This window comes from Gigantopelta aegis, chromosome 15 (genome assembly GCF_016097555.1).
Source record: "Gigantopelta aegis isolate Gae_Host chromosome 15, Gae_host_genome, whole genome shotgun sequence".
NCBI classification, from domain to species: Eukaryota; Metazoa; Mollusca; class Gastropoda; order Neomphalida; family Peltospiridae; genus Gigantopelta; species Gigantopelta aegis.
The window spans coordinates 21,690,187-21,762,275 of NC_054713.1; the positions used below are offsets into that span (position 1 = coordinate 21,690,187).

The following is a 72,089-nucleotide window of genomic DNA, read 5'->3' on the forward strand; positions in this document are numbered from 1 at the left end:
CACACACACACACACACATTCACACGTACAGGGCCTCAACTAAAAAAAACCAACAACACGATTTTCAATGTTATATTTTTTAACATCGTGGACCACCCCAACCCCAAAACAAAAAATAGTTACCAAATTAATATCATTATCTTTTTTCCCTTTATTTTGAACTCGTTTGTAAATTCGTTTGAAATTCGTTTGTAACTACAGTCAAACCTGTCTTAAGCCGCAACGAAAGTGAGTATAAAAAAGTGGCGTTTCAGGAAAGTTAGCTACTTAATACAGGTCAATTTACACAGGTGGCTGCTAAATACAGATGGCCGCTATAACAGGTTTCTCTGTACCTGGCTACTATATATCTGAATGATATATTGGTATTTTTTATAGATATGTAAGTATAAATGTTTTAAAAAATATATTAATGCGATAATCAATATACTGATTTTCAATCATCCCGACGTCGGAAGCAATTAAAAGTTGGTACGGCCATGAAAGCAATGCATATATGATGAGATCTTTACTATGCGAGCGCCATAGGAAGAGAAAAGAACGTTCCTGACCCAAAATGTGGTACGGCCACGACCGTACCGGCCGTACCGCTTCCGCTGCCCCTGGTTGTGTATATTGCGATAAGTTATAATTTTATTATATATTAATTTTTTTTTTTTATGATCCCCTCCAAACCTCCCCCAAAGTTCCATTGGCAATCTGCCTCATGTCATTGGGGCCCCCATAATAGATTTTTCTGGATCCGCCTCTGCGAATGTTATCACAGAGATATGTGCTCACCTTTATATATTTAACTTGCCAAGGCCTAACCTAACGGAGATGTGTGGGGGGTGGGAGTGGAGGGGTAGGTGGGGTAGTGTGGTGGTGGTGGAGGGTGTATGTGGTGTGGGGTGGGGGCGTAGTTGTTCAGTCGAGGAAAAAGACGATGCATCACCTTTTGAAAGTCTAAAATTGTCATTTGTGTCTAGAACGCTATATTACTAACTTTAAATTATGGAGACGGGCTGATGGGTGTGGATATCTACGTCAGTCATTAGATAGAGATCTCGCTTTGTAATATATATGGGGCGAGATTTAGCTTGTGTTGCAGGATCGAACCACCTCGGTGGATCCATTCAACTGATTGGATTTGTTTCTTGTTCTAATCAGTGCACCACAACATATAAAAGATCCCTTGCTGCAGTAGGAAAAATATAGCGGGTTTCCTCTAATGACTACGAGTCAGAATTATTAAATGTTTGACATCCGACAGCCGATGATTAATTAATCAGTGGTGTCGATAAACAAAATAAAATATTTTCTTTTCTTTATAATATATATAGTACTAAACCAAATAACATCCGAATTTTTAATAGTGCAGTTAATATCACAAGTCCTGTCATTGGTTATCAATGCGACAGTGTTTGTTATAAGAAAAAAAGTAGTTTCATCAACGGCAATAAATGTAAGCAATTTCATTTCATCTAGTACCGCTGTGTCGAGTAGCCTTGTGCTTGAAACATGCACGGAGTACCTGTAAACCAAGTTGGCTAAATACTACACTTTTGTGCTAGGGGTGTTGGAAACACATCCGGTTATATAATATATATATATAAAAAAATTAACCATGAAAGGTTCCACTTCCTTCAGTTAATACGTTGAGGGAGGGGTCCTACAGTAGGACTCATATATGTGGGTCATAGTTTGGTTGATATATTACATATAGCAGGGTTGAAAATTAACATGAAAACCAAGGTCGCCAGCAGGGCCAGTTGAAGACAAATCTTACTGGCCCTTCTCAAATTCAACTAGTAGCCCTCCAATTATCACATTGGAAATTAACTGCATGGGTAAAATTAAAACTATAGTGGTTTTTTGTTATTGAACAATAACCGTTTGCGTTACGGAAAATCGATGAATAAAGTAAAAACTGATATAAAGAAGGAAATGTTTTATTTAACGACGCACTCAACACATTTTATTTACGGTTATATGGCGTCAGACATATGGTTAAGGACCACACAGATTTTGAGAGGAAACCCGCTGTCGCCACTACATGGGCTACTCTTCCGATTAGCAGCAAGGGATCTTTTATTTTCGCTTCCCACAGGCAGGATAGCACAAACCATGGCCTTTGTTGAACCAGTTATGGATCACTGGTCGGTGCAAGTGGTTTACACCTACCCATTGAGCCTTGCGGAGCACTCACTCAGGGTTTGGAGTCGGGTATCTGGATTAAAAATCCCATGCCTCGACTGGGATCCGAACCCAGTACCTACCAGCCTGTAGACCGATGACCTACCACGACGCCACCGAGGCCAGTATATTGATATAAAGACATGTTGTTAAATTTTAAACCCATACCAACTGAAATAAAAGTAAAAAATCGAAAAAGAAATCCAGTATAAATAAACACGTTTCTTTACAAAGTACCATTAAATTAAACATGTTAAATCTCATTTTAAATTCAGAGTAGAAGATAATGCAGTAAAAATAGACTACATGTAGAACTGCGCGTGCTTTAGTAGACTAGTTTGTGAGTGGCAGTCCTCTTTGTGGCGATGCATATGATGCGACGAATAAACTTTGTGGTGATACAAGAGGGGTGATATTCCTAGCAAATAATTTCCTCGGGAGTGTTTTGCCAAATGCCCATTCGACTCTGCTTTGTGCAGAGATACGGCCCTGATCATGTATTAAGGTTGTGTCATTCAGATTACCTTGGATGTTCCATCAATTGCCTTAAAACTTGTGTCACAAAAAAAAAAGAGTTAAGAGTTCCATGGTAATTTGTAAATAATTTTTGTTTTAATTTACACTGCACTTTTACCCCCAATAAAATGTTATTTGAGACGGTATGGATTTAAAACTTAATAAATTAATATGTTTTTATAAGAATTTTATCTTTATTCATTATGTTGGCGTTGTCAAAATATAGAACCTGTTCTAGGTCTTCTGCTGCCAGATCTGTAGTTCGTGCCAACATAGGCGCGGTGTGTTTTACCGCATTCGATTCAGTATCAGTGTGTTTCGTTTTTTAACTCGCCAGACACTAAAATCGATGGTCTCCTAACGGACTACCTTTGTAAGATTCTTAGTCGTTCTTAGCCAATAAAGCGACCGGGCGACTGCTAATTTTCAACCCTGCATAGAATGAGTTTAACCAAATACGTTAACGTTGTGGCCTTTGGGATTGTATTTGGTATAGTACAACCTTTAGGTGCTTGAGTCGAACCTTCAAGGTGGAACATTTGTTTTATCCCAGTCCCAAGCAGTACCCCGAGAGTAAAATACGAACTAAATTGTTAACAACTACGATCAATTACTCCCCTAAGGTATAACTCACCCATCATGATGTCAGATTAATTAAGTCACATACTCAGGCTTCCACCTCTCTTGAAGAGTATTTCACACACACAAAAAAAGAAGAAAAAAAAAGAAAAAAGAAAAAGAAATGGCAGACGGTAAAAAATTGCATGCATTTTGTCCTATGCGATCTCAGCGAATTCGATATTGGTGACATCGTTAGTCTCGTATGTGGAATCTGTGTCACTGTAATGGGTTTTTTTTCCACGATTTATGTTTGGACAAAAAATGGAGAAGGAAGGAGATGTTTTATTTATTTAACGACGCAGTCAACACATTTTATTTTAGTTATATGGCGTCAGACATAGGGTTAAGGACCACACAGATATTGAGAGAGGAAACCCGCTGTCGCCACTTCATGGGCTACTCTTTTCGATTAGCAGCAAGGGATCTTTTATATGCACCATCCCGCAGATAGGATAACGCATACCACGACCTTTGATATACCAGTCGTAGTGCACTGGCTGGAGCGAGAAATTGCCTAATGGGTCCACCGAAGGGTATCGATCACAGACCGATCGCGCATCAAGCGAACGCTTTACCACTGTGCTACATCCCTCCCCCTCCCAAAAAGTGGAGAAAATCTAACGGCAATTAAAGGTAGGAAAGTAATTTATCGTAGTTGGTTCGGACTTTGGTTCGAACTTTAGTATCCCAAAGGTCGTGGTATGTGCTATCATGTATGTGGGAAAGTGCATATATAAAAGATTATTGAAATGGAAAAACATGCAGTGGGTTTACTCTGAAAACAGTCAGAATTATCAAATGTTTTACATCCAAATAATTATTTATTTACGTTATCTCTTTTCACCTTTTCTTTCTTTCTCCCTTCTTTCGTTCTTTAGTTCTTCTTTCTTTCGGTTCTGTTCTTTCTTTCTTTCTTTCTTTCATTCTTTATTTCATTATTTCTTTCTTCTTCATCATCATCTACTTCTTTTTTTCTTTACTGCCCTCTCCTAGTTATTTTTGGCCGGATACGGCCCTTCATGCGTCACATTGTTTATTCACCCAACAGCCAAGTAAACGAAACCAATTATGATATCAGCTTCTAACTGATATACTCATTACATATGTGGGGGTTTGTTTTCCTAACCGCTGAAAGGATATACCTATTAGCTGAAATTGTCGAAGATAACAACACTCTGACGGAGAAAACCCCCAGCGACAAAAGAGGTCATGTAATGGCAGTTATGCGAGGTCAAGTAGGAGCCGATGATTAGAAATGTTCTAGGGAGTGGCTGCAGGAAAATGACACGTTGTATTGTAAAGGGGGTGCTATACAAATAATGGAACATGTGGTATTCCAAGAAATACTCTCGACATACTAAGTTCAAAACTATACGAAGCTCCCCTTTATATTTCGGCGACTATTCACAAAGGCGCTCAATTCCTTCAGAGAAACTGCGCAACCTTTTCTTTTTGATTTAATCCTACGGGACATTCAAAAGTCCTTAGCACCAAAACTACCTCTCGCCCTTTTAATATTTTATATATTTTATTTCATGTTAAATGTTTTAAATATGTTTTAAACATAGGCCCTATTAAATGGCACTTTGAAATTCACCCCCTCTTCTTGAATCCATCTGTGTTACTGACACGTGTGAATATTACACGGATGTTGACTACAGACTACTCTACTAATATTACAAAGATACGTCTGTATTGTGCTTTCGCGGTTTTTGGAATCAGACGCTTGGAAACGTCTATACGCCAGGCTTAAAGGTGTGCAATGCTTTGAGATAGTTTCGTAATCGTAATTTTATCATTCTGTAAGTATTTTGAAGCATATTGTTTATTAATTAATTAATTTTTATTTTATTACTATTATTATTTTTGTTGCTGTTGTTGTTGTTGTTGTTGTTCTCGTTGTCGTCGTCATGAAGATGATGATAATGATAATAATAATAATAATATATTTTTTTTTAATTATTATTAATTTGTTTTATTCCACTGCCCCCTTTCCCTTTTACTCCTTTGAATTCCATCTCATTTTCCTCTGCGCGTGCTGTAACCTCACCGTGGTGCTGTAACCTCACCGTGGTGCTGTAACCTCGCCGTGGTGCTGTAACCTCACCGTAATCTCACCGTGGTGCTGTAACCTCACCGTAACCTCACCGTGGTGCTGTAACCTCACCGTAACCTCACCGTGGTGCTGTGACCTCACCGTGGTGCTGTAACCTCACCGTGGTGCTGTAACCTCACCGTAACCTCACCGTGGTGCTGTAACCTCACCGTGGTGCTGTAACCTCACCGTGGTGCTGTAACCTCACCGTGGTGCTGTAACCTCACGTAACCTCACTGTGGTGCTGTAACCTCACCGTGGTGCTGTAACCTCACGTAACCTCACCGTGGTGCTGTAACCTCACCGTGGTGCTGTAACCTCACCGTGGTGCTGTAACCTCACCGTAACCTCACCGTAGTGCTGTAACCTCACCGTGGTGCTGTAACCTCACCGTGGTGCTGTAACCTCACCGTAACCTCACCGTGGTGCTGTAACCTCACCGTAACCTCACCGTGGTGCTGTAACCTCACCGTGGTGCTGGAACCTCACCGTGGTGCTGTAACCGCACCGTAACCTCACCGTGGTGCTGTAACCTCACCGTGGTGCTGGAACCTCACCGTGGTGCTGTAACCTCACCGTAACCTCACCGTGGTGCTGTAACCTCACCGTAACCTCACCGTGGTGCTGTAACCTCACCGTGGTGCTGGAACCTCACCGTGGTGCTGTAACCGCACCGTAACCTCACCGTGGTGCTGTAACCTCACCGTGGTGCTGGAACCTCACCGTGGTGCTGTAACCTCACCGTAACCTCACCGTGGTGCTGTAACCTCACCGTGGTGCTGTAACCTCACCGTGGTGCTGTAACCTCACCGTGGTGCTGTAACCTCACCGTAACCTCACCGTGGTGCTGTAACCTCACCGTGGTGCTGTAACCTCACCGTGGTGCTGTAACCTCACCGTAACCTCACCGTGGTGCTGTAACCTCACCGTAACCTCACCGTGGTGCTGTAACCTCACCGTGGTGCTGGAACCTCACCGTGGTGCTGTAACCGCACCGTAACCTCACCGTGGTGCTGTAACCTCACCGTGGTGCTGGAACCTCACCGTGGTGCTGTAACCTCACCGTAACCTCACCGTGGTGCTGTAACCTCACCGTGGTGCTGGAACCTCACCGTGGTGCTGTAACCTCACCGTGGTGCAGGGGTGTAACATTCTCTTTGAGAATGGCCAATACAGCACAAATTGAAATTTAGAGTAAAACTCAGTATCTATCTGTCATATATTTGTATTTTTGCACAGTTCTACTTACCATTTGTGACACCCAATAGCCGACGTGTATTTTTGTGCTGGGGGTGTCGTTAAACATTTATTCATTCATTCATTCATTTTACACTGTTTTTATTTAAATCTTGAATGTTTATATTGATGTTGATCATCACCTTATTTGTTTGCATTACCATAGTTTGACAACCCAATAGCCGGTGTATTTTTCGTGCTGGGGTGTCGTTAAACATACATTCATTCATTCATTCATTTTACACTGTTTTTATTTAAATCTTGAATGTTTATATTGATGTTGATCATCACCTTATTTGTTTGCATTACCATAGTTTGACAACCAAATAGCCGGTGTATGTTTCGTGTTGGAGTGTCGTTAAACATTCATTTACTCAACTCCATCTCATTTCTTCTCAATCTGGCAACTCGTCCTATCTTCCAGCTTCTTCCACTGTCTACCTCCACATCCCTGTCCTTGTCTCTCCAACCGCGACAGGTGCTTGTCTCTTGTGGCTATTCGTGCCACACACCTGTCATTCCCCAATTCCAATATTTATTTACATGCTCATATACCACTGGAGTTTCGAGCATGTCTGTCCCGGGTCCGGTCTCTGGATAGCCAGTGGTCTGACCCGGGACAGAAATACTGTCATTCCCCATCAGCTTTTAGCTGTGGGCTTAGTCTGACCACTTCGGAGAGTGTTCAGTAGTTACTTCTGGCATTGTTAAGAGGCACTAAGTAATATGCTTCCCTACTACCAGCAGTCGTTTATTAGTGCCGTGTGGCAGACCAGCTTTATTAGCGGCAGAAGACGAGGATGCCAGGTGGGTACGGGCAAGTACACAGAGACTGCACCCATGGAGGAAGTTGAGGCAGGTAGGCGATGGTGTGGACAACTCAGAAGACAGAGTTGGAGGAAACTGACAGAAAGGGTCGAAACAGATTGAAATCATAGGAGAAATTGGAAAGTTTTTTTATATTAAGATAATGAGAATGGTAGGCAGAGGGTGATAGATAAGAAAGATGAATTTATGTGTGAGCCAGCTTTGATTGCATTTGAACCACTGTCGTCAGCTTGATTGTCCAGCAGCTTATCCACTAGGCCACGGAGCTCATGATACCTTTTACTATTCTTAAAGGAAGCTTAATCCGAACAATAAGTTAAAGTTAAAATTTGTTTTGTTTAACGAAACCACTAGAGCATATTGATTTATTAATCATCGACTATTAAATGTCAAACTTTTGGTAACTTCCATCAGTAGCAAGGGGTCTTTTATATGCACCATCCTACAGACAGGATAGCATATACCACGGCCTTTGATATACCAGTTGTGATGCACTGGCTGGAACGCCAAACAAAAAACTAAAACATAACATCTCTTTATTGAAGACACAAAACACATTACATATACTACAAATTTAAGGTTTTTAAATGTATATATAATTTGATTAATTTACCGGTCTTCAAAGAACCGACACTACTAGTTAAAATATTTTTTTAATTTAAGCGAGTTTGTTTTATTACATCTTTTTACGAAGATCTGTATAATGAAATTCGTCCATGTTACAAAGTGGACATAGCCTACCAGTTATCCAGATTCGGACATTTTCGTTGAATTCGGACCCCAACCCCCCCCCCCCCCAAAAAAAAAACCCCAACCCTACCCCCATGAGAGCCCATACGCCAATGACCACATTTGGTCACCACATCAAGTCTTGTGATAAACTAGACATAATAAGCATTCTAATGAGCTATAATGCTATAATGAGCTATAATGCTATAATGAGCTATAATGCTATAATGAGCTATAATGCTATAATGAGCTATAATGCTATAAGGACATTGAACTTCATTTTAAAGCCACGTTTTGCTATTGCTCCGCTCTACTATATGTACAGTAATAATTTTTTAATGATATTATTATAGCTAGTATATCCAGTGTAATTTTTCAGATCACATACTTTAAAAATGTGATAACTTTGCATATAACCAAGGTCACGGCGCTACGTTTATTAACATTTACGCAAACGTACTACGGCGACACTCCAGAATTGACGTATGCATCAAAAAAAGAGAAAAAAGAATGAATGAATGAATGTTTAACGACACCCCAGCACGAAAAATACATCGGCTATTGGGTGTCAAACTATGGTAATGCAAACAAATAAAGTGATGATCAACATCAATTCAAGATTCAACATCAATATAAAAATTCAAGATTTAAATAAAACAGTGTAAAGAACTGTGCAAAAATACAAATATCACAGATAGATACTGACTTTTACTCAAAATTTCAATTTGTGCTTTATTGGTCATTCTGAAAGAGAATGTTACACCACTGCACCACGGTGAGATTACAGCACGCGCAGGGGTGGGGGTGGGGGGTGGGGGGGGGGATGTTTTACTTAACGACGCACTCAAAACATTTTAGTTACGGTTATATGACACCAGACATATAGTTAAGGACTACATAGATATTGAGAGTGGAAACCCGCTGTCTTTTCGATTAGCAGCAAGGGATCGTTTATATGCACCATCCTACAGATAGGGTAGTACACGCCACAGCCTTTGATATGCCAGTCGTGGTGCACTGGCTGGAACGAGAAATAGCCCAATGGGCCCACCGACGGGGGTATGCATCAAAAGTCGTCAAACAAAAACATGCCAATAGCAACTTTACATTAAAATTTGTCCAGCGTTATGAAAAAAAAAAAAAAAATCCTCAAAACCCACTCATGCCCTAATTTATTTTTATGTAAAGATATCCGACGTCGTTCCCATTCAAAACGACACCGCATCACATATTCATACGTCATTTGAATATCGATTGATGGCTGACTGGAATTATAGTTGTATATACAGTTTACAAAAAATACGTTGTGTTAAGTTTGAGATCATATGATTATCTCGCCAGATGCTCGCATAATACAATATTATTCCTAACAATATGATACTGACGATACCGAAACACACGAGGGTAATAATCTCTATGTCCGTCACTGACCGGATCGATGATGCAAAAAATATTACTTTCATAAAACAAATATATACGTGCACTAAAATAACAACCAACTCTTTGTCAAAATGAAAATGTCACGTCTTAATCTGTCGGTCATCCTTAAAGTAGACAGACAGAAAGACAGACAGACAGACAGACAGACAATTTCTTTATTTACGTCTCACCTTGTGTACAGGTTCAAAAGTAATAATACAATAATACAATAGCGGATGGGGGGGGGGGGGGGGGGCAGACATCCCCTTTTTTGTAAATTCGAGCATGATGTGGTTTTAGTAAGAGACGCGCTGTGTAAAAGGAGAGATCAGTCATCACATTTAGTCCCCCCTTTCAGAAATCCTGCATCCGCGCCTGTAATACAGCAATACTAGAACACAAACTACTCCTATGGATCAATGTGCTCTAGTGGTGTCGTTAAATAAAACAAACTTTACTCTTACTTTTACTCCTATGGAGTTATGAGAGACTTCACAAGTATTGAAAGAAATAGTATACAAGTATTGTATTTACAAGAAGTAAAACTGAAAACCATAAAATATGTATATGTCTATATGTATAAAAAATCTTGTATGTTTTAATACAATTTAGAAAATAGTAGTAAATAAAAATATTTGAATGCATTTTTATTTTTGGGTGGGGTAGGGGAATTTAATTTAAGGAAAAAATATTTACAATTTACAAGCCAAACTAATAGTTTGGTCATTATGCAACTATGTGTGAATGGATCTTAAAACTGTAATTTGGGGGTTTAGATGTTTTATTTAACCATTTAGAATAGGTCAAGTGTTTCGTCTACCTTGGCGAAAGTCTATGATTTGTTTTGAAATATACAACCGACCTCGGTGGTGTCGTGGTTAGGCCATCGGGCATAAGGCTGGTAAGGTACTGGTTTCGCAGCCCGATACCGACTCCCTCACAGAGCGAGTTTTAAAGACTCAATGGGTATGTGTAAGGCTACTACACCCTCTTTTCTCTCACTAACCACTAACAAGTAACAAATAACCCTCTGTCCTGGATTTTGTAATGCTATAAAAACGTCATCATTTAAATTATCTATATTGTAAATGAATGATTTTATAGCACTGACCAATGAAGCATATTCCAGAAAATTGGTAATTATGTCGTATTCCTCTATGAACTGTTCATATGTTAGAAAGTCTCCGTGTTCATTCAACAAATCGTTAATAAAGATAATACCTTTTGAGATATATCGTTTTAGTATAAATGGCTTTTTATCTATACATATTTTACTGTTAAACCAGATATTGATCTGGAGAATATCATCTACCTTTACCGGAATTTGTTTTTGTTGTATCTTTAACCATCTAACCAATGTGTCTCTCTAAAATGTATCTTTTATTGAACCTTTTTACAGTATAGAAAATGGTCGCCATATATAATTAAATCACGTGTTGATATATTTGTAGAAGCTTCGAACAAAATGGTCCATTTTGGGTTATTTAAAAATATCCGTCGGATCAACGAACTTTTCAAAGCGGTCATAAAATTATTTATGTTACATCATTTTGATGCCACCATTTTTATAGTCTTGCTTTATTAAGTTTCTTTTATATAACTTAAAGGTTTTGTTCAAAGATCAGAGAGGTTGCAAACATATATATATGATTTACTGAACGCTCAAACTACCATTCCAAAATCACAAATAAAATATTCTAAAGAAGGATATATCTATGATATATATGATTGGGAAAAATATTACATTCTACCCTTTAGATCTGTCAAAAACACAACGTTATCTTGGTTTCAGTGTAAAATCATACACAGAATTCTTACAACTAACACATTTCTAAATATGATTAATTATATTGGTTTCAATGCCTGCAGTTTTTGCAAAAAATCACCTGAAACCATACAACACCTTTTATTTGAATGTAGTTTAGTATATTCTCTGTGGGAAGCAATAGAAGAATGGATAAGAAATGAAACTGGAATTAATATTACTCTAAGCAGAGAAAGAGTTATGTTAGACATGATCAACAACGAAAAAGGTAATTTTGTAAATTGGCTGACTATCAACATAAAATATTATATTTACAGTATGAAAATACAAAATATTTTTTACATGTCAATGACGCGAAAAATATTCTAGAAAATAATTTTGAAATAGAAAAATATATTTATTACAAAAATTGCAACTATGGAGCATTTCATAAGCAATGGACATCCTATAAAACACTATTTGAAAGAACTTTTTAATTAAAAATAATACTTCAAAATAGAGTACTAATTAAAATGTCATTCTCTAATACTCTTTCAATATTCCCACAAATTCTTTACACTTGTCTACTGCGGTTGCACTCTCTCTCTCTCTCTCTCTCTCTCTCTCTCTCTCTCTCTCTCTCTCTCTCTGTCTCTCTCTCTCTGTGTGTGTGTCTCTCTCGCCCTTTCCGTCTTATAAATATCATAGAAAGCATTAACATATTTAAATAGCAGATTTTGTTTAGATACTATTGTTTAAATATGTACTTTGTAAGGCAGTGACCACGGCTCCCCAACCTGTTCACTGCCTATGTTCTGGGGGCGATAAATCTTTAAAACCCCCCGAAACAAAACAAAACAAACAACAACAACAAAAAACAAAAACAACCCCAACCCTTCTGTCCTGGACGACAGCGTGCTTGAACCTTAATTGGATATAAGCACGAAAATATGTTGAAATAATAATAATAACAGTGCACTAACTCTGAGCCGGTACTGGCATAAAAAAAATCCTCCATTACCTCTAGCGAGACGCGAACCCTGTACGTACCAGCCTCAAGTTAGACGGCTTAACCATTACACGACAGAGGCAGGTCTTATTTGAAAAAGTTCAATGTCGGCGGCAGTGAGTATTGATCATGTGTCTATGGACACCACGAAACCCGTTTATGAGAGTTCAGTAGGCGGATGTAATCATTGTCGGGAATGACAGTCATGTCAAGAGAAGCCGTGCTATGTCGGTTATTAAGGATTCTAATGTTACACGCGCGAATAAAACAAAGGGATGCATGTTGCAGGGTCACATATATTCACACAGGAGTATACATTTCACTGTCGTAGATTTCTGAAAATCGATTCGGAAGCTTTTTTTGGACGAACTAGAACGAGGTTCTGCACAAGACTAACATATGTAGAGCGGATTGGATCATATCTCTGGTCGGTGTCACGTAAGTACACACTGTCTAGTTATGTATGTGTGTTTATCTATCCATCCATCCATCCATCTATTTGTCTGTCAGTTTGTCCAGCTGTCTCTCTCTGTCTGTCTGTCTGTCTTTCTAGCTATCTAGCTATCTACCTACCTACCTACCTATTTATCTATCTATCTATCTATCTATCTATCTATCTATCTTTCTGTCATTTTATCTGTATGTCATTTTGTCTGCCTGTCTGTCTCTCTGTCTATCTACTAGTATCTGTTTATCTGTTTATCTATCCATCCATCCATCCATCCATCCATCCAACCATCCATCCATCCACCCATCCATCCATCTGTCTCTCTCTCTATCTACTAGTATCTGTTTATCTATCCATCCACACATCCATCCAATCATCCATCCATCCATCCATCTATCTGTCTATTTATCTGTCATTTTGTTTGTTTGTCTGTCTATCTATCTGTCTTACATTGTGTAGTACTTTCAACACTCAGAAATTTAAAAGTGATAAGTAAATAAATATTACAATTAAATATTATAATTTTTTTTATTAAAACATTTATAATGTGTTTCAATTATATTTGAAGGGACATTCCTGAGTTTGCTGCAATTTTTAAGATGTTATCGACTAACAGAGACTTTTTAACGATTGTAATTACATATTAAATATATTTTTCTGCATAAAATATTAGTGGCTGTATATTAAACGTGTTTCTGATTGTTCTAATATTTTTACTAGGTTAAATTTCACTTTATTTCCTAAAATATTTGTTTTCGTACGTACGAAATTATTTAAAAACAAAATCCCGTTTGGGCTTCTTACAAATCTTAAGACGACCAGAAACACATTGAATATACAGACACTGACATTCTAAACAAGAAAATATATTTAATATGTAAGTTTAATCGTAGAAATATTTTATTAGTTGGAAACATCTTACAATGCAGCAAACTCAGGAATGCCCCTTTAATCTTTAAACATACTCATTCTAATGAAATAACAGATGCTATTTTAAACACTGATCAGTCAGTAAGAGCATACACCATGTTACAGAGAGTTTGCTTACCAGTGTACGATGTCTCCCACTTAGGACCGTAACACACTGAATATGGGTCTGGTCTCCACTCCCTCCTGTGGCCCCCTTGTTAAAAGGCATATTGTCACAGATCACTGACCTATTAAATAGCCTAATAAAGTTATCCATATTTAGAGAAATAAGGTTTTTAAATCTGTGATAGTATGCCTTTAAAGATTGTCTCCCCCCCCCCCCTCCCCACCAGATATCGTCCTACGGAACTGTATTATGTTATTATTTAAACAAATATGTGATGAGATGTTGCCATTCCAAACATTCGTGTCCTCTCTGACACACTAGCGCAAAGTGACCTGGAATTAAGCTCACACTGATCGCTGATTAAACAATGTGCCAAGATTATCACTGCACACTGTGTAATTTTGTTTCATGTTCATAAGCAGGCGCGTATACATTTGTGGGATTGGGGGGGGGGGGGGGGGGACAGAGGGAGGGTTTGATCCCCCCTACTCCATACATTTTTTTCCTTGTGGAGCATGTCTCGACTCCACTATAAAATTCGTTCGCCACAGTCTTAACCACCAACCACCTTGCTAAAAAGAGCGGGACGTAGCCCAGTGGAAAAGCGTTCGCTTGATGCGCGGTTGTCTAGGATCAATCCCCGTCGGAGGACCCACTGGGCTATTTCTCGTTCCAGCCGTGATTTGTACTACCCTGTCTGTGAGATGGTGCATATAAAAGATCCCTTGCTGCTAATTGAAAAGAGTAGCCCATGCAATGGCGATAGCCGGGTTTTCTCTATCAATATCTGTGTGGTCCTTAAAGGGACATTCCCGAGTTTGCTGCATTGTAAGATGTTTCCGACTAATAAAATAGTACTACGATTAAACTTGCACATTAAATATATTTTCTTGTTTAGAATATAAGTGTCTGTATATTCAATGTGTTTCTGGTCGTCTTAATATTTGTAAGAAGCCCAAACTGGATTTTGTCTTCAAATAATTTCGTACGTACGAAAAAAAATCTTTTTTAGGAAATAAAATGAAATTTAACCTAGTACAAATATTAGAACGATCAGAAACACGTTTAATATACAGTCACTAATATTTGATGCAGAAAAATAGATTTGATATGTAATTACAGTCGTCAAAAAGTCTCTGTTAGTCGATAACTTCTTAAAAATTGCAGCAAACTCAGGAATGTCCCTTTAACCGTATGTCTGACGCCATATAATCGTAAATACAATGTGTTGAATGCGTCGTTAAATAAAACATTTCCTTCCTTTTACACGAACAACTACTATTATTGTGAATATAATGATGGAAATACACGGTGAAACGTTTTCATGCCAGCTCATTAGAAATGCACACACTCCGATCCCTTATGGTTTTTTGTTTGTTATTTTTTGTTTTTTTATTTTTGTCTTGTTGTTATTTTCCTACCATTGCACGCTTTAATTATGCTTCTTTGCTTAGATGGTTGTCCTTACTTGGTCGACCAAAAAAAAATATCCCGATATGTCTCACAGGCTACTCCTTTCAAACAGCATCAAGGCATTTGTAAATGTAATTTCCAACAGACAGGACAGCACATACCACGGTCTTTGAGGTACCAATCGTGAGACAACTGCCTGGAATGGAAATAAACCCAGAGTCCATCGACGGTTGTCGATCCTGCGATCCATCGCGCCTCATGCTAGCGCTCAAATACAGACATATCATTTGTGAGAAGTCGGGGCTGGATTTGGATGAGAGCGCCCGCCTGAGGTGCTTGGGATCGAGCCCCCTCGGTGAACCCTTCCTCTGACTGGATTTCTTCCCATCCCAACTAGTCCACGACAGGTATATCAAAAGACGTGATATGTGCTGTCCTGTCTCTGGGAAAGTACATATAAAAGAGCCATTGATGCTAATGAAAAAATATATATGGGTTTCCTATATGTAGTACTAAATTAATAACATACGGCTGGGTCAAAGTTCCAGGTGCACCTAACGTTTGATAGAGCAGTTAATACCACAAGTCCTGCCGTTGGTGATACACGTAACAGTGTTTGCTGTGATACAATGTTGGTTCATCTGGCCGATAAATTCCTGTAATTTAACTATGAAACTATGAACATCGGGGCGGGACGTAGTTTAGTTGTACAGCGTTCGCTTGATGCGCAGTCAGTTTAGGATCGATCCCCGTCGGTGGGCCCATTGGGTTATTTCTCGTTCCAGCCAGTGCACTACGACTGGTATGTCAACGGCCGTGGTATGTGCTATCCTGTCTATGGGATGGTGCATATAAAAGATCCCTTGCTGCTAATCGAAAAGCGATCAAGTATTAGCGGGTTTCCTCTCTCAATATCTGTCTCAATTACCATATGTCTGACGCCATATAACCGTAAATAAAATGTGTTGAGTGCCTCGTTAAATAAAACATTTCCTTACTTCCAATTACCATTGTGCTTGAAACATGTGCGGGGTCCTACTAAAATAGCATGACAATTTATTTGTGCGGAACTAAGGTAGGTATAGACGCTACCCGTTATCTCTGATATGAGCAGCTTGACCTCCAATTTATTTCTTCTGATTGATACGCTACTGGTAGGAGTTTTAGTTACATGTTACTATTGTCGTCTATGGGATTACATATTTTTTAAAACTATATGTCAGAAACCCAACTAGTGCAACACGACTGGTATATCAAATACCGTGATATGTGCTGTCTTGTGTGTGGGGAAGTGCATATAAAAGATCCCTTGCTACTTATAGAACAAAAAATGTAGCGGGTTCTCTAAGACTATATGTCAGAAATAACAAATGTTTGACATCTAGTAGCCGATGACTAAATAATAATCAATGTGCTTCAGTGATGTCATTGAACAAAACCAATTTTAAACTTTAACTTTCTTAGCTCTTCAAAAATCAAGTTCAAGTCAGTTAATAATAATAATAATAATAATAGATTTTTATTTCAGATCAGAGATCCATAGAACACATTTAAACGTCACATACACAACTGATTACATAATATACAGTAGCGATTTACACATACAGATTTGAAGGCACTATATTCTGAGTTTGTAGCTATTGTAAAAGGTTTTCGCCAGATGTATCACAGATTCAATGTCCGACATCCAATAGCCGATGATAAATAAATCAATGATGTCTAGTTAAATAGAACACACTGCGTGGGTAGGAAAACACTCCGAGACCACCGAGTGCTATCGATCCTCCGACAGACTGCGCCACAGGCAAGCGCTCAATTGTGATGTTAACCCGAGCTCTCAAATCCAGTCATTTGTAGCAAGCCATACATCCATTGTAGATGGAAATTAGATGATAGCATCACATTTTTTTTTTTGTTCTTTCTTTCTTTTTCTTCGGGTGTGTGGGGGTGGGGGTGGGGGTGGGGTGTGTGTGTGTGGGGGTGAGGGGTGGGGTGGGGGGGGAGTGGGGGTAGGTTCTTGAGTCATAGAATTGAGCTCCCTCGGTGGATCCATCCCTGATTGTTTTCTTTTCCAGTCTCTACCGGTGCCCCACGACTGGTATATCAAGAGTCGTGTTATGTGATGTCATGTCTGTTGGGAAATGTATATATATAAATCGCTAGGGACGTAGCCCAGTGGGAAAGTGCTCTCTTGATGCGCGGCCGGTTTGAGATCGATCCCCGTTAGAGGGCCCATTTGGCTATTTGTCGTTCCAGCCAGTGTCCCACGACTGGTATATGAAGATTCGTGTTATGTGATCTGTCTGTGGGGGAATGTATATAATAAAATCCCTTGCTGCTAATGGAACTATATAGCGAGTTTCATTAAAGAGTATGTATATGTCAGAACTATCAGATGTTTGAAATCCAATAGCCGTCGTTTGATGATGAATAATAAACCAATGTGCTCTAACAAGGGTGGACCTCAGGGAGGGCACCTGTCCACCCCTAAAATCAAAACGCCCGCTTTGTGAGGAATTTGTTTACAATTTCCATTGATGTGCCTCTTTTCAGGTAGTTGGTCCATGTGACATTTTGTCCTTGACCCTCTCGCTAAACTATTTCCCAGGTCCGCTCCTGTCTAGTGTTGTTGTTAAACAAGGAAGGAATGTTTTGTTGAAATTTTATTTTGTTTAACGACACTATTAGAGCACATTGATTTATTAATCATCGGCAATTGGATGTCAAACATTTTTTTTTTTTTTTACATAATACAGTATGAGGGGAAACCCGCATCATTTTTTTATTAGTAGCAAGGGATCTTTTATATGCACCATCCCACAGACAGGATATCACATACCACGACCTTTTATATACGAGTCGTGGTGTACTGGCTGGAACGAGAAATAGCCAGGGATCGATCCCAGACCGACCGCGCATCAAGTTAGCGCTTTACTACTGGGCTACCGGCCTCGGTGGCGTCGTGGCAGGCCATCGGTCTACAGGCTGGTAGGTACTGGGTTCGGATCCCAGTCGAGGCATGGGATTTTTAATCCAGATACCGACTCCAAACCCTGAGTGAGTGCTCCGCAAGGCTCAATGGGTAGGTGTAAACCACTTGCACCGACCAGTGATCCATAACTGGTTCAACAAAGGCCATGGTTTGTGCTATCCTGCCTGTGGGAAGCGCAAATAAAAGATCCCTTGCTGCTAATCGGAAGAGTAGCCTATGTAGTGGCGACAGCGGGTTTCCTCTCAAGATCTGTGTGGTCCTTAACCATATGTCTGACGCCATATAACCGTAAATAACATGTGTTGAGTGCGTCGTTAAATAAAACATTTCTTTCTTTTACTACTGGGCTACTTCCCGCACCTGTTTTATTGAATGACGCACTCAGCACATTTTAATTACGGCTATATGGCGTCCGATCACACAAAGAGGAGCAACAAGGTTTTTTTTTGTATATGCTTCATCTCACAGACAGGACAGTACATACCACGACCTTTGTTACATCAATTGCGGAGAAATAGCCCGATGTACTAGCAGACAAGGTTGATCAAGTGAACGCTTTACCAGAGGGCTACGTTTAATTCATTTCAACATATTTTCGTGTTTATATCTAATGCAGATTCAAGTACGCTGTCCTGGGCACATACCTCAGCTATCTGGGCTGTCTGTCCAGGATAGTGGGTTAGTTATTAGTGGTTAGTGAGAAAGAAGAGGGCATAGTGGTCTTACACCTACCCATTGAGTCGTTAAAACTCGTTCTGGGTTTCAGCCGGTACCGGGCTGCGAACCCTGTACCTACCAGCCTTATGTCCGATGGCTTAACCACGACACCACCGAGGTCGGTCCAGTGGACTACGTCCCTCCCGCCCCGCTGTAGTTAAAACAATTATATACTGTGTGGCAAGCCATACATCCCTAGAGATGGAAATTGGATTATGGCATCAAAGGACGCAGCTCAGTAATAATATTATGTCTCTATGTGATCGTCAGAACAGGCGTAATGTGATCGTATTTGTTGCTCAACTACATTACTAAAAGAAGCATATGACTTTGTATTCTGTGGAATTTGAACTGGTGATGTTTTTGGGCGGGATTTAGCTCAGTCGGTTGAAGGAAATGGAAATGTTTTATTTAACGACGCACTCAAGACATTGTATTTACAGTTATATTGCGTCGGAAATATGGTTAAGGACCACATATATATTGAGAGAGGAAACCCGTTGTCACCACTTCATGGGCTACTCTTTTCGATTAGCAGCAAGGGATCTTTTATATGCACCATCCCATAGACAGGATAGCACATACCACGGCCTTTGTTACACCAGCTCGCCCGGGCTGCTTGCGTCACAGGATCGAAACACCTCGGTGGATCTATTCAACTGATTAGGATTTGTTCTCGATGCAACCAGTGCACCACAACTAATCAACGGTCGTGGTATGTGCTTTCCTGTCTGTGAGAAAGTGAATATAAAAGATCCCTTGCTGCATTAGGAAAAATGCAGGGGGTTTCCTCTGATGACTACGTGTCAGAATTATCAAATGTTTGACATCCAAAAGCAGACGATTAACTAATCAATGTGCTCTAGTGGTGTCGTTAAACAAAACAAACTTTTTGGTGATGCTTTGGTATCGTCATCCGTCTTAAGTTAGCAGTATACCAAACAGCATCTCACCGGATCAAAGTTCAAAGTGCACCTGACTTTAAATATCGCATTAAAAACATCCACGCCTGTCATTGGTGAGATATGTAACAAGACTTGTCATAAAATGTTATTTTCTTTAATTTAATTTGAACTAGTATAATTGTACCAGCTATAGTGATCGCCTCCTCTTTAACGTACTGGGTATATAGCCAAAAATGCCCACATTGTGAACTTTCGAAAAATACGATTCGGCAGCATTTCTCTCGAACGCAATGACGTAATGATTTATTTTTTTCACGGTAATTTTGCAGAAAAAGTACAGACGATTCAGAATATCTATGGTCAGACATCCGCACATACATTTTCAAAGAGGTGGTTGTGTAACGTACTTTGTTTATTACCGTACCTCAAAAACAAATACGTACGTGTGTGTGTCTGCTAGAATTTCTGTCTTTAAACTTTATAAATCGCAGCAAAATCAGCAATATCAAAAAGCTACTTTTACACGTATTTAATAAAGTATATTTCGTTCTAACATTTATAGCAATAAAAATTACATTTATTTCATAAACATAGACATTGTCTAGGCGAAATCGGGGTTTGGACAACTTGGGGTGTCTGTTTAGGCACGTTTATACACGTACTGAAACTAGTGTAGTGATCAATTGCATGATGCACAGTCGGTCTGGGATCGTTCCCCTAGGTGGGCCCATTGAGCTATTTCCCATCACAGCCAGTGCACCACGACTGCTATATCAAAGGCCTTGGTATGTGCTATACTGTCTGTGGGATGGTGCATATAAAAGATTCCTTGCAGTTATTCTCCGTAGACTTAGGTTTTTCTAGTTAGATCCGAAGGAATCGAAATTCAGCCAGTCAGAACACGGCCCATTTTCGGTGTCTACTAGTCGGTCCGCGTAGTCGCTGGACGCTACTAAATACTTATTCCAAATTCCGACCATTTCAAACTCAATCCCCCCCCCCCCCCTTGTTCTGAACTTAGTCACTGGCAAAGGCCAGAGATTAAGCCCAGGACAGGCGTGCGTGAAACCTTCGTGGTATATATATGCACGTTAAACCTTTTACCTGACCTGACCGGATGTCTGAAAATTATATATGTGATAATATACAATGGAATTATTGTGAATAGTGTCGTTTTGCATTGTGCTAATATAAATCGGTGTCCAATGGTTTGTTACTACAAATATGCAAGAGTTGTAAGTATAAACTTGAAATGTAAAAGAAAATAACGAAAGACGAAATACAAACAACTTTGAATAATAACGCTATATATGCAAATATCCCGATGTAAACACCACTTATGTGATTAAAATATTATATTTTTTTTTTTTTTCTTTTTTTCTTTTTTCTTGGTAAATATTCTTGGTAAATCTACTGGGAAAACCGAACCTGTGATCATAATTACCAAACAATGGACATTTTATTACAAGTGACGTATTTTGCTCTAAAAATAACCCCATCACTAAAATAAGCATATCTTTTGTTGGTATATACTTGGTATCTCATAATGCACCTTCAATGCATACACAACTAAATGAACATAACATGAAATAATTTCTGAGAAGTACGTTTTAAAAAAAATATCGTCAAAAATTAACAATGTCGCCGTTTTTGCCCATATAGCGGTTTTTTCGCACAAGTCCAGTCATTCTAAGCGATATTTGGATCAACCCTAAACAAGCTGCAATAAAAGCAAACATTTCTCCCAGATATGCCAATGATATCAAACGTTTAGAAAATTAAAGAAACGATTAACTAGTAATTCAAGTTTGAAGTTTGAACCAGGTCATGTATATTTGAATATACAGTCTGTCCCAGATTTATTTATTTATTTATTATCTATGTACGGCCCTAGCGCTTATAGTTAACTTGTGCGTCACAGATAAGTCAATTTCAGGTTAAAGTGTATGTCACAGAGTGATCGATTTGACCGTGCTTTTTTCATTGGATGGTATGACCTGGTGACCTGGTCATCACCTAGGAGCAGCCAGTCGTATGTCTTTAAATGTTATTGCACGCATGCGTGTTAACACTACATGTGTTATACAAAAAAAAAATCTTTTTCTTTCCTAAGATTTTTTTTTCAACACGTAAGCGACTTCCATTCAATGCTGATGACGGTACGGAGACCCGAGAGGAGCCATAATAGCAGGAGTCACGTGTCTGATGTTTGCAATCATAATCAATTACATTTTAACAGAGTTATGCTTTTGGTACGTTATTTAGGACCATGAACTAATTATGTTAAATTTATAATCGCTTTTATTGCAATTTGTTTAACCCCAAATTGTAAAATGTCTCGACTATATTGTAACAAGCCATACATCTCTAGAGATGGAACTGATTTCATTTAAACTTATTTTCGTGCTTATATCCAATTAAAGTTCAATCACGCTGTCCTGGGCACACACCTCAGCTATCTGGACTATCTGCCCAGGACATTGAGTTTGTTGTTAGTGGTTAGTGAGAAAAAAGAGGTGCCGTGTAGTGGTCTTACAGCTACCTATTGAGTTAAAACTCGCTCTGGGTGGAAGCTGGTACCGGACTGTGAACCCTGTACCTACCAGCCTTATGTCCGATGGCTTAACCACGTCACCACCGATGCTGGAAATTATAACATAGTATGACAGTGTGCAACTTATTACCATGTTTTCTCTTTTTGTTTCATTCATGCCAGTGCTGTCACAATGTTATCGTATTTGCTGCTGAGCAACCTGGCGGACCGCCTCGTCTTCAACATCCTGGGTATAGTTGTGTCTTCGTACGCCTTGTATGTGGAGACGCAAAAAGAGAAGAATCCGAAGTACAGGGCTATGTGCGACTTCAACGAGCACATGAGCTGTTCGAAAGCCCTGTGTTCAGAGTAAGTATCCGTCCACTGATGACTCGTTGTTATTACCCACATGAGCTGTTCGAAAGCCTTGTGTTCAGAGTAAGTATCCGTCCATTGATGACTCGTTGTTATTACCCATATGAGCTGTTCGAAAGCCTTGTGTTCAGAGTAAGTATCCGTCCATTGATGACTCGTTGTTATTACCCATATGAGCTGTTCGAAAGCCCTGTGTTCAGAGTAAGTATCCGTCCATTGATGACTCGTTGTTATTACCCACATGAGCTGTTCGAAAGCCTTGTGTTCAGAGTAAGTATCCGTCCATTGATGACTCGTTGTTATTACCCATATGAGCTGTTCGAAAGCCTTGTGTTCAGAGTAAGTATCCGTCCATTGATGACTCGTTGTTATTACCCATATGAGCTGTTCGAAAGCCCTGTGTTCAGAGTAAGTATCCGTCCATTGATGACTCGTTGTTATTACCCATATGAGCTGTTCGAAAGCCCTGTGTTCAGAGTAAGTATCCGTCCATTGATGACTCGTTGTTATTACCCATATGAGCTGTTCGAAAGCCCTGTGTTCAGAGTAAGTATCCGTCCACTGATGACTCGTTGTTATTACCCATATGAGCTGTTCGAAAGCCTTGTGTTCAGAGTAAGTATCCGTCCATTGATGACTCGTTGTTATTACCCATATGAGCTGTTTGAAAGCCTTGTGTTCAGAATACGTGTCTATCCACTGATGACTCGTTGTTATTACCCATATGAGCTGTTCGAAAGCCTTGTGTTCAGAGTAAGTATCCGTCCATTGATGACTCGTTGTTATTACCCATATGAGCTGTTCAAAAGCCCTGTGTTCAAAGTAAGTATCCGTCCACTGATAACTCGTTATTATTACACATATGAGCTGTTCGAAAGCCTTGTGTTCAGAATACGTGTTTATCCACTTATGACTCGTTGTTATTACCCATATGAGCTGTTCGAAAGCCTTGTGTTGTCAGTATCTGTCGACTCGTTGTTATTACCCATATGAGCTGTTCGAAAGCTTTGTGTTCAGAGTAAGTATCCGTCCATTGATGACTCACTGTTTAAAAATCCTGAATTCTGCTTTTCAGTGGTTAAGTAGTAAGGGGCGGGAGTTAGTTCGGTTAGCTGAGTGCTCGCCTGAGGTGTTTGCGTCGCAGGATCGAACCAGCTTGGTGGATCCATTCAGCTGATTGGGTTTTACTTGTTACACCAATGCCCCACAAATGATTACAGAACCGTGGTATGTGCTTTCATGTCTGTTGGAAAGTGCATATAAAAGATCCCTTGCTGCATTAGGAAAAAAAGAATGTCAGAGGAAAAGTCCATCGTGGGGACATGAGTGTGGGAATGGCGGTAGCGCCTCTCGTTGTGTGATAAGCGTACATAGATGGTTTCACTTGATTTGATTGCAGGTATCGCCATACCGTATGGTAAAGATTGCAGGTATCGCCATACCGTATGGTAAAGATTGCAGGTATCGCGATACCGTATGGTAAAGATTGCAGGTATCGCCATACCGTATAGTAAAGATCGCAGGTATCGCCATACCGTATAGTAAAGATTGCATGTATCGCCATACCGTACAGAAAATAATGCAGGTATCACCATACAGTATAGTAAAGATTTAGGTGTGGTTGAAGTTTTACTCGGACCAGGTCTCCACTTTACGAAACGATCTTGGCGCGAAGATGACCTTTAGTGCATCACTACCTTATGAAATTGAGGCGATCTTAGCACTAAGGTTACCTTAAGTGCATCACTACCTTATGCTAACATCGCTTCGTAAAATGGGACCCATTTCTAGATTTTGATAATCTCGTTACCATACTGTATTAAAGGTTGTCAGTTATTAGACTAACCCATGACTAGACATGTATTTATCATTTGTCTATAGACGGTTTTCCCAGGTATCTCATTCCACTTGATTTCATTGCAGGTACGGTAAAGGCTTCGGTGTTGTTGGTGTGTTGCTTGGACCAAAGCATTTCTTGAATCAGCGCAACTGTACTATGGGCATCCTCTTTTACCTGTTGCAGATTGGTCTAGGTAAGTCACAGATTAAACGTGACCTCCGCTCGGGTGGGACACAGCCCAGTGGTAAAACGTCTGTGGGCCCATTGGGCTAATTCTCGTTCCAGTCAGGGAACGACGACTGATGTATCAAAGGCCGTGGCATGTGCTATCCTGTCACAGTCTGTGGGATTGTGCGTATAAAAGATCTCTTGCTACCAATGGGAAAAACAGGTTTCCTCTCTAAAATTGTATGTCAGAATTAAACAGCCGATAATAAATAAATCAATGTGCTCTATAACACACATACACACACACACACGCGCGCACACACACACACACACATTTATAATAATACCTACATACACATATACATGTACATACACAAACGCATAGACATATATACATTAAAAAAAACCCCACACACATACATACACACATGTACAAACATACACATAAACATACACACATACACAGAAACACCCTGTCTTATAATATATTCCTCCTCTTTCTCTATGGGTTTATCTACATTGTGTTTTTATTGTATTCCAGCCTTCCTACACGACCCAGGCCTTGCCTGTCTACATACACATACACATACACACACATACACACATATATAATACACATACACACACACACGCACGCACACACACACATACACATACACAGAGATAGAGAGAGAGGGAGGGGGTGACTACACCTCTCTCTCTGTCTCTCTCTCTCTCTCTCTCTCTCTCTCTCTCTCTCTCTCTCTCACACTAACCAACTAACAACTTACCCACTTTCCTGGACAGACAGCCCAGATAGGTGAGGTGTATGCCTAGGACAGCGTGCTTGATCTTAATTGGATATAAGCACGAAAATAAGTTGAAATGAAATGCACATGGTGTTTTTATTTGTATTGCAGCCTTCCTCCCTGACCAGGGCCTTGCCTCCCTCCTGCTCTACTACTCGTCGGTACTGGCTGGAATCGGCTCGGCCTACCTGGCCTACATTCTGCTTTTTGTTCTCCGGGATCTCTGCATCGTGTGTGTCTTCACCTACGTCATCAACGCGTCATTAATTTATCTCAATTACAGTCTGTACAAACAAAAACAGTTCAACTGATTCACTCTATAGGGCCGGAGTCTCGTATGCAGGAATTTGAGCAAGGGGGGGTGGGGTGGGGTGAGGTGGGGGGGGTGGGGGTATGTGTTTGACTGTGGCCTGTGACGAGCGAAGTTTTTAGGGAGTAGGAGGATCATCTACACCCGAGTGCGTCGTTAAATAAAACATTTGCTTCATCTACACCCGGAAAATATATTGAAGAAAAACTAAATGAAAATTCGCTTGAGCAGGGCGTGGTGGTGGTAGTTTCGACCCCCGAAGCCTCCCCCTGCACACGTGTTTGGTCTGTACCTGAACAAACATATCTGAGGTTGCATTTAAAAAAAAGAAAAAAAGAAAAGAACAAAGAACAAAGGCACACTAGGCCAGTTTACATACTGTTGAGTGACACTACATCATTAACGGTCAAGATATGAATGTTTTTTTTTATAAACATGTGCTATAATAAAAAAAGTTTCCTTTATTAAAAATATGACCAATTTGATGTTGAGTATATAGTACGTAGACTATATTTTAGCTAAGTACTTTTTGCGTCATACACAACTGAATATCTAGTGATGGCTTAGTAAAATAGTAGTTAGTACGAAGCTTAGCACTCGTACCTATCCCCCAAGAGAACTACAAAAAACAACAAAAAACAACAACAACAAAACCCACACATAAAAACCCCACAAAAACCCCCAAAACAAACAAACAATAATAAAATTTAAAAAAAACTGAAAAAAGGAAAGAAAACTACTTTATTAATAAACCCAGAAAAATAAAGCCCATGTTATATTAAATTTGAGTTTATAATATGATAAAATGATTAATCTTTTCAAACAATATTTTGTTGGACCATTTAGTAGGTAACCTTCAAGGCGACATGCCATTTACAACCAGAACAGAACAGAACTAGTTTTACTTACCAAAACTATATGCTGTCCTATTAAACCAGTGTTTTAATAATGTAGCAACAAATTGTACACATTGAAATCTATAGTTTCCTTCTTATAAAAATATGTTCCTTGAACACCCCCCCCCTAAAAAAAAAAAAAAAAAAAAAATATGGATGACGAGACGCTAAAGTACAAGTCGAATCTAGGACAGCGGCAGTTTTATACTCTTCAAAAATAGTAGGGGAACCTGAAATATTAATGTTAATATCAACTATTAGACCGAACATACGTTTTGACCACAGACATCCTAGTAAAGAATCTTCAGGTCTGTTTATCAACACATCGAAACACATTCCATAGTTTGCACATGCATCACGCAGTTGCCCCGTACAAGTGCGTGGGGTGTCATGCTTGATTTTAACAATTTCCAGGAAGGCCCATTAATCACTGTGGAACATTATTTCTGTCAATCGTTTTAATTCTGTTGATCATACAGTTGTTATTGTTTTGTTTTTAGTCATATTTATTATTTGAATTTGCGATTTACTGATAAAAAAACGTCAACTTTCAAATTTTACTTCTGACCCCAATCGTCCTTCAAGATCTTTGGTGATCATAAAACCTACTGTAATACTGAACTACCGGTTGTAATGTTTGTCCAATTAATTAACTATTATCATATACCCATTCCCCACAGCTAATATACTTACAATTTTGGTCATTGTAAATTCTTATTAGAGTTCCCCTACTTTTTTTTGAAGAGTATATAATTATTTTGCGTGTCAGCAAAACCCGACATGTGTTGATAAAATAGGAAGAGATAAGACACATTTCACACAGCTGGTCTTGTTTATTAGGCCTACGTCTCTTGTCAGGTGTCGTATTCATCATGGCGGCAAAAGCAATACTAATCGCGACAGTTTGTCTTGTAATGTGTTTTACTATTCGGACGGACGCAACTAGTGAGTTTTTTTTAATTATCTTTACTTACTGTGTGCCTGTATATTTGTGTTTTCGTGCACGTGCAAGTACACGTTGTGAAAATGTCCTATCTAATCAGTCGCGTGTGCAGGAATTTTAGCAGGAAGGGGTGGGGTGGGTGTGGGGGTGTCTAGACGTGGTGAGCGAGGGGGTGTCGAGTCATACTCCGCGGGAAAATGATTAAAAAGAAAATATTTTTTTTTTTTGAGCATGGAGAAGTTTCATCCCCCGACTCCCTCTCTCCCCCCCCCCCCCCGCTCCCCCGCCGTCCGCTATCCTGTCTATGGGAAAGTGCATATAAAACAATCCTTGTGTGTTTTGTGTTAGGAGTTGCTTATTTTGCGGGAGCGTGTATCCTTTCTTTTTTAATTTCTCTCAACAATGTTTCGCAATAACCATATGTTAAATACCAAATATCTTGAGGCACTTATAGACTTGATACAGCGCGTATGTGCGGTCGGTCCGACTATTGCGTCTGATGCGCCTGCCACTTGATACAGCGCGTATGTGCGGTCGGTCCGACTATTGCGTCTGATGCGCCTGCCACTTGATACAGCGCGTATGTGCGGTCGGTCCGACTATTGCGTCTGATGCGCCTGCCACTTGCCTTTTGGACATGTACACCATAATACGTTTTTAACGACACCACTAGAGCACATTGATTTATTAATCGTCAACTATTGGATGTGAAACATTTGTTAATTTTGACATATAGAATTAGAGAGGAAATCCGCTACTTTTTTCCCATTAGTAGGAAGGGAACTTTTATATGCACCACCCCACAGCCAGGATAGACCATAATGTGATTATTTCATTGCGGCTGGCTGCATGCGTTTCGCAGACGCACACATCGCACGCATCCAGTCTGGACACTCTCACTGAAACTAATGTATTTTGATTTTTGTTTTAAGCCGTACCACACGCACGCGCCGCATTCAGTCTATACGAGCCTTTGGTTTAAAGATGTGCCGAGATTTAATTTAATTAATTTTCCAAACAAACAAAACAAAACAAAAAAACCCATAAAAGTAACAAGATGGTATGAAGAAATAATTTTTGACAATACCTTGAAAACTGTTATTCTAATTAACTCTGCATATAACGAAATTTGATTAGCGAATCAAATCCATTTGCGGAAGTATAACAATCATGTGCCTGTCGGAAATTTGGGGGATACCCCAAGAGCCTATTTGCATATTCATGCGCTACTTCTCGCCGTTTAGTTGGATGCACTTACTTATAAAATACCAACGTTGAATCTTCGTCTGAAGCAGAATGCGTGTTCCTCTAAATTGTATGACATAAATGCTGTTTATAAACGTTTGTGTGACGTCATCACCTGTGTGACGCTGACAGGAATGCTCAGGGCGGGACGTTGCCTAGTGGTAAGAAGTTACGGAAGTGTCTGGGGTGGTGAATTCCTCCGGGGCACACGCCGATCCAGTGCATCCCATAGATGTTCTATTGGGTTTAAGTCCGGCGAACGGGCAGGCCAAGGTAATGTCTGGACATTGTGGCGCTGCAGAAACTCGCGACTAACGCGTCCAACATGTGGTCTAGCATTGACATGCTGAAACATTCCACCGTTGACGTTCATGTACGGAATGATGTAATGCTGCAGGATCTCGCCTCGATATCTGATGCCCGTCAGTGCACCTGCCACATGCACAAGAGCCGTCCTACCACCATGATGGATTCCTGCCCACACCATGACGGATTCCTGCCCACACCATGACACTGCCACTACCAAAACGGTTGACTTGTTGGACGCTGTTTGGAGCATAACGTTCCCATCGACGTCTATAGACACGTGTGCGTCCATCAGCAAGTGACAGGAGAAAACGAGACTCATCTGAGAACAAAACAGTCCTCCACCTGGCACGTACCCATCTTACCCTCTGCTGACATCACTGCAGACGATCCGCTAAGTGACGTGGGGTCAAAACGTTACGTCGCACTGTTCTTCTAGAGAAAATTCTTGCCTCCATCGGCCGATTACGAGATGTCTGGTCAGAAATTCTGCGTAGTCCAGGGATTTGTGTCACTGTGGTTGTTGCTGTTGTGGTTCGATTTCGAAGATGAAGCACCTGTATGTATCGATCTCGAGTGGCGGTGGTTACTCTGGGACGACCTGACCTTGGCCTGTCATTAACACTTTGAGTGGTGTTGTGCCGTGCCCATCAAGCAGAGATCGTCTGTCTGGAGACGCCAAAGTGCCTTGCCACAGCTTGCAATCTCTCAACGGCATTATTAAGTTGAGCTGACGTCAATCTTGGCATTATTGCGTTACCTACAGTGTCGTTTTGCGGTCTGTTTGAATCACTGCTGAAGTGGCCTTTTATGCTCCACCAACGGAGGGTTCGTCATGCAAAGCTATAGAACTTCATGATGTACGTGCTTCTCTGAGGGTTGCGCTTTTGCGTTTCAGTACAAATGTTGACTATGGCTACGTTTATGCGAATCGAGCGTGTTTTGGAGTGTTTTTTCTATCACCATTCGCTCACCTACTTGATTTTCTTTACGATGTCTTTGATTCTGTAAAAATAATCAGATAGCATTATTTTTACCAATGTCAAGTTTCTTTTTTTGAAGAGTATATATATATATATATATATATATATATATATATATATATATATACATACATACACACACACTGTAAAGAGCTGTGGAACAAATGACATACAATACAATATGAAGATGAGTCTAATGGAAAAAAAACCCTAAAAAAAAACAAAAACAACAAAAACCCCAACGAAAACAAGACCAAAAATACCCCCAAAACCGCAAACCCCCCAAAATAACAACAATAAGAACAACACAAAACCTTAACAAAGCAAACAAAAAACCCAGACAAACAGCCTCCCACCCCGCCCCCACCCATTCCGAACAAGCAACAACAAAAACAAGTAACAAAGCACTATCAACAAAATGATACTAACAGTAACTTTATGTTTGGGTCTCTAACACGCGCATTTGGATGATTAAAAAAATGTGTTATGTTTAACGATACCACTAGATCACCTTGATTTATTAATCATAGGATATTGTTAGTACCCTTACTGTAAGAGAGCTAGACGGACATTTGGACGGTTATTAGCCATATTACGTGTAATTATAATGATTAAAACGTTTGTTTTTCGACACCACCATTACGTGTAATACGGCTAATAACCGTCCAAATGTCCGTTTAGCTCTCTTACAGTCAGAGTACTCGGGCTACGGAAATAAGGAAATATTTTATTTAACGACGCACTTAACACATTTTATTTACGGTTATATGGCTTCAGACATATAGTTAAGGACCATACAGATATTGAGAGAGAAAACCTGCTGTCGCCACTTCATGGGCTACTCTTTTCGATTAGCAGCAAGGGATCTTTTATATGCACCATCCCACAGACAGGGTACATACCACGGCCTTTGATATACCAGTCGTGTTGCACTGGCTGGAACGAGATATAGCCCAATTGGCCCACCAACGGGGATCGATCCCAGACCGACCGTGTATCGAGCGGACGCTTTACCACTGGGCTACGTCCCGCCCCTCGGGTAATTTAGACAGATAGTTTTAAAGAGGAAACCCTCTAAAAATCATCAGTAGCAAGGGATCTTTTATTAGCACCATCCCAAAAACAGGATAGCACATACCATGGTCTTTAATATACCAGTCGTGGTGCACTGGCTGGAACGAGAAATAACCCAATGGGCTCTAATTATTATGAAATGCTATTTCAGTGAGTTCGAATACCTACGAACATATTGCATTTGAAAGATAAATTAACCGTCACGACGGAGTTGGCCAACTCGCCGATCTCTCGACTTCTACGACTTTCCAGTTGACAGACTGATCACACTTTCAACTGGTATCTCGTCGTATACAATTCCCACGAGCGATTAATTGTTAATCTGGGCGCACCCGTCACAAGTTGGACAACCATCGAGTTGGCCAACATCGCCGTGAACCTAGGTCTTACAACACAGTTGACTTTCGGGTGAGAGTTCAGTGGTTCACTGTAGTTCCTAATTGTGACATATGTTGTGGTTCACATATTCACTTCTAGTAACTGGAGAAGAATTAAAACAATATGTGTTTTTAATGGTCAGCCTTCTGGCTGGATTTCGGCCATGTTATAATATAATATCGTGCATTGACTTTATGGGATGTGGGTGCATAGCGGGAGAGACAGCCAGAGTAAATCGGTTACTGAACCACCTGTTCGGACCGGTATTATGCCAGATGCGGTCGTATAGTAAAACACTCAGACATAACTGTTCTCAATCTTGCAGTGAAATTAAATGCTTATATAATGTAAGTTTGCAATGGTGTATGCTATTAGTGCCAACGAGAACCCGTTTGATCATTGCTTGAAGTTGGGCAATTTAACATGGATTGCAGTGGCAGATGGCATCTGTGTAGTGAGACCCTAGCATCGTATGTGTTGTAAACACCTGCTTCATTAAGAACTGTGAAGGACGGTACTTGTTATTCCACTTCTGTGAGGTCACCTTTCGACTTGATTAACTGTGCTTTTCAAAGAAGTTCACAGTTAAGTTTCGAAGAGCACAGTTTCATGGACGATGACCCTCTTTAATGAAAACGTTTTTATATCATATATTATTGAGAATGACAAGATTACAACCCAATAGTGGAGTGAGGTAGGGCTAAATATCTTTATTTAGTATACACCTAGCTATGAAATATATATATATAGAATAAGTTATATTTTTATAATAGATGTTTTAGTGAAAAGTTGTATAGAAACTACAACTGGAAGTCGGATAATACAAGGTGTTCGAGAGCATCTTGGGAATGGCATGGTCAGCCAGCCAATTTAGGTGGCCCCAAATTTTAAATAAAATATTCTGATTATATTTCAAAATCTGTTGTGTGACAACGTTACACAGTATGTGGAAATAAACACAAGTTTAGGTGTGACGGCAAGAAGATCTATTTATCCTGTTACCCATGATATCCATGTCATAAACCCATGTGATAATTTAGTGTATTAACCCGGTTAATGATGGTGTGCAAATTTGCAAGGTCTCTAGGTAATGTGTTGCTGTTGATGGGTCATTTGTTTACAAGCCAGCAAGATCTGTATACCTAAGCGTAACGTTTTGAAAGATTTAGTTAAAATGCGTGACGTCAAACTAATTTGTGCTAATCATGATGGCGTTATATTACCGATGGCGGCGACTTTAGTACTGTGATTTACCAACAATTGAATTAAAATGTTAATTAATTTTTGCAAGTGTTATAGGATAAATAGAATTCGCTACTCGTGTTTTTAACATGTAAAATATCAACCTCGTCTGGTTATTCGGTATTTCTCTCGGCAGAGCCTCGACAAATACCGATTAAGATAGAATCGGTTGATATTTTCCATATTAAAAATACTCGCGACGAATCCTCTATTTGTTAAGCACCCGTTGCTGAGAACATCAAAGTGATCTTTTCCAAGGGAAAAAAATCATTTCCTCCCCTAGATACGTTATCACGTCATAAACAGTGCTTCATTAAGTATAGGTTAGAGAGAGAGAGAGAGAGAGAGAGAGAGAGAGAGAGAGAGAGAGAGAGAGAGAGAGAGAGAGAGAGAGAGAGAGAGAGAGAGAGAGAGAGAGAGAGAGAGAGAGAGAGACAGACAGAACAGACAGACAGGGAGGGAGAGAGATAGAGAGAGAGAGAGAGAGAGAGAGAGAGAGAGAGAGAGAGAGAGAGAGAGAGAGAGAGAGGGAGGGAGAGGGAGAGAAGAGAGATATGAGAGGGATAAGGAGAGAAAGAGAGAGAGAGAGAGAGAGAGAGAGAGAGAGAGAGAGAGAGAGAGAGAGAGAGACAGACAGACAGACAGACAGACAGACAGACAGACAGAGAGAGAGAAGAGATAGACAGATGAAGAGAGAGGGAGAGAAGAGAGATATGAGAAGGATAAGGAGAGAGAGAGAGAGAGAGAGAGAGAGAGAGAGAGAGAGAGAGAGAGAGGAAGTGAGAGAGAGAGAGAGAGGAGGGAGAGAGGGAGAGGGGAGAGAGAGAGAAGAGAGATATGAGAGGGATAAGGAGAGAGAGAGAGAGAGAGAGAGAGAGAGAGAGAGAGAGAGAGTATTCGAATATTCGGACTAAACACTAATTTAAATGGTTTTATTCTGCAACCATTGTTTGTACTGACCGATTATTGTGTCCAAGGTCAGAAACCGTTACTAGCAGAGTATCGCTTACCAATCTACTTGTTTACTTTGACTAGTTTTTGAAATGTAAGTACACAAATATTGCTCAAATTATTAGAGGGCGAAGTACCTTTGATGGGGATTTGACACGTTAGAGAGAGAGAGAGAGAGAGAGAGAGAGAGAGAGAGAGAGAGAGAGAGAGAGAGAGAGAGAGAGAGACAGAGAGACAGAGAGAGACAGACAGACCGAGTATTGTGTCCAAGATCAGAAACCTTTATTAGCGGAATATCGCTTACCACTTCACTTGTTTACTTTGACTTATATTTCAAATGCATGTACACAAGTATATATATATATATATATATATATATATATATATATATATATATATAAGTAATAATTTGAGCAATAATGTTGACTGGTTTTAAGGTTTTACATTTTCTCATTATTTACACACACACACACACACACAGACACACACACACGTGTGTGTGTGTGTGTGTGTGTGTGTGTGTGCGCGCGCGCGTGCGTGTGTACGATAAAAATAAATAATGAGAAAATGTAAAACCTTAAAACAAGTCGACATTCTTCACTGTGGGTGAGTATTGATGTTTTATTTGTATTTTGACCAATATTTTTACAAACTGCACATAATAGAATATTTTTATTTCCAAAATAGTTTTTTCTTTCTGCTTTTTTTTTTACGTTAAATTAAACTTAAATTAATGGAGATGGGGAAAAGAAGTTAATATCTAGAAAGGCGTCATCACATCTTTAACACGTGTTCGTTTTCACTCTTCAATAAAAAAGTTCTCTTTCCAGGCAGTGCACCACGACTGGTATATCAAAGGCCACGAATAGTATATCAAAGGCCACGACTGGTATATCAAAGACCGTGGTATGTGCTATCCTAACTATGCATAAATAATTCCTAATGGAAAAATGTAGCGGGTTTCCTCTCTATGACTGCGTCAAAATGACCATATGTTTGACATCCAATAGCCGATGATTAATAAATCAGTGTGCTCTAGTGATGTCGTTAAATAAAACAAACGTTTTTCTTTTCTTTTTTCTTCAGTTCAAAACACGGTTGCGTGCAATCTGCTCGGCGGATACTGCGTGGACGCCAGACTAATACGTTGTGGTAATGTGGTGCCTGACATATGCGGTGACGTTGGCATACGCAGTTTGTGAATTATGTTCCAGCACAGTTGGGTGATTTATTTGTGAGTACGTACCATCATCATTAAAGCGCCAGTCTCAAATTGGCGACATTACTAAACTATTTATTCGTTTTCCTTGTTAAATATTAAGATTATACCTTAATTCCAAAACTGGACGACAATTGGGGGCCTTGGTTGAGAGTTACAGAACATGACACACGGGCGTAGGAAAGCGCCAAAAAGTGTTTGTGTGTTGTGTGTGTGTGTGTGTGTGAGTGGGGTGGGGGGTGGGGTGGGGGGTGGGGGGGGGGGGGGGGGGGGGGTTGTGAGAGAGGGCGCCCCCTTGCGCCATCCCACGCTTCCTACGCCAGTGCCACAGTTATCATATTCTGCTTTGCTTGAACCATGATGCCAGTTTGGGAAGTATCCTTACAGTATCTCTTCTAGTCTATATTTTATTTCAACTTTTTGTTGTTGTTGTTCCATTTCATTTTGATATCTAAATGTTATATTATTTTCAGATTAAGATTATGTAATGTCTGTTTTCGAGTAATATGTAAGTCATTGAACTGGGGGCCCCAACACTGACATTACTATAACGTATTTATTTAAAAAACAAAAATAATAAAATAAAATAATACAAATTATTCCTTAAGTTCAAAACTGGAAGCGAAACAAATGTGACACTCATTGCACTTACTGCACTCCTGTCTGTGGTCGATTTTTTTGTTTGTTACAGGGCCGTTGCTAGCGTGGGGCAAGGGGGCGAAGTTGCCCCTCCCCATATTTTTGACTGGTTATTAATACTGACGTTTTAAGTATGTTACCTCCCTGAAATGAATGCAAAATGGTATTTCAGATCCTCTAGATTTCAAAATTTGTTTGGGGGCATGCTCCCGGACCCCCTAGTGTCTTGCGCCGTTTACGCTCGTTCGTTGCAAAAATTCAACTACCCCCCCCCCCCCCCCCCGTTGCTTTTTTAAATAATAGTTGACCCATGGACCTCATATTTTCACTGTAGGTGGCAAATATACATATAGGAATGGGTGTCAAATATGAAATTAATAGGGTTGTCTGTCAACAGGATTATTTCCTTTTTTGGGCCACCCGATATAGCACCTTTAAAAGAATATTTCTATTGCGACTGTTATCATATGATTATTCTTTCAGCGGAAGTGAATCGGGAGACGAAATGATGACCCTTCGGGAGCGGATGTGACAAATGAAAAATACATTTACATTAAAAACATGATATGCTAATGTTTGCTTTCACGTTTTGTTAATCGTTTGCTTTATTTACATCGATCCTTTAAATTGTCTGTATTGTTAAATCCATTGTCAGGAAACCTGGGTTGTTTTGTGGAGGTTTTTTTTTTCTTTTTTTTCTGAACATGAAATTTACACATATCGGAAAAACAACAAGGAAACAACAACAGAAAACAAACAACAATCCAACAACAACAATAAAAAAAACCTATATAAATTATATATACAAAATATAATATATTATTTTTACAGACTCACTTTTGTATCTCCAAGCTTTACAGCACATGAACTTGGAGCATCCCTTGGGGTGGTGATACGAAAGTGTGTCTCTTTATCCATTGCCAATAAAGATGCCATATTTTGTTGGGTACCCAGCCATGTTGGCATTAAAGGCAATGGAAAGGCAAATGTTGCGGCCAAATCTCCTTTGAACTTTACCCGTGTCAATGTTGGTGTCCAAACAGTGATTTTAAATTTCATATTAACCAATATATCTTTTTGACCTGGGACAAGATGATTGGGACGGTGCGGTTGCGAACATGTTTCATTCTTTCAAGCCAGTCCTGGGAGAGTGGCAGTCCTCCTACAGCCGGTGCAGGAAGGATGACATAGTATTGTACCATACCCGCATCGGCCATATATATTTGACGCATTAATTTATTTTAAAGGGTCATTCCTGAGTTTCCTGCAATTTCTAAGATGTTATCGACTAACAGAGACGTTTTGACGACTGTAATTACATATAAAATATATTTTTCTGCTACAAATATTAGTGGCTGTATATTAAACGTGTTTTTGATCGTTCTAGTATTTGTACTAGTTTAAATTTCATTTCATTTCCTAAAAAAGATTTTGTTAATTTGATACCTAAGTCTGTCTCGCCGTTTCTCTTGAGAGGTGCTAATTTGATACCTAAGTCTTGTCTCGCCGTTTCTCTTGAGAGGTGTTAATTTGATACCTAAGTCTGTCTGGCCGTTTCTCTTGAGAGGTGTTACTTTGATACCTAAGTCTGGCCGCTTCTCTTGAGAGGTATTAATTTGATACCTAAGTCTGTCTGGCCGTTTCTCTTGAGAGGTGTTAATTTGATACCTAAGTCTGTCTGGCCGTTTCTCTTGAGAGGTGTTAATTTGATACCTATGTCTGTCTGGCCGTTTCTCTTGAGAGGTGTTACTTTGATACCTAAGTCTGGCCGCTTCTCTTGAGAGGTGTTAATTTGATACCTAAGTCTGTCTGGCCCTTTCTCTTGAGAGGTGTTACTTTGATACCTAAGTCTGTCTGGCCGTTTCTCTTGAGAGGTGTTACTTTGATACCTAAGTCTGTCTGGCCGCTTCTCTTGAGAGGTGTTACTTTGATACCTAAGTCTGTCTGGCCGCTTCCCTTGAGAGGTGTTACTTTGATACCTAAGTCTGTCTGGCCGCTTCTCTTGAGAGGTGTTACTTTGATACCTAAGTCTGTCTGGCCGCTTCTCTTGAGAGGTGTTACTTTGATACCTAAGTCTGGCCGTTTCTCTTGAGAGGTGTTAATTTGATACCTAAGTCTGTCTGGCCCTTTCTCTTGAGAGGTGTTACTTTGATACCTAAGTCTGTCTGGCCGTTTCTCTTGAGAGGTGTTACTTTGATACCTAAGTCTGTCTGGCCGTTTCTCTTGAGAAGTGTTAATTTGATACCTAAGTCTGTCTGGCCGTTTCTCTTGAGAGGTGTTACTTTGATACCTAAGTCTGGCCGTTTCTCTTGAGAAGTGTTAATTTGATACCTAAGTCTGTCTGGCCGTTTCTCTTGAGAGGTGTTAATTTGATACCTATGTCTGTCTGGCCGTTTCTCTTGAGAGGTGTTACTTTGATACCTAAGTCTGGCCGCTTCTCTTGAGAGGTGTTAATTTGATACCTAAGTCGGTCTGGCCGTTTCTCTTGAGAGGTGTTAATTTGATACCTAAGTCTGTCTGGCCGTTTCTCTTGAGAGGTGTTAATTTGAAATATTTATTTGGCCTGGCCGCTTCTCTTGAGAGGTGTTAAATTGATACCTAAGTCTGTCTGGCCGTTTCTCTTGAGAGGTGTTAATTTGATACCTAAGTCTGTCTGGCCGCTTCTCTTGAGAGGTGTTAATTTGATACCTAAGTCTGTCTGGCCCTTTCTCTTGAGAGGTGTTACTTTGATACCTAAGTCTGTCTGGCCGTTTCTCTTGAGAGGTGTTACTTTGATACCTAAGTCTGGCCGCTTCCCTTGAGAGGTGTTACTTTGATACCTAAGTCTGGCCGCTTCCCTTGAGAGGTGTTACTTTGATACCTAAGTCTGGCCGCTTCCCTTGAGAGGTGTTAATTTGATACCTAAGTCTGTCTGGCCCTTTGTCTTGAGAGGTGTTAATTTGATACCTAAGTCTGGCCGCTTCCCTTGAGAGGTGTTAATTTGATACCTAAGTCTGTCTGGCCCTTTCTCTTGAGAGGCACACTTTGATTAATTTATTGATTCTCATATTTTCTATTGAACTGTGATATAACTAACTACTTCTATAGGGCATATTACAAACTTGCATATTTTTCAAATAATACGTAATAGTATGGAACTTCGTTGGATCATAATTCAATAAGGTTGCCACAAAATGGTCAAAACTGTATTGCGATACATTTGATATATTTTTTTTTTTTAATTTAAATGAAAGCAGAAGGAATAAATATTTCGATGAACTTTGTTTATTAGCTACATGCAGCAGACATGCTAAATAATATTTTCCCATACAAACATCAACATGCCTGCTATTTCTGGATGCTCAGTGTATATAGTAGTTATTTATTGTGATTGGGGGGGGGGGGGGGGGTCTATTTTCTAAATTTTATTAGAAAAAGGAATGCTTATTCATAGATATCAGCTTATTTCTGGTAAAACTTATCACAAGGTATAAACATCGCAATATGCAAACCTGTACCGTGTTTCGTATTGAGTTGCAATACCGCGGTATACCAGTTTAGGGTTTGGTAGTTATAAAATACGAACACTGTAGTTGTTTTAAGATACACACCGATGGCGTGCTTTTGGCCAATTTAGTTTTATGTATATAAACAAATTGATTGCGAAAGTAAACTTTAAAAATAATATGGATATACTTCAGTTTTCATGGCTGGTTGCTGTCTGTACTTCTGCTTGTCCAACTGGCAAAGTAATTAAACTCTAGGTGGGTTAATTTCTAAACCAATGGCTTGATTCAATAGAGCCCGCGATTCAACAGAAAGCAGCACATATGAATATAATGTCGTATATTTTGTTTAGCAATGTTTCCAGCAAAGCAGACCACCCACTTGTTTACCCTGAAAGTCGGTTCTAACAAATAAATAGCAAAGCAGAAGTATGTTGAGCGGAGTCAGGTCCAGTTTGGTGGAGTGTGATCATCTGAAGCCGACGAGAAATGATATATTTAGCGAAAGAAATGTTTTAGAGAGTAAATTCAAACATGAGCCTTACCCAGACCACCAAAACATATAACACTTTTACAAATGAAAAACGCGTAATTTTAGAGTTAATACAAACCAATGATTATTCCTTCTAACTTGGGCAGCCATTTTCTTTTCTTTTCAATGCGTCCGGTTCTCTAACTTGGGGCGAAGTGACGTCAGCCCCGACCAACTCCTGTATGCACAGTGTAAACAAAAGCAGTAATTTACGACAAGGCGCTTCTCTCTGATCTACTTGACTACAGTAAAACAATATAAATGACGTGATAATATAATAAACTATTTAACTAAATATATTTAAAGTTGCATTATCGTAAAATAATTCAAAGGAAAGATGTACGCTATTAGGCCTATTGGTATGCTACGTTGGAGCAGAAACGACAACCACGATATCCAAGTGATAATTTTATTTTATTTGAGACTACGTAATTGGTCAATTCTGTGATTTTAGATGGGACAGTCTACTTAGTTTTACAGAACTATTTACAGTAATAAACCATGTCCATTACCATTTTAGGGGCGACAGGTAATATTACACAATACCGGTATGTATTTTTGTGTCTAGACAGCGTTAAATAATTGGCTCGTCTAGTTATCTATCAAAGACACACCTGCCAACCAGGAACCACAGGTAGAGGCAACTAACAGCATAGACCAATCAACTAAAAAAACCATTCCGTGTATCATTTCAGTACGTAGGTTAATGCATGGACAAAACATGGTATAATTATTTCGACTTGTTGTGTAGCCACTTTGACAATGGTGGTGTATTTTGTATAGGGAAAATAATATATACTTATTGCTGGCTTACTAGGATGTATATTATTACAGAACATTGCAATGCATGACTATTTTATCATCCCGCAAAAACCAGGTAGATTTGCTTCTCTAGTTCTTAGACTCATTCCTGATGTTACGCGTTAAGTATTACGTAACCACCAGCTCGCTAGAGGGCGTATTCACTGGAATGGAACAAAATGGCTACTCCCGTTATATATAATAGCCGCCACATTTAACCGTTTTATTAATTAAATATTTATTAATATACTTGTTGATATTAAGCAATAATGTGCATTGAATATGCGCAACAGTCCAAAAGCCTTGCTTAAGGATTCCTTTAAGTTCCACCCCAAATTAATTTTAAAGTTCTTAAAACACTTTGGTTTCTACAAAGTTTTAAAATATACTTACCTTGATTTTATGTATTGTATTATACTTTTCACCCACAGCTCCTTACACTGTGGTTTTACATAAATATATATAAATAATAGTTTTCATATACTTGCCATTTGTGACACCCAATAGCCGATGTGTATTTTTGTGCTGGGATGTCGTTAAACATTAACGAATTAATTAATTAATTAATTAATTAATTAATTAACTAATTCATTCATCCCTTCATTCATTCCAATAGCTGATGATTAATTGATTAATAAATCAATGTCGTTAAACAAAACTAACTTTAACTTTCAACTGGTGCGTGTGTGAAGTGTGTGTGTGTGTGTGTGTGTGTGTGTGTGTGAAGTGTGTGTGTGTGTGTGTGTGTGTGTGAAGTGTGTGTGTGTGTGTGTGTGTGTTGGAGAGAGTGCATAGTCGTCAGAGTTCAACGTCCCTCCCACACGTCTGATACCTACTTTATGGTGCTCTGAAATGTTGCCAGTAAATACAGGAAGCCGTATTTTAGACCACTCCCATTAAGCATCTGCGACGGCCCTACTTTCAACAGTAGTTATTTATGTGTATGGATCTACCAACTGAATGCTTTTCCCTGAGATGGTCTTGATGTGATTTGTCGTTAAATTGAAGTTATACCACCTCACAGAAATGTAAGATGCTGTGTAGGCTAAGGTTGCATTGTACCAAAGAAGAACGTTCACGGAGTACAAATAGCTACAGCTAGTCTATTATACCAACCCGGGGAGAGAACGGTGAAATGACAAAAGTAAGAGCATATACCTAGCCAAATTAGCTGGCATAAATTTAACAATATAAATTAACAATTACTCAAAACCACCCGCCTGTACATCCCTTGGATGGAAGAGCGACCTTAAGCACTCGACCAAACAAGCACTCCAACCCGGGGATCAACGGCGGGATGGCAGCGAATGATTTAATAACCATTAGATATGGCATAAATTTAACAATATAAATTAACAATTACTGAAAACCACCCGCCTGTACATCCCTTGGATGGAAGAGCGACCGTAAGCACTCGACCAAACAAGCACTCCAACCCGGGGATCAACGGCGGGATGGTAGCGAGTGATTTAATAACCGTTGGATATGACAATGCTTGAATCGTTACACCTGTGACTCCCTTGGAGTGTTCCAACCCGGGGAGAGCGCGGTGAAATGACTAAAGCGGGCTTACACTACTAACAAAATAGCTGGAACAACCCCCATATGGACGGACACCCAAATGGAATAGCGACCCTAAGCATTGCGACCCAATTAACATTCCACGCCGGGGGGGACGACAGTTGGGGTACCAGCCAGACCTAACCACGATAACCATATTATTTTACTGTAAATATATATTCATGTTCTGAAACTCGTGATTGGCAATTGGTATATATCACTTCCATTAGCGAAACAGTAGCTTTTTTCTTCTTTTTTTTCTTTCTTTCTCACTAAGACAGGATCGAAGTCGCAGTAACCTAATTGGCTAATTAACCAGCCAATCAACATCGTTAGATAATCAACCAAGATAGGACACCACTAATTATCGCCTATTTTTTGCAGCACTCTCATTGGTCCAATCCAGCCAGTCACGGATCAAGAACCCCACTACACCTAACTGTAAATAAACTGTACGAATTTGTCTTTGCACCCGCACCATGTTTTTTTTTTTATTACTGATGCATTCCATCCTAGCTAACTAAGGTAAGTCAGCTAGGGTTCCAAAAGCAAAGACATGCAGGAAAACCGATACCCAACTATCCAGATAGCCTGAAGACAAACCAAGTAAGCCTACTAAAATCCTATATTTAGGGGGCGGGAATCAAAATTCTTCAAACTAAGTACCTAGATTGGTGCATATATGTATACAGTTGCTACTTGCCACCGATAGTTTCGTTTCATTGCATTGGTAATAAAGTTAAGTATGCCAAGCACTAGGCTTTTTAAACCAATACCTACACTATAAGAGTTTAACCCTTCAAATTAGATAGCTAGGCTAGTGTAACTCCCCCTTCGTCATTGTATTCAGTGCTATACAAGGACGGAGGGGGATGGGTGGGCATGAATGACCGTTGAACTCACTAGAATAGGGACTTAAGACAATAGGTACAATCTTAACACAAAACTAGGATTCACACACAGACTACACGCTTACTGCATCAGTACACAGGATGCACTGACTAATGATAACAATGCACCCGCCCCCATTTAATGGCCCAACACGTACTCTAATAAGGAACCGGACAAAAGAATACCGGTTCCGAATACACAATTGCAATGCACCCGGGGGAAGCTGAACAAAAGAATATCGGCCTCCCCCACCCAAACCCCCAATACTTGCTGCTGGTAATAACTTGGTACTTGGTTATGCCACGACTAGAAGCGGTCAGGCCCTTTATAAGGGCCCTATGGGCAACCTAGGGAGACACCACAGCATCGTAGAGGTCTAAAATTAACGAGCTACTCTCGATTCACTAATATCAAAACCTATATTAGCTCGGCCATTTACCTTTCGACCGACCGTTCAAAATTGCGCCAAATTCCGATTTGATCGGGCTGCTGGTGCTCCCTTGCACCTGTCAGTGCAGGCGGTCCCTACTCTACCCTCCCCCCACCTTTCCTGTCATGGACAGGCGTGTGCTACAACAGCTTGTTCTGAATGTGCACGTAAAACCCTATGACCTGACCTGACCTATTTCACTAAATATCGTAAGGCCACTGTACACACCTTCTCCAAAACCTCTGAAAGTCTTCATATAACAGGAAATGCATTTTGTTCCTGTTGCTGAAGAACTACCACGTCAAGTATTGCAACGTACTCACACAAACGTACCCTATCCACACACACACACACACACAGAGAGAGAGAGAGAGAGAGAGAGAGAGAGAGAGAGAGAGAGAGAGAGAGAGAGAGAGAGAGAGAGAGAGAGAGAGAGAGAGAGAGAGAGAGAGAGAGAGAGAGAGATCCTTGCCAAACAATATGATGACGCCGGTTTCAATTTTGTTACGAAATATACGTTAACAAGTTGCATTAAGTTGTGGTATGCATGCAAAATGGCCTGGCCACAGAGCCACGACAAGAAACCGTTTATTTTCAGTGTACCAATCAATGTGTTTATAATAAATGATACATGGCAAAAAGTGTAACGAATTTAAGCCTACTGGAACACATTGACTGCTGGATGGCAAACTCACAGTTATATCGACACTTGGCCACAGATGGAATCCGCTCTCGCCACAAATAACAGCCAGGAATCTTTATGTGTACTCCCGCATCCCCCAAACAGGATAGCACACATGCCGTCCTTTGATGGACCAGTTATGGATCATTGGTTGGGACGGGAAATAATCAAACTGGCGCACTGAAGAGGATCGAGCCTTCAATAAATGGAACCTCAGACAGACGTTCTTGCTACGTTATATACGTTATCTACGTAATATCCATAAAGGTTTGTATGTTCCTGACAAAACATGCCGAGTTATTTCAATATATTTAAACTGCAGTTTTCTGAGCACATTTTGGCTGATTTAATTTTTTTCACCCCTCCAAACTTCCGACAAATCTTGTATAAAGACTACTAGCATGTCTACTTACTGAAATTTAAATAAAAAGGATAGGTCACCGGCCTATTTAAAAACAATATATTTCAAAACATATATCCCTACCCCTTACTATTTTTTTTAACGTTGTGTAATGCAAAATATTATTAACATTTCATATATAACTCTACAAATAGATCAGAAAGCATCTTATGACACACATATAGGTCACGCGCGCAACCAAGGGCGCGTGTGTGTGTGTTGCGGGTGTTCATCCCTCCCCCGAAAAATTCATGTATAACACATTTATAACACTTTATTTATTGGAATTTAATGGGGGAACACCCAATATCTTGTTCAGCTTGATATTTTTGTGGAATATAAGTTACTTTATTTTACTTTTGAATAATGTAAGTGCCCTTTTTAAATATTGCACCCTTCCCTGGAAAAATCATGCATTCGCCCCTGTATGTAATTGTGTATTTGATTGGTTTGAGCCAATATTGCATAATAGGCCTACTCAAGTAGTCATCTGTTACACTCACAATTAGGACCCATGTCTACGATCCGCTGACCCTGTCAATGTCTCCGGTTAGCAACTTTAGGATAGAAGGAAATGTTTTTCTTAACGACGCACTCAACACATTTCATTTACGGTTATATGGCGTTAGGCATATGGTTAAAGACCACACAGATATTAAGAGACGAAACCCGCTGTCGCCACTTCATGGGCTATTCTTTTCGATTAGCAGCAAGGGATCTTTTATATGCACCATCCCATAAACAGGGTAGTACATACCACGGCCTTTGATATATCAGTCGTTGTGCACTGGCTGAAACGAGAAATAGCCCAATGTGTCCACCGACGGGGATCGATCACAGACCGACCGCGCATCGAGCGAGCGTTTTACCACTTGGCTACGTACCGCCCCTTTTAAGATAGAAGTCACTTTTCGCACCCTTGTTTTGACTTCGTACACAATAAATAATAATTATAACATATAATACTGTAATCTCATTTCAAATCAATATTCTGTTTTTTGTTGTTGTGGTAAAGCGCTCGCTTGATGCGCATTCAGTTTGAGATCGATCCCCGTCGGTGAGCCCATTGGGCTATTTCTCGTTCCAGCAAATGCACTACAACTGGTATATCAAAGGCCGTGATATGTGCTATCTTGTCTGTGGGATGGTGCATATAAAACATCCCTTGCTACTAATGGAAATGTTTAGCGGGTTTTCTTTCTGAGACTACATGTAAAAATTACCAAATGTTTGACATCCAATAGCCGATGACATCCAATAGCCGATGACATCCAGTAGCCGATGACATCCAGTAGCCGATGATAAATAAATCAATGTGCTCTAGTGATGCTATTAAACAAAACAAACTTTGTGTGTTTGTTTTCCAGTGAAAAATTAATGGTGTTTTTTTCCCTTGGCAGGCAAGGGGGTGATGGTGGAGGTGGGGTGGGGTTTCCAGCAAAATATTAAAATTATGTAGTAGTGTTGGTATAAAGAGCTCCTACTGTCAATAGTTAGTTGGAAATTCCCTATTAGCTCAGTTAGTAGACTCTTGTACTCCGTGGTTCTAATCCCATAAGTGGACGTTGATTTTTCTGTTACATTTGGAGCAAACGTAGGAACTGAGTATGTTCTTAAAACAACAATGCAATAATAACCCAGTTAGGAACAGTAACAAGTCAACTGCCCGTGGCCCACAGCTCCGGGACTTAGCTTCACTTGATGGGGGCGGGTGCTTTTTATCAGTTATAATGGATTTTTTTTTACTTGGCAGCTACAAGGAGGTTAAACCCCCAACCTCCTCTGGAGCAGCCACTGGAACCATAATTAGATACAAGCACCATAAGTACAACCACTCCAACATAGTATTATGTAACTCACGCAAATAACGCTATAGTGGGAGTGGCTGAATACCATTTGTATTGTTATAGCACGATGTACAACATGAATAAACAGCATATAAGCAATACTCTGTAGCTATTCAATGAACGCTTTATTAACATAATTGATACAAACATTTATAGATGACAATACCCATTAGGTGTTTAGAATAACACTACGAAATATAACTCTCTCTCTCTCTCTCTCTCTCTCTCTCTCTCTCTCTCTCTCTCTCTCTCTCTCTCTCTCTCTCTCTCTCTCTCTCTCTCTCTCTCTCTCTCTCTCTCTCTCTCTCTCACACACACACACACACACACATACGATCATATACACACACAACATGTATATAGATCAACATATTCTTTAAATATTTGAATATAACTATATTTAACATCAGTGATATGTGACACATTGCTGGCTTCAAAAACATGCAGAATTTCTTCTGTTCCCTCTGTCTACCTTAAAGGTAAACATGGAGATTGCCAGTGATTCCATACAAGAAGTTCGTCTGCTTTTTCTGAACGAAGGGCAATCACCCATGATGACATCGCTGTTCGCAGATGTATCATCTTCCTTTTCGACGATTCGAGAAAGAACCGGCGGCTTTAAGGACAGAACAACGGAAATGGCGAGCAGGTTTTCTGATATGGTTTAGACAATGAAAATAAACCTCAAATAAATGGGCAGTCTGCGTTGTAGTAAAAATACGTCAGACCAACAAATATGAAGTATAGTCTATTTGATTTTTAGATAATACAAACCTAAGGTGTTCACTTTTAAACAAAAATAGTTGGTGTACAGAAACAACAAGAAACGTCAGTTCTTCACTTTAGACCAACAATTTTGAAGCATAATCTATCAGCTTTGTACATAATAGGAAACATCAGTTCTTCATTTCAGACCGATAACCCTCAATCATAATCTATTGGGCTTTGTAGACAAAACAGAACCCCAGTTTTTCACTCTAGACCAAACAGTCGTGTTGCTACATGTGTAGTGAATGCAAATCTCAGATCCTCAATTTAGACAACTGTCTGAAGCACACTCGTCCAAGTTTGTTGGTAAGCAGTATTTCAGGTTTCACTCTAAACGTCTAATGGTGAGTATGCAGTTTGTGAGTAAGCAGTATTTCAGGTCTCCACTCTAAACGTCTAATGTTGAGTGTGCAGTTTGTGAGTAAGCAGTATTTCAGGTCTCCACTCTAAACGTCTAATGTTGAGTGTGCAGTTTGTGAGTAAGCAGTATTTCAGGTCTCCACTCTAAACGTCTAATGTTGAGTATGCAGTTTGTGAGTAAGCAGTATTTCAGGTTTCACTCTAAACGTCTAATGGTGAGTATGCAGTTTGTGAGTAAGCAGTATTTCAGGTTCCACTCTAAACGCCTAATGGTGATTATGCAGTTTGTTGGTAAGCAGTATTTCAGGTTTCACTCTAAACGTCTAATGGTGAGTATGCAGTTTGTGAGTAAGCAGTATTTCAGGTTCCACTCTAAACGTCTAATGTTGAGTATGCAGTTTGTGAGTAAGCAGTATTTCAGGTTTCACTCTAAACGTCTAATATTGAATATGCAGTTTTTCACTCCAGAGGAAACGTCTAATGCAGAAGGTACAGTTCTTCTCTTTAGAATCAACGTCTGGTGCAGAGTCTACGAGATTCGTCGAGGATTCTAAGTTCTTCACTTCAAAGAAACACCGGTTCTGCTATAGAATGTTGCAGTCAGTGAAAGGCATACGTTAATTATCCTGTGTTACTGTAGAACGTTTGATTAAATGTCAATAAACGTAGTGCCGTGACCACGATTAATTTACAAAGTTATCAAATTCTATGTGTTCAGAACAATATCACACACTTTGATTATAGATAGTCAGACATCGTTGCTACATTTACACCATCCGGACAAACATTGTGAGCAAACAGTGTCATATCTGTAGACGTGTATTGCTTTTGAACATAAGCATTTAGTCGGTTAATTAAAGGATTAACTTAGAACAGTCAAGATAAAGCGCTCGCTTGATGCGCGGTCGGTCTGTGATCGATCCCCGTCACTGGACCCATTGTGCTATTTCTCATTCCGGCCAACGCACCACAACTGGTATATCAAATTTCGTGGTATGTCCTGTCCTGTGTTGGACGATGCTTATAAATGATCACTTGCTACTAATGGAAAAATGTAGCGGGTTTCCTCTCTAAGACTATATGCAAAAATTACAAAACGTTTGACACCTAAAAGCCGATGATTAATAAATCAATGTGCTCTAGAGCTGTCATCAGGTCAAGCCAGGTCAGGTCAGAGTGTTTAACGTGCACATTCAGAGCAAGCTGTTGTTAGGCACGCCTGCCTGGGCATAGGCCCCGGCCTCGGTCGGCTCCTCTGTCCAGGACAGGAAAGCGGTGTCGTTTAACAAAACAAAGTTTTACAGCGAGCGCTTGTGACAAGGTGAAAATACCTATAGTACTGAGTCCCTTATGTTAGATATAAAAAATAATTGTCAAAATTTGGCAACGGATAGTCAAAGAGCCAAGGCTGACATTTTTGGTCAAGGTGAACCCTTCTGCTATACTTTTTAAACCATTTTTTTATTTCAAGGTTATCATCTCAGAAGTTATGATGAAATGTTGGTCTGCGCTGCGAAATCCATTGCGAATTTTATATAGGGCATATATTTCATGGACACTTTCGAAGTGGTTTTATATAAAGTTTTATCACAAATGATGCAAAGTAACAGAATATAATATGTTTTAAAATAGATATACTATGAGAAAATTAAATTTTGTCTTGTAATGACGTAGATAAACAGCAAGATATAGGTATTACGTTTCCAGCGACGTTGGCGACGGTGTCAACGTGTATATGACTTGAACGTTAAATTTACGTTTAGCTCCATTTATCACAAACTAAAAGTCCTACATCAATGCAACTTAGCTTATAGCTGCCCCTATGTTTATCGCATTGCATTTTCAAAAAGTTATTTAAAATTTACAATTTTTAACTAAAAGACTATTAATTAGCCTGTAGGTCGGTATTAAATTTGTGCATTTATATTAAATTTTCGCATTTATGTCGATTTTGTACAGGTTATAAGTAGCTGATTTATAGTTGTATCTCTGTTCAAATTGAATTAATTTGTTTTTAAGATGCATTGAACATCGTTGGATGCACCTACATATATGAGCGACATGAAATAAATTTAAGGTAGCCAGACATTTAATTTTGATGAATTCTAGTTGATTATGTTTGTGTAGTTGTCAAGACTCAAATGTAACATGTGTTTAAGAAACGTGTGTCATGTATGTTATCAAGGGTGGAAGAAACTGTACATTTCCGAAGATATTATATGAAAATTATGAAACTGCATAAATTCTTTTATACTACCACTTGAAATAATAATTATGCACCAGCTGTTATTGTTATTATATACACTTATTCGTTATATAACTGAACCATGTTCGTAGGTTACATTTCCGGTGTTTCGTACTTTGTTTGTGTTTATGTTTGTGTGTGTTTGTGTGTGTGTGTGTGTGGGGGGGGGGGGGGGGGGGGGGGCTTATTTTTACCCGAATGTATAAATCTGTATAAAAACATCTATTCACATTTGCATTACTACCAAACAGCTATATAAGGTTTCAAACGAATCACTGTGCATGTTGACATGGAATATGACTAACATTGTGAGAAGAATGGTGAAAATGTATGTACTTAGCGAAAATGACGTGAACCTCTCCATCGTAGTGGTTTCCTGAATGGCGAAGTTTGCTCCAGTGGTGGTGATGGTGGTGGTGATGGTGGTGGTGGTGGTGGTGGTGGTTGCGGTGGTGGTATGGTGGTGGGTGGGATGGTTAGTGGTGGTGGTGGTGGTGGTGGCGGTGGTGGTGATTGTTTTTGGTGGTGGTGGTGGTTGGTGGTGGGTGATCCACTAATACCTCTGGTGGTGGTCTCCTACGCTTATTCTTCCCTGGTTGAGCTCTGATAAGCATCAAACAGCATGTGAACTTGAGCTCCACATAAGCATTTTCAGTTCCTGCCTATACACAATATGGGTCTGGTTACACAGATTTACTGTAGGAGCAAATATTTTCAATCGTGTGTCAATCAAATGTGTTGAGAGAGGTAAATCTGGTATTGAAGACTGAACAAGCTTGATTTTGATAATTGGGGGGGGGGGGGGGGGGTAGTTACAGAGCCACGGTTACTTGGTCACCTTAAAGGCAGTGAGCCAGGGATTACACAACTGGTGAGTATAATATAGTGCTAAGTAAAATACCTGTTACAATTTGAGTATCTACACCACTCGTTTTTGTGGTAGGCATTAGTTGTAACCACTCTTCCGATGTGTATGAATCACTAACCATACAGTATATGTTTGGTTGTGGGAAATCTGAGGCATCACCGGAGTAGCCATTATCACCAAAACTGTAGTGACACTGAGGCGTGGGTATACCCCATTTTAGGTCAAACTAATTATGATAGATAGCGGCAGGTAGTAATAAATAGAAAATGTATACACTGTAGTACTTACTAAAGACGTTTTCTCTTAAATCACGTGATGCTGCCAGATACTAGCTCTCTCAAAGACTATAAGGACCTTCAGATTTGTAACTATGTCTGTACATCTTGACCACGAAGTCTGCCATAGGGTTGTCACAACATATGTATTTGAACAATGTAAGGCCGAGTGATCATACACTTGGAAGAAATTAAGAAATATCATCTCCCTGGAACACACCTGTGATTTTTACTTTGCTCTTCCTCACCAAATTATCAATAATATCACTAACAGTCTCATCTAGTTTTGAAAAAATACCCAACCTGAGGATCAGTAGGAAATTCGAGGAATATAGTCTCAAATGCTTTGACTGTTGCTTTGGATTCTATTTTAATAAACAGTGATCAATATATTCCATGTTGGAGGTAAAAATTCTAAACCAGGATCACTTCTAAGCTTTGTGGGAGAGATCTGCGTTAAATGCTATACATTATCCAGGCTGTTGTTAGAATGTCTGGCAGTAAAATGTGTGGCAACGGACTATCAGATAGTAAATAGCCTGTTGCTTTACATAAGACAAAATGAGTGGCAAGTGGAATAACCAATTTCAACAGGCGACTTCACCAAAATTCAGAATTTGCAATATTTATTTGTAATATCACCTGTTTCCATGTTTAGCAACTGGCTATCACAGACGAAGAACAAACATGAACATTTAACAATTATTTTATTACACAACGAGATCACAAACAGGGCTCGCTTTCACAATTAAAACATTACAAATACAAGCGATAGAAAGAAAGTTTGTTTTGTTTAACGACACCACTAGAGCACATTGATTTATTAACCATCGGCTATTGGATGTCAAACATAATATGATCATTTTGACACAGTCATAGAGAGGAAACCCGCTACATTTGGTCCCATTAGTAGCAAGGAATCTGTTATATGCACCATTCCACAGACAGGATCGCACATACCACGGCCTTTGATATACCAGTCGTGGTGCACTGGCTGGAAAGAGAAATAGCCCAATTGGCCTTCCAACAGGGATCCATCCCAAACGACCGCGCATTCAGCGAGCGCTTTACCACTGGGCTACGTCCCGCCCCAAAATCCAAGAGACGAAAGAGATAAGCAGCAATTTATGCTCGGCAGTGAAAAGAGATGTAAGAAAATATTTGGAAGTAAAAAGATGCAAGCAGCAATTTACATTGCTCGGCTGCGAAGAGAATAAAATAGTATAGAACACAGATAGCAACTAAGGTGCTCGGCCTGTGTGGTAAGAATTACCCGAGAAAATAAAGACAGCAGAAGGAAAAGAGGCAGAATGGGACAGGAAGTTGCTTAGCGTTAACTCTATTAACGTGTCTCTATCCAATTAAGGTTCAGGCAAGTCTCTCCCACACTCAATCTTTCGTATGGCTAGTGGTCGAGTGTGGGACAGAAAATTACTTGTTAATGGATCAATTGTGAATTATTTATAAAAGGGGGGGGGGGGGGGAGGGAAAATTGTTCATGTATCGTTCAAATAACATATAATATATATATATATATATATATATATATATATATATATGATTTTGATTAATTTAGTATTTATTTTTGACTGGGCATTTCCAAAAAAGAAAATAACACTGTAAAAATTACACAATTTTATGCCCTAAAAAAAGAGACTAATATAAAAACAGATCCAGTGCAGCCTAGACGCATTCGGAATTCAGCCTATCATAACTACTTTGACCTCAAACGGGGTATACCCACGCCTCAGTATCACTACAGTTTTGGTGATAATGGCTCCTCCTCCTCATCCTCCTCCCACAACCAAACATATGTGGTTCATACACATCGGAAAGAGTGGGTACAACTAATGTCTACCACAAAAACGAGTGGTGTGGATACTGAAACTGTAACAGGTATTTTACTTAGCACTATATTATACTCACTAGTTGTGTTATCCCTGGCTCCGTACCTTTAAGGTGACCAAGTAACCGTGGCTAGGTAACTACCCCCCCCCCCCCCCCTCCCCTCCTCAATTATCAAAAGCAAGCTTGTTCAGTCTTCAGTACCAGATTTACCCCTCTCAACAAATTTGATTGACACACGATTGAAAACATTTGCTCCTACAGTAAATCTGTGTAACCAGACCCATATTTTGTAAAGAGAGGATTTGAAAATGCTTTCAGTCATGTTCACATGCTGTTTGTTGCTTATGTGGAGCTCAACCAGGGAAGACCAAGCGTAGGAGACGACGTATATCAGTGGGTCACCCACCACCACCACCACCAACACCACCACCACCACCAACCATCACCACCACCACCGCCACAACCACCACCACCGCCAACAAAACCACCACCACCCCGGTCATGGCGCAAACCTTCGCATTCAGGCAAAACCAATGGAGAGGTTAACGCAAAATGAGTTGGCACAAAACATTTTCGCTAAGTACATGCATTTTCATCATTCTTCTCATAATGTTAGTCATATTCTATGTCAAAATGCAAAGTGATTCGTTTGAAACCGTACATAGATGTTTGGCAGTAATGCAAATATGAATAGATGTTTATATCCAGATTCAAACATTCTGATAAAAAGAAGCCATCACCACACACACCACCACCACCACCATAACCCCTCCCTACCCACCCCCACCCCCACTTACAAATATTGTAATCTATATATGGATGTTTAAATAACTGTATAGGTGACGATTCAACAACGACACGTATAAAACACCGGAAATGAAAACTACGAACATGGTTCAGTTATATAACGAATAAGTGTATATAATAACAATAACAGCTGATGCATAATTATTATTTCGAGTGGTAGTACAAACGAATTTCTGCAATGTCATAATTTTCATATACTATCTTCGGAAATGTACAGTTTGTTCCGCCCTTGATAAGTACATGACACACGTTTCTTAAAGACAAATTACCTTTGAGTCTTGACAACTACACAAACATAAAAAAACTATAATTCCTCAGAATTAAATGTCTGGCTAACCAAAGATGTTCAATGCATCTTAAAGGCAAATTAATTCAATTTGAAAAGAGATACAACTATAAATCAGCTACTTATAACCTGTACCTGATATAAATGCGAAAACTTGATATAATTGCACAAATTTAATACCGACCTAAATGCTAATTAATAGTCTTTCAGTTAAAAATTATAACTTCGAAATAACGTTTTGAAAATGCAATGCGATAAACATACATAGGCGCACCAATAAACCAAGTTTCACTGATGTACGACTTTTAGTTTCTGATAAATGGAGCTAAACGTAAACTAAATTTAACGTTCAAGTCATGTAAACGTTGACACTGTCGCCAACGTCGCCGGAAACGTAATACTTATATCTTGTTTTTTTGTCAACGTCATTACAAAACACAATTTAATTTTCTCATGGTATATCTAACATATTATATTCTGTTATTTTGCATCATTTGTGATCCAACTTTAATAAAAAAAAAAACACTTCGAATTTGTTTGTTTTTAAAATGCAAGTTTTAGAAAATACTAGAGTGCCAATGAAATATGTGCCCTATATAAAATTCGCCATGGATTTTACAGATAAGACCAACATTTCATCACTTCTGAGATGATAACCTTGAAATAAAAAATGGCAGAAGGGTTCACCCTCAACAAAAAGGTCATCCTTGGCTCGCTGATTATCCGTCGCAAAATTTGGATAATTATTTATATCCTACATATCAGTCTGTATAGGTGTTTTCACCTTGTCACAAGCTCTCGCTATACGAGTTTGTTTTGTTTAACAACACCGCTAAAGCACATTCATTAATCAATCATCGGCTATTTGATGTCAAACATTTGGTAATTCTGACTCGTAGTCATCAATAGGAAACCCGCTACATCTTTCCTAATGCAGCAAGGGATCTTTTATATGCACTTTCCCACAGACAGGATAGCACATATCACGGCCTCTGATATACCAGTCGTGGTCCACTGGCTGGAACGAGAAATACCCCAAAGGGCACACCGGCGGGGTCTTTGAGAGGAAATCCACTACATTTGTCCATTAGTAGCAAGGGATCGTTTATATGTATCATGCAACACAGGACAGGACATACCACGGCATTTGATATATCAGGCATGGTGCGCTAGCTGAAATAGGTCCAGCGACGGGGATCGATCACAGACCGACCGCGCATCAAGCGAGTGCTTTACCTTGATTGTTCTTAGTTAATCTGTTAATTAACCGACCAACGGCTTATGTTCAAAAGCAATACACGTCTACAGATATGACACTGTTTGCTCACAATGTTTGGTCGGATGGTGTAAATGTAGCAACGATGTCTCACTGTGTATATAATCAAAGTATGTGATATTTTATTCAGAACACATACTTTGCAAATTAGATGTAAATTACTCGAGGTCATGGCACTAGGTTTATTGACATTTAATCAAACGTACTACGGAAGGAAGGAAGGAAATGTTTTATTTAACGACGCACTCAACACATTTTATTTACGGTTATATGGCGTCGGACATATGGTTAAGGACCACACAGTTATAGAGAGAGAGGAAACCCGCTGTCCACATTTCATGGGGCTACTCTTTTCGATTAGCAGCAAGGGATGTTTTTATATTTACTATCCCACAGTCAGGATAACACATACCACGGCCTTTGATATACCAGTCGTGGTGTACTGGCTGGAGCGAGAAATAGCCCAATGCACCCACTGACGGGGATGGATCCCAAACCGACCGTGCATCAAGCGAACGCTATACCACAGTCCCGCCCCCCGTACTACGGTGACACAGCATACTTGACGTATGTATTCGTATACATTCATTGTCATTCTTACCAATTGTGACACCCAATAGCCGATGTGTATTTCCTCCCTGGGGTGTCGTTATTCGTACATTCATTGTCATTCTTACCAATTGTGACACCCAATAGCCGATGTGTATTTCATGCCTGGGGTGTCGTTATTCATACATTCATTGTCATTCTTACCAATTGTGACACCCAATAGCCGATGTGTATTTCCTCCCTGGGGTGTCGTTATTCATACATTCATTGTCATTCTTACCAATTGTGACACCCAATAGCCGATGTGTATTTCCTCCCTGGGGTGTCGTTATTCATACATTCATTGTCATTCTTACCAATTGTGACACCCAATAGCCGATGTGTATTTCCTCCCTAGGGTGTCGTTATTCATACATTCATTGTCATTCTTACCAATTGTGACAACCAATAGCCGATGACTCTCTCTGGCGCAGTCAATACACAGTTTAAGGTTATATTGTAAATGGGGTTAATCAGCTGATAATACGCTTACTATCTTATTTGTGTTTTCCTGAAAGTAGATTTTCATTCAAATTACTAACCTAAGTAAATGTCCGATAATCGTTGATTGAAACGTTCGTTTCGTCTAAAGGTACATTAACACTGTGCAACTTGCGGTTGATATATATATACAGTCGAACCTGTCTATGGCGGCCACTCGTGGGACATGACAAAAGTGGCCGCCATAGAGAGGTGGCCGCCGTATGCAGGTCATATATAAGTCCGAATTTTTAAAAACAATTACACGTATGTTGCAATAGAACTATTAGGAGCCATATACATGTGCAAAAACGTAATTAAAAACAAGACAAAAAATTATCATCTATATGAAATTTTATTAAGTGAAAAAGAGAATATTTAACAAACAACAGAATAATGGAACACTGTTCTGCGCATTTTTTTAATGACCTCTACTCTCTGTTCCAACGTTAACGCGATCGGCTTACTGGGTTTAGGTGGCATTTTGAAAATAAATATCAGAAATAAACTGCAGCAGTATTTAATTCCTTCTAGAGTTGACACGTTTAACTCCAGCTGTTTTAGGCTAGATACCCTCTTATCAACTGCGTTTAATGACCACCGCCGATGACTAGTACATCGCACCGTTAATCCAGATTAAAAACACTTGTTAATTAACGAACACAGCTAAGTGACCGACGACCTTTAAAGGACCGCTGTTTATCAAGCCAATTGGTTATATCAACAAAAACATCTTACGTTTTTTTTTTTTACGATTGCCGACATTTCTTTATAACTTGCACTAAAAAACAATTGTGGCCGCGATAGCAGGTTCATTTTCGCTTTTTTATGACAAAAGTGTGGCCGCTGGCCGCGTTGAGCAGGTGGGGGTATTCATTGGGGGGACCTCAGGGTGGCCGCCATGGACAGGTGGCCGCCATATGGAGGTGGCCGCGAAGGCAGGTTTGACTGTATATATATATATATATATATATATATATATATATATATATATATATGTATATGTATATGTATATATGTATATGTATATGTATATGTATATGTATGTATATGTATGTTTATATATGTGTATATATATGTGTATATATCTATGTATCTATGTATCTATATATATATATATATATATATATTCAAATTCTGTAGATGTTTACGGTTAATAGAATATTTTGGCAAACAAACACATATTACTAATGATAATGATGCTAATAATGATGACAAATACAAACTATTATTTTCCAAGTTTAGGCCACATTCAAGTTGGACACCACCTCCCGGAAGAGACCAATGTCTTGACATCTTCATACACATTATAACACAAAGCATATTGAAAGAAAATAACAAAAAGAAACATTTTGGAAATATATCAAAAAGTGAAAGGATGGCTCTAAGGAAACTAATAATGGATGACTCAATAGTCATAAAATAAGCCGACAAAAGTTCTACCATTGTAATTATGAACAACTTTTATTTTCTTCAACAACAACGACACTCAGTTTAAAAAGTGTACATGTTCTGAGCGTCATCACAGCTGTCTGTAATTAAATTATTATTTCTTACACTCTCATCGGGGAGAACTCTTTTGTGATATTTGTGATATTAAACAGCAATATTCATCATGTATGGTATATATGCACACACACACACACACACACACACACACACACACACACACACACATGTATATATATCGATTTAAAGTCATCTGATTGGCTGTTCCATGGCGATGGCCAACAAGCCAAAGCTAAACTGTCAGTTGAAATTAACAGTTAAAACGTTTGTTTTGTTTAACGACACCTATAGAGCATATTGATTTATTAATCATCGACTATGGGATGTCAAACATATGGTAATTTTGAATAATAGAGAGGAAACCCGCTACATCCCGCCCCAATATGAGTGAGAATGGGACACTGTTGAAATGAAGACTACCGAAACCTATTTCTACTTAAATCAAGTATAAATTAACCGTACGATCGCATATTATGGTTGAAAAAAAACAAAATCACACAAAAAAAAGCTTTTAAATTCGATTTAAACATGTTTTTCACAGATACGTAAGAATATAAACATAAATCCTATGCATTTATTTTGAATGATATAAAGTACACCAGTTGTGGAGTTTTTAATATGGAGATGACGTTTGCTCAATTTTACGAGATTAGATGTGAAAACAACACCATGTGATGTACGAAATCGTGGACAGAATAAAATACTATATTTTAAGAGGATTGTTTATCTATAGGTAAATAAAAGAATTTGTTTTCCTCTCCTCACTTTTGAAATCATATATCCACCCTAGCGATGTTTTGTTTTCCAAGATTCCAATATTCCATCACCAACACTTCATTCCACATGTTATCGTTGATTACCTAAGATCGATCTGCGTTTTTGGTCGAGTGGTTATTTTCGTAACTAATGATAAACCTGTAGCCTTATGTTGCCATAAAGAGATTCTGTTGGACTCATCTGGAACGTGGTCTTCTGGTGTAATGCACGTATAACGAAGTTATGTTACGGAATAGTGTCATGCTAATGGATTTTAGACTGGCGTGTAGTTTCGATCATTTGTAAACTCGTTCTGACAACAGTCTTGATAGATTTGTTTTTTACTCCAAAAACAACTGCAGAGCGCAAAACCGAGGCAGGAAAGGAGTATCTGTCGAAAAACATTTTATCTCAGAACTTTTTTATACTATAGCTGTTTTGATATCTGATGTATGATTATGTTGGCAGCTTGTAGGGGGGGGGGGGGGGGGGGGGGGGGTGGGGGAGAAAGTAATGGTTTGTTTAACGACACCACTAGAACACATTGATTAATCATTGTCTATTGGATGTCAAACACTTGGTCATCAGAAAGTCTGAAAAAACAAATCCCGAAACATAAAGTTAAAGTTTTGTTTAACGACACCACTAGAGCATATTGCTTTATTAATCATCTGCTACTGGATGTCAAACATTTGGTAATTTTGACATATAGTCTTAGAGAGGAAACCCACTACATTTTCCCATTAGCTGCAAGGAATCTTTTATATGTACTTTCCCACAGACAAGATAGCACATACCATGGCCTTTGACCAGTTTAGTACAGAGGAAGAAAGAAAGAAGTGTTTTATTTAACGACGCACTCGACACATTTTAATTACGGTTGTGTGCCGCCAGATATATGGTTAGGAGCGCAGAGCTATTAGAGAAGAAACCTGCTGTCAATACAACATGGGCTACTTTTTCCATTAGCAGCAAAGGATCTTTTATATGCGATATCCCACAGACAGGAGTGTTTAACGACACCACTAGACTACATTGATTTACTAGTATAAATCATCGGCTGTTGGAGGTCAAACATTTGGTAATTCTGACATAGTCTTAGAATCCCGCTATCTTTTACCCATTAGTAGCAAGGGATCTTTTATATGCACCATCCCACAGACAAGATAGCACATACCACAGCCTTTGTTATACCAGTCGTGGTGCACTGGCTGGGACGTGAAATAGCCCAAAGAGCCCACCGACGCCGGGGATATTGCAATCCCCCATCCACTCATTTCCGACTACGCCGCATCTTTTCTCAAACAAAAGACTGGCCTTACCGAGACTACTGGTGCTGGAGTCGAAGAATCAATTATGCACCTAGCATGGTTTATATTATAGCACACGATAATGGGGATTCGCTACACTAGAAATAGAAAGTGACGATGTGCCTGGGGTAACCAAATAACAAAAACGACGAGGGAGTTGTCTCTTGTAATAAACCTACAACACACATAAATTACCTGAGGCGTGTTCAACAGAGGAATTTCTCTTTTGTTGGGGGGGGGGGGGGTAGGAGGGCAGGGGTGTGTGGCTTTGTTAGTTTGCCTGCTTACGTGTTTGCTTCTTATTTCGTTCCCTTTTTTAATACTCCAGGCACGGGCGTAGGAAGGTGCCAAAAGGAGGGCGCGCGCGCGCGCACACACATACACACACGCACACATACAGACACACACGCACACACACGATAGATATATTTTTGTGCATTCTGTCACATTAAAAAAACATTTCTAAACTTTTTATTCATAAATAAATATACAAATTTTGTATTGTTATAGCAAAACTAAAAGTTATTTGTATTTACTGTACTTCAACCAATGATTTAAAGGGACAGACCCTAGTTTCAGCCCACAAAAATGCACCCTAAGTTGAGTTAATCTACAAACCTGTAACACATTTGGATAAAGTGAGTGAAACATGAGTCTGTGACTTTGAAATTGTGAAATACCCTCTAAACATAGACTAAACTCGACTCCATATCTATTACTACTCAGACGCACGTGCGTTTTTAAAAATACGAGAAATGTATTTTTGTGGTATTAAAAACACCAGGATGACCAAAAACACTTCGAATGTACGGAAATGAATAATCTAAACAATAAAATCTAAGTACAGTATGATTTCAGTTGTCAAAAACGGCTCTAATAGTCAACCATATGCCTTAATGTTTAAAAACTAGGGTATGTTTATTGAAAATATACTCTGAAATACTCGAGTAGAGTCGGGCTTATGACACGTGACCTATATTTTGGTCAGTGACCGAAAATATAGAGATTTATTATCCACATGGTTCAACATAACCGAGTTAATAATAATCATACGAAGCACACGTGTAATAACAATTGTGATGACGTAATTTTGGGAAACGACGTCATAACATGACGTTGCTTCTCCAGTCCTAGCTCAGACTTTGCATGTGGAATATGACGTCATTACGTCGTTTCCTTCTAGTTGTGGTTGAAACAGTTTGAAATGGTCCTTGGTATTCATAAAAAAAATAACAATAATATGGATAATAAAGAAAATATTACACTCGCATGTGTGTCGTACTGATTTTACGAAAATCGTGTCAGAATTTATGTATTACCCTCGCTCTCGCTCGGGCAATACAAAAATCCTGACACGATCGGCCCCTGTTTCTAGGTAGGGTCGGGTTCCTGGAAATATATTGTTTTATCATCCATTAAAAGCCTTTGTAGGAGATATCGCTGGCACTATAATTTGCGATATCTCCTGCGATATTCTCCTAGGAGATATCGCTTCTTAAAATCTTGATTGGTCAAATTGTAATCACAAGACATTATTTTGTTATCCATTCAGCTGATTGGGGTTTTTTTCTCGTTCCAACCAGTGCACCACAACTGAACAAAGGCCGTGGTGTGTGTTTTCCTGTCTGGGGGAAAGTGCGTACAAAAGATCCCTTGCTGCATTAGAAAAAAATGTAGCGGGTTTCTTCTGATGACATGAATTACCAAATGTTTGACATGCAATAGCTGATGATTAATCGATGTGCTCTAGTGGTGTCGTTAAACAAATCAAACTTTAACCTTTTTTTGTTACGTCACCGTGTATGCTTCAGCGCGAAACTTATCATTAGTGGCGTCATGCCACTGTTTAACAATCTATTCGTTTATAAGTACTTGGATACCCGTATATCTGTATTAATATCTGTATTATTACATAATATATTGATATGTGTGATGTGTTTGTGTATGTGTTTGTGTATGTATTGTAATTAATGTATTTACTGTCAACCATCTTGTCACATGTATATAACAATATGTTTATGTATATGTTTCTCCTATGCCAGTGTGTAACGGCCCGAGTCTAGATAAAGTCTTGTCTTGTCTTATCGTTCTGCTAGTTAACGAGTCTACCCGCTGTCAAATAGAGTGACATTGTTTACAATTGTCGGAAATGAAAAGAATGACAATGGATGATAAAAATAATACCCCCTCGTGTCTTGTGATATCATTATTTATCAGCAATCGTTGATAAAAGTATAAAAAATCATATTTTTATCAACTCGTGCTAATAAATTATATCACAAGACACTCTATTTATTCTTAAGTGACTGCTTTTTGTCTGCTTTTTTTTAATCTGTGTTTGTTTTTTCTTATTAGATGAATTCAAACTGAAAATGACAAAAACAAATTGTGGAAGCTGGTTCACTTAGTACAGAACGATCTGCATTAAAACTATCCAGGCTGTTGGTAGAATGTTGACATATCGACCACTGACAATTTGTCCAATGATATTTTGACCGCACACACGACAGATTAGTGAAATCAATCCGGCTCTCTCTCTCTCTCTCTCTCTCTCTCTCTCTCTCTCTCTCTCTCTCTCTCTCTCTCTCTCTCTCTCTCTCGCTCTCTCTTAATTTAGGGGACATAATAATGTAATAGTAGGGATAAAAAGGGGGGTGGGGTGGGGGGTGGGTGGGGGGGGAGAAAGTAATGGTTTGTTTAACGACACCACTAGAACACATTGATTAATCATTGTCTATTGGATGTCAAACACTTGGTCATCAGAAAGTCGGAAAAAACAAATCCCGAAACATAAAGTTAAAGTTTTGTTTAACGACACCACTAGAGCATATTGCTTTATTAATCATCTGCTACTGGATGTCAAATATTTGGTAATTTTGACATATAGTCTTAGAGAGGAAACCCACTACATTTTCCCATTAGCTGCAAGGAATCTTTTATATGTACTTTCCCACAGACAAGATAGCACATACCATGGCCTTTGACCAGTTTAGTACAGAGGAAGAAAGAAAGAAGTGTTTTATTTAACGACGCACTCGACACATTTTAATTACGGTTGTGTGCCGCCAGACATATGGTTAGGAGCGCAGAGCTATTAGAGAAGAAACCTGCTGTCAATACAACATGGGCTACTTTTTCCATTAGCAGCAAAGGATCTTTTATATGCGATATCCCACAGACAGGAGTGTTTAACGACACCACTAGACTACATTGATTTACTAGTATAAATCATCGGCTGTTGGAGGTCAAACATTTGGTAATTCTGACATAGTCTTAGAATCCCGCTATCTTTTACCCATTAGTAGCAAGTGATCTTTTATATGCACCATCCCACAGACAAGATAGCACATACCACAGCCTTTGTTATACCAGTCGTGGTGCACTGGCTGGGACGTGAAATAGCCCAAAGAGCCCACCGACGCCGAGGATACACATATTCTCTTTATATATAGTATATCCCCCCCCCCCCACCCCCCACCCCACCAATCTAAAATTGCAATCCCTCATCCACTCATTTCCGACTACGCCGCATCTTTTCTCAAACAAAAGACTGGCCTTACCGAGACTACTGGTGCTGGAGTCGAAGAATCAATTATGCACCTAGCATGGTTTATATTATAGCACACGATAATGGGGATTCGCTACACTAGAAATAGAAAGTGACGATGTGCCTGGGGTAACCAAATAACAAATACGACGAGGGAGTTGTCTCTTGTAATAAACCTACAACACACATAAATTACCTGAGGCGTGTTCAACAGAGGAATTTCTCTTTTGTTGGGGGGGAGGGGGGGGTAGGGGGCAGGGGTGTGTGGCTTTGTTTGTTTGCCTGCTTACGTGTTTGCTTCTTATTTCGTTCCCTTTTTTAATACTCCAGGCACGGGCGTAGGAAGGTGCCAAAAGGAGGGCGCGCGCGCGCGCACACACATACACACACGCACACATACAGACACACACACACACACACACACGATAGATATATTGTTGTGCATTCTGTCACATGAAAAAAACATTTCTAAACTTTTTATTCATAAATAAATATACAAATTTTGTATTGTTATAGCAAAACTAAAAGTTATTTGTATTTACTGTACTTCAACCAATGATTTAAAGGGACACACCCTAGTTTCAGCCCACAAAAATGCACCCTAAGTTGAGTTAATCTACAAACCTGTAACACATTTGGATAAAGTGAGTGAAACATGAGTCTGTGACTTTGAAATTGTGAAATACCCTCTAAACATAGACTAAACTCGACTCCATATCTATTACTACTCAGACGCACGTGCGTTTTTAAAAATACGAGAAATGTATTTTTGTGGTATTAAAAACACCAGGATGACCAAAAACACTTCGAATGTACGGAAATGAATAATCTAAACAATAAAATCTAAGTACAGTATGATTTCAGTTGTCAAAAACGGCTCTAATAGTCAACCATATGCCTTAATGTTTAAAAACTGGGGTATGTTTATTGAAAATATACTCTGAAATACTCGAGTAGAGTCGGGCTTATGACACGTGACCTATATTTTGGTCAGTGACCGAAAATATAGAGATTTATTATCCACATGGTTCAACATAACCGAGTTAATAATAATCATACGAAGCACACGTGTAATAACAATTGTGATGACGTAATTTTGGGAAACGACGTCATAACATGATGTTGCTTCTCCAGTCCTAGCTCAGACTTTGCATGTGGAATATGACGTCATTACGTCGTTTCCTTCTGGTTGTGGTTGAAACATTTTGAGATGGTACTTGGTATTCATAAAAAAATAACAATAATATGGATAATAAAGAAAATATTACACTCGCATGTGTGTCATACTGATTTTACGAAACTCGTGTCAGAATTTATGTATTACCCTCGCTCTCGCTCGGGTAATACAAAAATCCTGACACGATCGGCCCCTGTTTCTAGGTAGGGTCGGGTTCCTGGAAATATATTGTTTTATCATCCATTAAAGGCCTTTGTAGGAGATATCGCTGGCACTATAATTTGCGATATCTCCTGCGATATTCTCCTAGGAGATATCGCTTCTTAAAATCTTGATTGGTCAAATTGTAATCACAAGACATTATTTTGTTATCCATTCAGCTGATTGGGGTTTTTTTCTCGTTCCAACCAGTGCACCACAACTGAACAAAGGCCGTGGTGTGTGTTTTCCTGTCTGGGGGAAAGTGCGTACAAAAGATCCCTTGCTGCATTAGAAAAAAATGTAGCGGGTTTCTTCTGATGACATGAATTACCAAATGTTTGACATGCAATAGCTGATGATTAATTAATCGATGTGCTCTAGTGGTGTCGTTAAACAAATCAAACTTTAACCTTTTTTTGTTACGTCACTGTGTATGCTTCAGCGCGAAACCTATCATTAGTGGCGTCATGCCACTGTTTAACAATCTATTCGTTTATAAGTACTTGGATACCCGTATATCTGTATTAATATCTGTATTATTACATAATATATTGATATGTGTGATGTGTTTGTGTATGTGTTTGTGTATGTATTGTAATTAATGTATTTACTGTCAACCATCTTGTCACATGTATATAACAATATGTTTATGTATATGTTTCTCCTATGCCAGTGTGTAACGGCCCGAGTCTAGATAAAGTCTTGTCTTGTCTTATCGTTCTGCCAGTTAACGAGTCTACCCGCTGTCAAATAGAGTGACATTGTTTACAATTGTCGGAAATGAAAAGAATGACAATGGATGATAAAAATAATACCCCCTCGTGTCTTGTGATATCATTATTTATCAGCAATCGTTGATAAAAGTATAAAAAATCATATTTTTATCAACTCGTGCTAATAAATTATATCACAAGACACTCTATTTATTCTTAAGTGACTGCTTTTTTTCTGCTTTTTTTTAATCTGTGTTTGTTTTTTCTTATTAGATGAATTCAAACTGAAAATAACAAAAACAAATTGTGGAAGCTGGTTCACTTAGTACAGAACGATCTGCATTAAATGTTAAAACTATCCAGGCTGTTGGTAGAATGTTGACATATCGACCACTGACAATTTGTCCAATGATATTTTGACCGCACACACGACAGATTAGTGAAATCAATCAGGCTCTCTCTCTCTCTCTCCCTTCCTCTCCCTCTCTCTCTCTCTCTCTCTCTCTCTCTCTCTCTCTCTCTCTCTCTCTCTCTCTCTCTCTCTCTCTCTCTCTCTCTCGTTTAATAAACCGTGATCAATATACTCCATGTTGGAGGTAAACATTCCAAATCAGGATCACTTTTAAACTATATGGGAACAATCTGCATTAAATTCTATAAACTATCCAGGTTATTGATAGAATGTTTGGCAGTAAAATATGTTGCTTTACATAAGAGAAAGTAAGCGGCAAGGGAATAACCACTTTTAATACCAATGTAACAGGCGATTTCACAAAAATTCAGAATTTTCAGTATTTATTTTTAATATCGCCTGTTTGCCAGGTTCTTTTGATTTAGGTACTGAATTAATCACTAGCAACTGGCTATCACAGAAGAAGAACAAAGATAACATTTAACAATTATTTTATTACACAACAAGATCACAAACAGGGTCCGCTTTCACAATTAAAACATTACAAATACAAGAGGAAAGAAATAATCAGCAATTTATGTTGGGCAGTGAAAAGAGATTTAAGAAAACATTGCAAGTAAAAAGATGCAAATTGCTTGGCTGCGAAGAGAATTACACAATTTTTATACTCTTAAAAAATATTAAAAGAGGGCAACCTCGGGTGCCCAAAAAGACTAATATAAAAACAAATCCAGTGCAACTTAGACTCATCCTGAATTTGGGCTTCAGGCCAAGACCAAAGTGCAGCACCCGCCCCCACCAGCCCACCAGCCGACACGATCCCCTAAAGGAGAACACCGACATGAAACCGAGCCCCAAAAGAGGATGAGACACCCCGGACCCGGCCCGCCCCAAACCACGGGTGGATTGAAAAAAAAAATACACCCGAGGACATCTATCCAATTACAAGCATCCACCCCATGCAACCATATGCCAATTTTTATTAAAGCTTATTAAGAAAGGAAAAAACCTGGAAGCTGTGTAGTGTAGCGAAACGTAGCGTAAACTCTATTAACGTGCCTCTATCCAATTAAGGTTCAGGCACACGTTTCTCCCACCCCCAATCTCTGGCATGGCCAGTGGTCGAGTGTGGGACAGAAAAATTACTTATTAATTGGTCAATTTTGAATTATTTATAAAAAAGGGCGTTGGGGAAATTTTGATGCGTCGCAAGTGACCTATAGTAGTTATCTAGACAATAGTTTTAATTAATTTAGTGTGAAGCTTATTTTTGACTGGGCATTTTCAAAAAGGTAAATCCAATAATAAAAATTACACAGTTTATATGCCCTAAGTTAAAAGAGGGCACTTCCAGGTGTCCAAAAAGGCTAGTAAAGAAAATTTAGTACAACCTAAACGCATCCGGAACTCTGCCTTCCAGCCAGGACAAAGTGCAGCATCCGTCCCAACCAGCCAACCAGCCGACACGACCCCCCCCCCCCCCCCCCCCCCCCCCAAACGAAGACACCGACACCAAACCGATCCCCCAAAAAGTGGACGACATGCCCCGGACGCGCTACGCCACAACCACGGGTGGACTAAATAAAAACACCCGAGGACATTTATTCAATTACAAACATCCACCCCATCCCCCATACCCGAATTATTATTAAAATATATTAAAAAGAGAAAAACCCCAAGTTAAAAGAGATATTATAACCCGAACCTCAAATTATACTTATAAACATAAAACACACAATAATTAATAATAAAACATTTACAACAATAATTTCTTTTTAAAAAAAATGAACACATTAAAAACTACGGGTAAAACGGGTAGTATACCGGGGAGCAGGAAAGTGTCACTGCCAGATGACACTAGTCCCCACCGAGCCACACATAAATACATGATACACCCACTACCAACAAATTACACATTAAAATAACTATATAGGCCTACATATAAATACCTTACCAAAAAAAAAAAAAAAAAAAAAAAAAAAAAAAATCCTTCCCTTCCTAGCCTACAATTTTCCACCATCCCCCCCAACTTGCCCTCCCCACTCCTCTCATCTTAACCTTCACCATAACGCTCCCCTTCCCTTTCTACCCTCCAAACGGCCCTAATCCTCACTTCTATCTGTTTCCTATTTTACCCATTAAAAAGGAGTAATAACTCCATAAAACAATATAAAAAAGTTCCTCCATATCAGAAATAATAGTATTAGATTCAAAAGTGGGCCAGCATCCGGCCTAAGAGGGATTAAAGAAAAAACGAAACACACACACACACACACACACACACACACACACACACACACACACCAACACAGACACATACACACAAAAAAAAAACAAAAAAAACCCACGAAACAAAACAAAAAAAGCAAACCAAAGTGATCGACGCCATGTAGTCAGACTGAACAGACAGATATGCATAATCACAACAAATGAAAACAATAAAGCTAAGAGGCCTATATAGGAACTCCCTTCTCCACAACATGGGAAGCCAGCATTCTGTCAACCTTATTTTTAATAATGTTTTATCCGGATTTAATAACTTTTTTAATATTAAAATTCATATTATTATCATCAAAAAATTATATCTTTTTTTAAAAACAATTTATATATATATATATATATATATATATATATATATATATATAAATATATATATATATATATATATATATATAAATCAACTACTTTACAGCTATTGTAATTGGGAGATTCACTTTTCCTAATTATAAATGTATTATTGTTAATTCCTACAGTGACTCCCATTCTTAATCTAGTAATGATTTTTGTAGCTTCTAAGTTGAAGGATGTTGGCCCCAGTGTGGCGACGTCAGGTTTAATATTGCCATGCCATGCCCTGGTCCTGTGGTCCCAATCGGTTTGCCACAGTTTACCAAGGCATGGGTTAGCCAATGAGCCGGCCTCAAGATAATTGTGTCTAACATTAATGTTAATAGCTTCATTGTTTAAGGATTTCTTTGGCATTTAAGTCAGCTAATTCATTCCCATAGATTCCAATATCAGCAGGTACCCATTCCAAAATTATTTCCCCACTCATTAAAATAATCTTGTTATAAAATTTAATTACATTTGGAGCAAACGTAGGGACTGGGTATTTTCTTAAAACAGCAATGCAAATATAACCCAGTTAGGACCAGTACCAGTTCAAATGCCCGTGAGAGAGAGAGAGAGAGAGAGAGAGAGAGAGAGAGAGAGAGAGAGAGAGAGAGAGAGAGAGAGAGAGAGAGAGAGAGAGAGAGAGAGAGAGAGAGAGAGAGATTAAAAAAATTAATACGTATCTGATACCCGCTTATATAGATCAACCTATTCTTTAAATATTTGAATATAACTATATTTAACATCAGTGATATGTGACACATTGCTGACTTCAAAAACTTGCAGAATTCCTTCTGTTCCATCTATCTACCTTAATGGTAAACATGGAGATTGCCAGTGTTTCCATACAAGAAGTTCGTCTGTTTTTTCTGGATGAAGGGCAATCACCCATGATGACATCGCTGCTCGCAGACGTATCATGTTCCTTTTCATTGATCCGAGAAAGAACCGGCGGTTTTAAAGGCAGAACAATGGACATGGCGAACAGTTTTCTGATGCAAAATATTTTAAAGAATGAAAGTAAACCTCAGTTGTTCACACTTTATAAACATAAAAAATTGATGTGCAGTCTGCGTTGTAGTAAAAACGTCAGATCACAAAAATCTGAAGTATAGTCTATTTGATTTTTAGACAATACAAACCTCAGGTCTTCACATTTAAACAAAAACAGTTGGTATGCAAAAAATAGTCAGTTCTTCACTTTAGACCAAAAATTCTGAAGCATAATCTTTTGGGTTTTGTAGACAAAAACGAAACCCAGTTCTACACTCTAGACCAAACAGTCTTGTTGCTATATGTGTAGTGAATGCAAATCTCAGATCCTCAATTTAGACAAATGTCTGAAGAACACTCGTCCAGGTTTGTGGGTAAGCAGTATTTCAGGTCTCCACTCTAAACGTCTAATGGTGAGTATGCAGGTTTTCAATCCAGAGTAAACTTCTAATGCAGAAGGTACAGTTCTTCTCTTTAGAATAAACGTCTGATGCAGAATCTACGAGATTCATCAAAGACTCCGCGTTCTTCACTTAAAAAAAACACCCCACCGGGTCTGCTGTAGAATGTTGCAATAAAAACCTTCTACTTTGAAAAAACCCACGTCTTGTGTTTGAGTTGGTGAACGAGCTCTGTTTTATAGCTATATTTACCAATCAAAAGGTCACTGGACACACCTTCTTCAATACTTCTGAAAGTCGTGATGTAACAGGAAATACATTTTTTCCTGTTGTTGTAGAACTACCACGTATTACAAGTATTGCAACGTGCTCACACAAACGTACCCCCCCCCCCCCCCACACACACACACAGAGAGAGAGAGAGAGAGAGAGAGAGAGAGAGAGAGAGAGAGAGAGAGAGAGAGAGAGAGAGAGAGAGAGAGGTGGGGGAGGGAGACACACACATAGAGAGGTTTATATAATTTAAATATTTCTTGACATGGAGAGTAATGGTTACAAAATAATAATTAATTCTACCATGACTTACTCGATTCTGATTGGATATTGACGATACTGAAACACACGAGGGTAACAGTCTCATTTTCATATAATCTCAAACTTAATACAACGTCTTTATGTTAACGTTTTACGCAACTTTAATTCCAGTCAGCCATTACTTGATATTCAATTGACGTAAGAATATGTTACGCGGTGTTTTGTCTTTCTTTTCTGATATTGAAATGTCTTTGTTTGATGACAATGAATGAATGAATAACGACACCCCAGCACAGACATACACATCGGCTATTGGGTGTCACAAATGGTAAGAATGACAATGAATTCATACGAATGCATACGTCCATTATGCTGTGTCACCGTAGCATGTTTGATTGATTGAAACATATTGTATTGCTTTTTAAAGAACAAATGGATTAGGCACAATTTAAAACAACTTACTAGGCCGTCTCCAAAATACATACATATTACGACAGTAATAAAGTTTTGCAATTTAAATATGAACAGAAATAAATATTATTGAGAAAAGAAAGAAGAAAGGAAACAAACATAGAAAAAAAAGAGACGCAATAACGTTTTCTATGTGTTCTATAATTAGACAGCAGGTTTGATAAAAGAAAACACAAAACACAAACAAGGCATCGCAATGATTACATAATGGCTACACAAATAATAATACTAGCAATAAAATAAATAAATAGTAATAATTTTAAAGATCCATACTTTATTTACTACTTAAGGGAAACGTTTTGTTTCATTTATATACTCATGCACATGAAAAAATATTTCTTTATTGTCTTCTTCACTCAGAGTGTTTTTACCATTTAAAACTAGTTGTAAATCTATTGGCTGAATTTTTTGCCTTTCATATAAAATGCATTCACAGAAAAAAAAAGATATTTGTGTTCAAAATTATACCCACACGTGCACGAGTATACGTTTGATTAAACATGACTTGAAGTGCTATGACCTCGAGTTTAGCTCTAATTTGCAAAGTATGTGTCTGAAAAAAAAAACAGCTAAACGTCCTACTTTGATTATATACACAGTGAGGCATCGTTTCTATATTGACACCATTCGGACAGACATTGTGAGCAAACAGTGTCAATCTGTAGACGTGTATAGATGTGTAGAGGATGAGCAACATGTTCTACTTTATTGCCCCGTGTATAAAGAGATGAGAGATATTTTATTTAATAAGTGCTTGGAATTAGTGGGATGGTTTTATTGCATAGATGCTGAAAATATCAAGTTTTGTCACATTAAGACATCCAAATTTATATCAAGTTTTGTACAGGTTATAAAGTACCTGATTTATAGTTGTATCTCTGTTCAAATTGAATTAATTGCTTTTAAGATGCATTGAACATCTTCTTGATATTAACAGGGGACCTATTTTATTAAATGTAAATGTGAGCGATATTGAAATAAATATTATTTTAATATATAGCCATTGTCAATTTAATAGCATGATTTATTTTCGTGTTTTATGTTTTGGTATATTTGTCAATGTAATATTTGTATATTTTATATGTTGATTCTTTATGTGTTTTCGAAACTCCATATGGAGTGGCTCAGTGCTATTTATCAAGGGTGGAATTGAAACTGTTTTTTCCGAGGTGAGATTATAAAAAATTGTCTGTCTGTCTAAATGTCTGTATTGCTTTGAACACAAGCCTTTAGTGGGTTAATTAAAGGAA

At 39.0% G+C, this 72,089-nt stretch overlaps 1 protein-coding gene and 1 long non-coding RNA gene across 3 annotated transcripts; both read left to right on the forward strand.

Annotated features, from left to right (window-relative positions):
* Positions 1-12,480: 12,480 nt before the first annotated feature.
* Positions 12,481-26,368, forward strand: LOC121390761 (vitamin K epoxide reductase complex subunit 1-like protein 1). The gene is made up of 4 exons (XM_041522668.1): positions 12,481-12,810; positions 22,600-22,785; positions 24,715-24,824; positions 25,699-26,368. Exons 2-4 carry the CDS (start codon positions 22,610-22,612, stop codon positions 25,896-25,898), a joined length of 486 nt encoding a protein of 161 aa, XP_041378602.1. The 5' UTR covers positions 12,481-12,810; positions 22,600-22,609; the 3' UTR covers positions 25,899-26,368.
* Positions 26,369-27,579: 1,211 nt separating this feature from the next.
* On the forward strand, positions 27,580-36,346 carry LOC121390762. 2 transcript variants are annotated; one of them, XR_005960258.1, is made up of 3 exons: positions 27,580-27,738; positions 35,002-35,153; positions 36,257-36,346. It is a non-coding gene; the product is annotated as an uncharacterized LOC121390762 (long non-coding RNA). The 2 variants fall into 2 exon arrangements; XR_005960257.1 differs by having other exon boundaries at positions 35,002-35,149.
* Positions 36,347-72,089: the final 35,743 nt, after the last annotated feature.

Bases quoted from the DNA above. Each gene is read 5' to 3' on its own strand.
- LOC121390761 (XM_041522668.1), top strand. From the start codon at position 22,610: ATGTTATCGTATTTGCTGCTGAGCAACCTGGCGGACCGCCTCGTCTTC. The intron at 22,786-24,714 runs GTAAGTATCCGT...ATTTCATTGCAG, and splicing joins TCGAAAGCCCTGTGTTCAGA to GTACGGTAAAGGCTTCGGTG. The intron at 24,825-25,698 runs GTAAGTCACAGA...TTTGTATTGCAG, and splicing joins CCTGTTGCAGATTGGTCTAG to CCTTCCTCCCTGACCAGGGC.